Source organism: Glandiceps talaboti, chromosome 4, assembly GCF_964340395.1.
Source record: "Glandiceps talaboti chromosome 4, keGlaTala1.1, whole genome shotgun sequence".
In the NCBI taxonomy this organism is placed as follows: Eukaryota; Metazoa; Hemichordata; class Enteropneusta; family Spengelidae; genus Glandiceps; species Glandiceps talaboti.
Window position 1 is genome coordinate 25,647,161 of NC_135552.1, and position 72,089 is coordinate 25,719,249.

Sequence of the window (72,089 nt, forward strand, 5' to 3'; positions counted from 1 at the left end):
GATTTCAAGTTTCTAGAGGCAGTTCGTGATAGTTTTCTATTCCAACATGTCACTTCACCAACCAGGGGCAGAGGATCTGACAAGCCCGCCTTGATTGATCTTGTTCTTTCAACTGATGAGTGTGTTATTAATTATGACGACACAGCATGCACACAATTTTCGCTGATGTTGAAACTTGGAAAAATAATTTTGTTCGCACACACATTTTATGTCCCGCGTCTCACTTATATTAACAAAATCACAGTCAAATTTACATAACCAGGTCGTCGCTCGAACGATTTGTTGCGACAAATATTAGATTTCACAAATTTCCTATAATGCACTTGCTGATAAAATAAGATGGGTAATGAAGTAACGCTAAGATTTGCTTTATCAAAGACCTCGAAACATATTCTATTTAGCTACAATACTGGACTAGAATAGAGTAAGAAAGAGTTTGATCATTCTCAACGTATATTTTGCACATTTATTGAATAACAGAATTGAATTATTTCAATCAGGTATTGACGATTGTACTACCAATAATGGTGGATGTGCCCACACTTGTACGAATACCTTTGAATCATTCATATGTTCTTGTAACATTGGATATACACTGGCTGCAGACAACCGAGCATGTAATGGTAAGTTTAATTCAATGATCTAACGCACGTATATATATATATATATATATATATATATATATATATATATATATATATATATATATATATATATATATATATATATACTAAAATACACAAATGTCAAGAAAGGTCATCAGAATATTTACACAACCGACAATAAAACCTATCAATCATGATTATGCATCATAAGGTGCAGAAAAAACCGTATAAATATAGAATCCATGTCATATGTTATTCGACGATTATCATCATTGCAAAAAACATTCAGAAATAGTGACAGCCTTTATTTACTTCTGAAGTCAATTTCTTTTGGATCTTTTTCTGATAGTCTTAACTGTTTGTAGTAAATTCTTGATGACGCTCGTCTCGAATCTTAACGCTACATTGAGGACATGGTAACTAGATAGCTGATTGCTGTAGTAATCAGACATATTTAAAACCGGTCGATGTATTTGTCTCGTATGTTACTAAAAGATGATTGTTTTCGCAAGAGAAATTATTATGGTACACTCCTATTGTTCGCGTTCAGTTTTCATATTGTACACTACTCTTGAAATAGGTAAAAGTTTTTTTTTTTAACTTTCCTGTTTTTATTATTGTAAATTATGTTTGTTTACTCATCAGATGTTAATGAGTGTGCAACAAACAATGGGGGCTGCGCCCACACTTGTACGAATAATATGGGATCTTTTACATGTTCTTGTGACACTGGATATACACTGGCTACAGACAACCGAGTATGTAATGGTAAGTTTTAACAATCAAACGCATATATATTGTTTTTCATATTTATATATTGCCTTTGAATTACTAATTTGTAAAAGGGACTTGTCTGACTTGTTGACATGTGGCCGAGCGGTTACCTCGTACGCCTCTTACCTCTGCAGCCTGGGTTCAAACCCGCCTGGTATCGGCTTGGTTTGATTAAATTTACCACGCTGTAAGTAAGAAGAGTGTCGTTCAGTTTGACTCTACCAAACAACGCAGGTTTTCCGGGATCCCCGGGTACTCCGGTTTCCTCCTGCATTATCACTGAACTTTCCTCCTGTTATTGGGCAATGCCTGTTGGATGGATAATAAATAAATAAATACAAAAAACAATAATAAATTTATGATTTGCGTTTGAAACCTAGATACTGTCATGATATTTCATTTCTCGAATTTTCATATTCTGCATTACTCTTGGAATAGGTAACTTTCCTGTTTGTATTATTGTAAATTATGTTTGTTTACTCATCAGATGTTAATGAGTGTGCAACAAACAATGGGGGCTGCGCCCACACTTGTACGAATAATCTGGCATCTTTTACATGTTCTTGTGACACTGGATATACACTGGCTGCAGACAACCGAGTATGCAATGGTAAGTTTTAACAATCAAACGCACATATATTGTTTTTCGTATTTATATATTACCTTTGAATCTTTAATTTGTAAAGGGATTTGTCTGACTTGTTGACATGTTGAGAAAATAAATTTATGATTTGCGTTTGAAACCTAGATATTGTCATGATATTTCATTTGTCGAATTTTCATATTCTACACTACTCTTGGAATAGGTAAAAGGTTCTTTTTTAACTTTCCTGTTTGTATTATTGTAAATTATGTTTGTTTACTCATCAGATGTTAATGAGTGTGCAACAAACAATGGGGGCTGCGCCCACACTTGTACGAATAATATGGGATCTTTTACATGTTCTTGTGACACTGGATATACACTGGCTGCAGACAACCGAGTATGTAATGGTAAGTTAACCATGTATCGTAATTATGATATCAAATAGGTTTTGAAAATAAATGTCTCTAAATGGATTTGAAATTGAAAAGTGAACTCTAAAATGTCTTCACACAAGGTTTTGTCATTAAACGTACCCCAGAAAGTCAATTGACCATGAAAGTATTCTCCCGGGATTCACATAATATTGGTGTCTGAGAGAAGATAATCGCATCTATAGTACACTAGTAATGAAAAAACAAGGTACCTTCCTAACATGACAGGTAAAAGTAATTACTATAAATGGCACACATTTATCATGAACGTAGCTCACCAATTTGATATTTGAATTTGAAAATATACATTACTGAGATTTTTACTTTTTGAAATTGTACAACACTTGCTTCTATCTTCATAATTATAATTTAAGACTCAGACTTTGTATTTTCTTAAAAAGCAAATATGTTGAGAAGCGAATTGACTAGATTAGTTTATAGTGAACTATTTCCATGGTCATCACCAGAACATTTTCCTATTAATGATATTGTATTTTTCTATTTTGACTATCTTAAGTTTCTGGTGGAAATAAATTTAAAACTATTCTAACAAGCTAACTAGGTAATTGACTTTGTGTCACAGCGCTCGTCACACATTATTTTACCGTGTGTCTCGTGAATGATTACACTGTAAGCAAATTCAAATTGTCTTAGTCGACGGAGGCACTGATTTCAAGGTCTGTACTGTAAAATGAATGATAGATTTACCAACAGATGATTTAATAAAGCACGTGATGTACTGAGTATTAAAGTCATTATATCGAACAAAACAGTTGCAAAAAATTGCCAAGTTGCTGTTATTGTTATAAATGACAGTGCAGGCATCTGAATTGAATACACACACACATGCGCGCGCGCAAGCACACACACACACACACACACCGTAAGATACATACTACTAAAATACACAAATGTCAGAAAAGGTCATCAGAATATTTACACAACCGACAATAAAACCTATCAACCATGATTATGCATCATAAAGTGCAGAAAAAAACCGTATAAATATCCCTGGCCATCTCAGTTAATCACACGAGGTCATATGTTATTCGACGATTATCATCATTGCAAAAACTATGCAGAAATAGTGACAGCCTTTATTTACTTCTGAAGCCAATTTCTTTTGGATCTTTTTCTGATAGTCTTAAATGTTTGTAGTAAATTCTTGATGACGCTCGTCTCGAATCTTAACGGTACATTGAGGACATGGTAACTAGATAGCGGATTGCTGTAGTAATCAGACATGATATTTAAAACCGGTCGATGTATTTGTCTCGTAAGTTACTAAAAGATGATTGTTTTCGGAAAAGAAATTATTATGGTACTCTCCTATTGTTAGCGTTCAGTTTTCATATTCTACACTACTCTTGAAATAGTTAATAGTTTTTTTTTTTTTAACTTTCCAGTTTGTATTATTGTAAATTATGTTTGTTTACTCATCAGATGTTAATGAGTGTGCAACAAACAATGGGGGCTGCGCCCACACTTGTACGAATAATATGGGATCTTTTACATGTTCTTGTGACACTGGATATACACTGGCTACAGACAACCGAGTATGTAATGGTAAGTTTTAACAATCAAACGCATATATATTGTTTTTCATATTTATATATTGCCTTTGAATTACTAATTTGTAAAAGGGACTTGTCTGACTTGTTGACATGTGGCCGAGCGGTTACCTCGTACGCCTCTTACCTCTGCAGCCTGGGTTCAAACCCGCCTGGTATCGGCTTGGTTTGATTAAATTTACCACGCTGTAAGTAAGAAGAGTGTCGTTCAGTTTGACTCTACCAAACAACGCAGGTTTTCCGGGATCCCCGGGTACTCCGGTTTCCTCCTGCATTATCACTGAACTTTCCTCCTGTTATTGGGCAATGCCTGTTGGATGGATAATAAATAAATAAATACAAAAAACAATAATAAATTTATGATTTGCGTTTGAAACCTAGATACTGTCATGATATTTCATTTCTCGAATTTTCATATTCTGCATTACTCTTGGAATAGGTAACTTTCCTGTTTGTATTATTGTAAATTATGTTTGTTTACTCATCAGATGTCAATGAGTGTGCAACAAACAATGGGGGCTGCGCCCACACTTGTACGAATAATCTGGCATCTTTTACATGTTCTTGTGACACTGGATATACACTGGCTGCAGACAACCGAGTATGCAATGGTAAGTTTTAACAATCAAACGCACATATATTGTTTTTCGTATTTATATATTACCTTTGAATCTTTAATTTGTAAAGGGATTTGTCTGACTTGTTGACATGTTGAGAAAATAAATTTATGATTTGCGTTTGAAACCTAGATATTGTCATGATATTTCATTTGTCGAATTTTCATATTCTACACTACTCTTGGAATAGGTAAAAGGTTCTTTTTTAACTTTCCTGTTTGTATTATTGTAAATTATGTTTGTTTACTCATCAGATGTTAATGAGTGTGCAACAAACAATGGGGGCTGCGCCCACACTTGTACGAATAATATGGGATCTTTTACATGTTCTTGTGACACTGGATATACACTGGCTGCAGACAACCGAGTATGTAATGGTAAGTTAACCATGTATCGTAATTATGATATCAAATAGGTTTTGAAAATAAATGTCTCTAAATGGATTTGAAATTGAAAAGTGAACTCTAAAATGTCTTCACACAAGGTTTTGTCATTAAACGTACCCCAGAAAGTCAATTGACCATGAAAGTATTCTCCCGGGATTCACATAATATTGGTGTCTGAGAGAAGATAATCGCATCTATAGTACACTAGTAATGAAAAAACAAGGTACCTTCCTAACATGACAGGTAAAAGTAATTACTATAAATGGCACACATTTATCATGAACGTAGCTCACCAATTTGATATTTGAATTTGAAAATATACATTACTGAGATTTTTACTTTTTGAAATTGTACAACACTTGCTTCTATCTTCATAATTATAATTTAAGACTCAGACTTTGTATTTTCTTAAAAAGCAAATATGTTGAGAAGCGAAGATATTTTTAATATGTAGTTAAAGACATTTCAGTTTTCTACACAGGCAATTTGCTTTTATTAGGAAATAGCTAAGTCATTCAGTTACAAGGTGTGTCTCATACACGAAACTTCCATATTTATCAATCGCCATACGTGAAATGGATATGTTTACTCTTTCTTGTACAATTAGTTTTAACAGACAGTATAATTAATCCGATGCTTAAATCTTTCATCAGATGTGACAACCACTGCATCACCATTTGTAGTTGAAATAAGGTAAATTTATTTCAAAATTATTATATCACCGACTGACCCCATACATTCAAACAGAACTCGAGTTTGCATTGTGTATATTCTATGATAGAAGCGACAGTTTTACTGTGTGTGGGGTATTTTCAAAAATATTTTAAACTGAGCTCTGATGACAGATTCCACATTGATATCATCTGGTGAACTATAAAATACATGCTCCAAATGACTGGCACTACCAAAATATCACATGGGAATGTTTCCTGTGAAGATTTGCTTTCATCCTCTTCAAACATATTTTGCATATTGTAAAGGTAACTTTTCCTTCAATATTTTCAGATGTGTTATGAACTGTGGAAATATGGTCACTGCCTCACAGGTCATGTCATTTGAACTACTCCACTCAGTGCACAATATCGATGGACGAAATATCGCATATGAATGGAGCCTACACGAATTTGGACTTAATGAACAGTATTACGTAATTAACAATTTCGGAGACTTCACATCAAATGGTGAATATTGAATTCTAAAATCCCTTATATTAGGCTTCACATGATAGTTGTAAATGTGATCACATGACTTTGTATATCATTTCATTGACTCTGTCGTCACGTTTAACGTCGAGCGTAGGATTGGTGCATTATTCACATGCCACTATCTTACTTATAGACACGAGTAATTCTAAAAGCACAACACAGGTTCAGTGTCAAATTCAAAACATATTGCAATTAGTGTTCTTGACCATAAACCACGTCATGGTGCCATCTTAATCGCACAGAATAAGTATATATTGTATATATTAGGTGAAGCTTCCAAATATTGATAAGAAGTGTTGTTGTATGTCCAGAATACAAAACGTAACATTCATAACATTTCTAATTGTAGTGATTTCCATCTTTACCTAGGAGTGGATCAATCGTATGTAAATATCAAGGAGAATACTCTCAAGAAAGGGACCGGCTACAAACTCACAGGATCAGTCGTAATCGGGGGTCTAGGAGATGGCATTTCTGTGTATTCGTTTTCGACTGCAGTACCCCCTTCTGGTGGAAAATGTGGCGTCACGCCAACCGAAGGTACTTTATCAGAACGAAACACTTGCCTAAGTCTGTACTATTATGTGCAACGGAAACGTTTTCTGCAGAGGTTTTAGTTTATATAATGACTTACTGTCTCGTATTATCGTACACCCTAAACACTGAAATGTATTGAATGACCTGTGGAGAAAACGTACTCATGTAGCTGTATATAATATGGTGCAATACATCCTAACAAATTGATTTTTAGATTCGCACCCTAGAACCAGCGCCCCGAATGCAATCGCTGATTTCAACCTGTTACTGTACACTTGAATTGATATTTTTAAACACTTCACATGCCATATTTGGACAGAGTGTTCAGTGCTGTGATCAGGAATTTTAGTAAATACGGGAACATATTTTTCCCAACACAGCACTGGTGTAACAAAAGTGGGTCAACCTCTAATGTTAACGTTACTTCTCCATCAGTGTTACGTTTCCACCAGTGTTACTCTCTAATCTCCGCACTTAGCTGGCAGATTATGTAACTATATTAGAATCACTCTCATCTCTCCACTTGTACACGGGATCATCTTGGGAATTAGCTAGCAGACATCACATAGTGTTCATGGTTAATTTGGTCCAGTCTAGGAGTGGCCAGGGAGCAGATGGACGCTCCTTGCCTTGCCTTCAGCTCGCTTGCCTTCAAAGTGAATCCATACTTTATTTATTCCAATTTTAATTTTTTGTAAACATAAATTACACAATACTCAAATGATTGCATGATAAAATCATCAACACCATAAATTAATAAACCAAAAGGTGTTGTTGCCTTAATTTAATGCAAACATTACTGACAAGTATGAAAAGTAGTTGAACAATGCCATCACGCCATTGTTCTTCCAGCTACCTGTAATCTGGTAATTAGTTTTTATTGGGCACTGCTGATCTTGTAATGACGTAATGTTGTCATCTCAGAATATGTTGGAATACTACTCGCGGAATGCAAACATTAGTTATAGGTATTACTTCATGACAGCTGAGAGACATCGCGTCACATCAAGACTTTGTAAATATCAGAAAGTTGTGTTATGTCATCGGTAATACTGACAGCAAAACTCGTTTGCGCACAATATGTATTCATTTTAAATACCGTAAATCAGATTATTTTGGTTCTTACAGGTCATGCACTAGCTACCGAGTTCCAAGTTGCCTGTTCCGGTTGGAGAACAATTGAAGTGAACTATGGAGCGAACGACGAAGGATCAGAACAATTAAATGAGGAAATACTGTACCGCATCCACCTTACAAGTAACAAAGAGTTCCATGTTAGACATTTCTTCTTGTCTACAGACCCAACTATGTTGGTGTTCAGATTACCCGAAGGACCCGTTGAGAGAGAAAACACTTGGGAGTTATTAGTAGAAATTGAAAATAAATACAAGGAAATCGAGTCAACTACATTTGCTGTTAAGGTAATAATCAAAACCTACTCGCAATTGTATCAACAAACCTTTTATGGATTGTACCTGTGTGCTGTGTACTTAAATCAAACCGGCAAAGTGAAATATTACTCTTTTACGCGGAGAGAGATGCATTAGCATACATTTATGTAGAAAGAGACATACATACATACATACATACATACATACATACATACATGCATACATGCATGCATGCATGCATACATACATACATACATACATACATACATACATACACACACACAAACAAACAAACAAACAAACAAACACAAACACAAACACACACACATACGTATGTTTTATGCAACTAAATGTTAACCTCCAAATCAAACCACGTATTCACTTACATTAATAATACGAAAACCTTATGACAACCATTAGTTTTTCTGTCGGCGTATGAATTGTCTGATCACATTCTATTTGTATTTATGATTTATTAAATCATCACATGGTTTTTTAAAATGTGAAGCTGCTATTACAGAATAAAATATTGTAACGTGATTGCACTTACTGATGTCAATATACACATGTTTCTTATAAGAATAAGTTCCCACGAGGTAAAATATCAGCCAACCTTTTTCAACACATGTTTAAATCAACCTATGTAGATCGTAAAGTATTCGCGTCATATCACAAATGTATTATTTATAATCTGGTTTAGGTTTCGCAAGGTGCTGCAGAAGAACAAATCCTTGACGCTGCATCGGATATGATACAATCATCCAATTTTAAAGAGCCATCCGAAGCCAATACAGTAATTATGACGGTGTCTTTGACACTAAATAAGGTAAGTTTATCTGAGCTACAACTATATTGATTGGTATTTACACTACAAGTGAACTTACAAGAACGGCAAACCTCAACATGTAAATGCAAAACGTAGCATGGTGCAAATTCTCTTGTAGACGCAAGCCCATGTCGATTGGGGATACGTGCAGCTCGATTTTTCGTGAGCAAATCAAATGAATTTGAACGAATGGCGACCATACTTTGGTAATCGTATAAATTCCACTCTATGTATATAATGTTAAGGAAGTTCTAAGGATTGGTCTGAATCAAAGGCAATGCCTAGAGCGCTACTTCACTTTCGAGACAGCAATATATGAAAGTGTCTGTTAAAAATCTGATGCACATTTTTGTTATTTTTACTTAGTATGACAATGTATTTTGACTGAATCCTATTTCATTTGTGTCAAAACATTATGTTGTCTAATTATGTATAGTATTTTCAATGTTATTTTCAAAACCCCTTGTATTAACTTTTCGATAGGGAAACAATGATGATAGCACGTCCTCGAATATTGAAAAGAAAAAAGCAGTAAGTTATCTGATCACGATTTTATTCCTTTACTTTAATGGCTCTTTCTGTCGAATAGGATATTTATATTTTCTTGCTGTCTATACTTCTGTCTGGCTGTCTGTCTGTCTGTCTGTCTGTCTGTCTGTCTGTCTGTCTGTATGTATGTATGTATGTATGTATGTATGTTTGTGTGTGTGTGTATGTATGTATGTATGTATGTATGTATGTATGTATGTTTGTGTGTGTATGTATCTATGTGCGTAACAACCGATATATAACACTATTAGCAACAAACAAGATATTGAATTCAAACAAGACTGATATGGCTCAAACATTAAAATCGTATCAACTATTACATATTCCAGTTACGAAATGAAATGTGTCAAATACTTGAATGGTCTACCAATAAATTGAAACAACCCGAGGAGATTTATCAGACATCAGCTACCATCGAGGTTGTTACCGAAGTGCCTTCACAAATTAACAAAGTTGCACAGGTAAATTCAAAAGTCCTTCTATTCCTATTTGAAAATCTTTACCGTCATATATACATAGTGGGCTATTTCATTTAATGCAAATTTTTTACGAGTTCAAATGTTCAGTGATTCTCAATTTCTTAATATCTTTCATAAAATGAAAATAAGTTAATACTCTCAAGTGTTATTTAATATTCGTCTGTGCACGGTTAGGTCTGCAAAGCTGTATGTATGTATCACACATGTACATACATAGAAAACATATATGTGAACAATTTATTGAAGCAAGTCATAGATACGGACATTTAAGGGTTTCATTTTAAGTGTAACAAGACTATTTGTTTTTTTGTCAGAGTTCTGCAGTCATAGCGACATCACGAGCATCGAGTGCCATTGCTGAAATTACAAAAGATCCGAATGTACCCCAAGCAGCGGTCATACATGCGTCAGAAGGTAGGGCAAACATTCGTGTACGCAATCACAAAATTGTACAACTTTGCACACCCTGATCAGTAAGTCCTAAAAGAGCATGCATATATATACATTTGTGTATGTATGTATATATATATATATATATATATATATATATATATATATATATATATATATATATATATATATATATATATATATACAAACACACACCCTTATATATACACACATCCGTATTTGCATGTGTGTATAGTTTTATATCTTTACATATATTTTCAAATTTTGAATCAAGTCAACAATTGAACTATGTAGAAAGAATTTAGCAACAAATGCACAACTGTGTAAAAATTGATTCTTCCGTTCTGATCAAAAGGTTTAGTTCGCGTATCTTCCAATGTGATGGAGTCCATACATTTATCTCGGTTCGAGGAAAAGGACGATTACTCGGCATCAACTGTGAGTATATTATGATTTCACCGTGATAAATTGCTTTTGATTTGAGCTAATTTTAAAGTCCCCTTGAAATAAAGATCAATCGATCATTTACTGTTGATACAAATTAAACACATCCTCCCACAGCACTCCATTCCTTCATAAAAGTATGAGGCATAAAATCCTTTCCGTCTGTCGGCAATTGTTTATGGCATGAGATTTCCATGATTAGCAAAATAGAACTTAGGTCACCAGATTTGAATGCCTTCCGTAATGGCAAAGTCTTTAGATTTTCGTTCCTACACACTATAGCTGTTAGAATGCAACAGAACATAAGCGATTAGTTATGTTCGAAGTAGAATCAAATTTATTGAATTTGAAGAGTGCATTTGCAAGATATAGCCTAATTACTGAAAATCATTAACTGTGCAAAGTAGTTATTAAAACTAAAAGCTACACCACCAAGCTTTTCAGAACTCGTGCGATTAGCTATGTTTGAAGTATGCACCAAATTATATTGAATTTGATGTATGCACGTTCAAGATATAGCCTAATTACTGAAAATCATTCATTGTACAAATTATTACATCAGTAAGCTTTATGACACATGTGAAGGGGATCTGTTAGATAATTAGGTCATGGCCTTCGAATATAAAGATGTAAAATTGTTCCATACAAGATGATATCGCTAATTCTACACAATTTGAATCTGAAATCAAAGGGGCAAACAATTAATACTACAAAGCTGTTAAATGGATAAGGTGAGGGGCAGGGCAAGATTTAAAAGTCTTCTTTGTAAGAGGCAGGGTAACAGTAAGAGTACGATACATTCCATTTAGGTCTCTGGCTTAACAAATGGTATCGTAGGGTCTCTTGGCAATTTATCGGAAGGCGTACTTCGAAGGATGCTACCAGGAGAACCACCTGTTAATATATCAACTCATGGTGTATCCATGCAGTTAGAAAGGACATCTACGGACGGCGTGGCAAACAAGACAATACAGCTTCAATCTGGACGCTTCTCTCTACCATCAGCAGAAACAATGTTTGGAGATGATAACTACGACACTGTTGATTTAAAGGTATTGTTATAATAAACTATTTTACAAAATCATTCCAACATGCAAACATTCGTGATGTGTCGTCAGTAGCAAAGACAATAATATTGCATGTGCAGTATACATACATTTTGAACGGTTTGTTCATAAATTAAAGTGTGTACGGCTTAGTACGTAGTCGTTCATACTTACAAAGAAATCAGTGACGTCGTTAATTATAGTCAACACTACTACTATAACCATAGTATCCAATATTTTCCAGGTCATTGAATACAAGAGGAACCCTTTTACATGGGATAAGACATCAGAGATCCAAAGTAGCGTGATTTCGGTCGAGATCTACGGCGGGAACTCAACCATGCTTAAGCAGACGAACACATCAGACGATTTCACCTTTACCATTAACCATGTCAGACACGACGACACGGACCCGTCTCCGGATGACGTTCCTGATCTGTCATTGTTAGATGACGTAGAACCAACAACTCAATATTCTGTCTTTAACATTACATCTAATACTACTGCTGTGCGTATGTATGTCTCGGTCTCAGAGTCGTCAAACGCCACCTTCACCATTGACATGAAATATGACGGGCTGCCAGAGGATGACGACTTTGATTTGAGAAGTATAGTGCCAGAAGACGTGATTGTCAATGGAAGTGAATGGGACACCCCAAACTCAACTACGTGCAATGTTGAACCCTCTGTGATTCCTAGACAGGTGAAGGAATATGAAGGAATTGCGAAAAACGCGAAGACGTTCGAAGTTTTCATACCAGCAGAGTGTGTTCCATATATCGGTATATATTATGTACTGATATCGGAATTCCGTGGAATTAGTAAGTTGTTTATAATAACTATTTCTATTTGTCTTTTCTAAGCATAGACCCTAGCGAGTTCCTTGTGCTCTTTACGATATCCATAAAATGTCTGCATTGCTGCAAAAACGTTTACTTTGGCAATTTCAGACTACAACGTCAAGATGGTTGCAAATTGAGAGTTCGTCATTTTTTTCACGGTCTGAGCTTCCACTTATGATGACCATTTTATAGGAAGAAGATGAGAGTTGTTTGTTTTAAAGTTGTCTTAATATTTTACTAACTAGAATCCCATTTCGCTGGCTCGATGTAACATTGTTGACGAATACACTCGTGTGATGAGATTACACGTAACATTTTCTTAGTCATGTTTTCGGTTCGGAAGTTAAATCGATTTCAAATTATTTATTTATTTTCAACAGACGAAACGACAGGGTATCCTATCCTTGATAGACCGAGCCACCCATTCACACTTACGATTCACACCGCAACGTGTCAGTACTGGAATGATGAACAAGACCATTGGCAACCAGATGGATGCAGGGTAAGAGAACATCATCTTATTTATTGTATCAATGCACGACTGCTAGAGCGATTTTTGTTCAGTAGTAACTACACGATCTGACGAATAATGACTGAGTTAAAACGACCTATATTGTTCTGGGTACAATTTTCAAAGACAGTGAAAAACACATTTTCAGAACGACATGGCCTAAATTATATAAATCCAGTGACTATCTGCCTATCAACCATAGCTCTCCTTAAATAAGTACACAATCCGAGACAGTAATCCATATAAACTGTAATCAAGCACATGGTAATAGCGATGTGTGCGCTCCCCATCTATTATAAGAAACACACACCCATACAGGAATATATATATATATATATATATATATATATATATATATATATATATATATATATATATATATATATATATATATATATATATATATATATATATATATATATATATATAGGTATAGAGCACTGTCTTAGCAGATTGATACTCACCGAGTTATATATATATATATATATATATATATATATATATATATATATATATATATATATATATATATATATATATAGTTTTGGTAGTACTGGAACTCTTTCTTGGGTGTAACTCGGAGTTTCACGCATATTGCGATCATCAGACACTCTGAGGCCTACTCTCTGGGTGTGCTGTATATATAGAGTGTAGACAATAGAAATACCACCATTCTATTGTCTATTGTCTATTGTCTATTGTCTACGCTCTGCCACTGCGGTATAGAGCACTGTCTTATAGCAGATTGATACTCACCGAGTTATATATATATATATATATATATATATATATATATATATATATATATACGCATACACTATAACCCAAACCAATGCGATGAAACACATAGTAATATGTTAATGTATGGACCTGCGTTACTTTGACTCTCGAACACTATACATTCTTGATCAATGTGTTCTGTTTTAGGTGGATCCTCTGTCAACTCCGGAGGAAACAATATGTCATTGCAATCACCTGACAAACTTTGGTATCGACTCTTTCTACGTACCTATCAATACAATTGAGTGGGATGTAGCGTTTGCAAACTTTGCACGTCTTGATGAAAATCCAGTGGTGTTTGTAACAGTTTGTATCATCATCGTCGTCTATGTCATTCTTGTAATTTTCTTAAGACGGAAAGACAAGGATGACTTACTCAAGGTATGCTAAGGGTACTCAACATAACCTCAGACCACTATAGTGGTCTATAGTGGTCTAAGATATAACTCAAGAAAATCATCAAAGAAAATGTTTTTTTCATTATGGCAAATCATAATATTATAAAGTCAATTTTGATAGTTGGGTATAAAAAAATTAAAATAAACACATGGTTACACTGGCAAAAACCGTATATTACAAACAAGCCCCGTGCACACCAAAGGAATGTACATACTATATACATCCTATTTTGGTAAGTTAAAACAAGTTGTGTCTACGGCTAGCGCAGTTTCGGTACCCTGTGCGGGTGGGTGCTGTTTCTGTGTCGATGTCTTACCAATGTCAATGTCTTACCCACCCCAAGTTTCAACACCACATTTGGGAAAAAAATAATTTGTAAATCATGTACATTTCTCCTGAAAAACTCCTTTTCCAACTTCTGGCCTCATGCAAATTAACCAAACTTAACATTGGAACCTGGGACTGATGTATTCGACCGTGCCAACCGTCTCATGTAAAATGACCGAAAGGTGATTAGTTTCAAACACAACTAATCAACATATATCAAAGTTACTGTAACTGTGAACAAATATGTCCTTAGAGCAATGACGAGGAACATGCATGCAGAGCCATTGCATATATACGACTTGTGGCCAGTGTATTGTAGCTTGGGACCCCGGGTGCATTTGGCAAATGTGTGAACTTTACTGTATGTTTTATGACACCAAACTGTGACAGGGTAGTATTTAGTTAAGTATTTTGAAAGTTCATCCCGAACGCACTTTATACCTTGAGTAGAAGAAATATGGCATGTGTGTGTGTGTGTGTGTGTGTGTGTGTGTGTGTGTGTGTGTGTGTGTGTAGAAAGAACGCACAAATACACCTTTTCCAAATCGTATTGCGCGACTCGTTTTGTTGACAATTTCGATTATCTTACTTTTTTTTCAGTGGCGCACGACACCATTGGTAGGAAATCGTCCTTTTAGTGACGTCAACTATCACGTGACGGTATATACTGGATACACAATGGATTCCGGAACGCAGTCAAATATATACTTTAACCTTGCAGGAGAAAGGACAGATTCTGGTACCAGACAGCTGAAAGATGACCATGGAAAGGTAACTTGCAACCATTTTCCAGAGCTGTTCTATATTTACGGACTTCATTAGATGTAATACACGCAACTTATTTCTGATAAGGGTTGTCACACTTTGGTTATCTTAGTCTTTCGATTCGTATTAGTTTCAGTCACTTCTTTCGAGAAGAGCAGATATTGTAGATAATATCAAGTATTGATGTAAACAAGTCCAGATAATATACCAAATGAGTGTAGATAACAACAACACTATAATATTATATTCCACTTCAACATTGAAAGAGTTCACCAGTTATATGTTTACAGTCGAACATGTCATGTGTGCAAAATGGTGGTTGTTGATCCCAAACATGTCGCTCTATTGTAGATGTTCACAAGTGGGAGTATCAATCACTTCCTATTGACTGTACCAAAGAATCTCGGAGAACTACAGTATCTGTACATCTGGCATGACTCTTCAGGTCTTGGTGATGATGCTTCATGGTTCTTATATCGCGTTGTTGTCACAGATATGGAGACTGGAAAGTGGTAGGGTCATACATATGTGTACATGTTTATGGATACATAACAGTCATAGTATCATTCAGCATATCAACATCCTGATATAGATAGTAATAGGCACAAAACAAATATATATATATATATATATATATATATATATATATATATATATATATATATATATATGTATATATACACTTTACATTTACTTAGTGCAATTTACATAGGCATCTCCCTATATAAAAGTGGCACAAGGTGAGTGTATACACGTTTCACCCAAGTTAACGTACGTACATGAAATATCAATGCAAGTCTTCTATGGCATTACAATTGTCTTCTCTCATTCGTTAGAACAGTTGATTGCGTAGTACGGTTTTCTTCATCATACTTCAACGGATCATTCACCAGTTATATCTTGATACCAGATTTGTGTTCAGTCAATTGCAAATGATGGTTAAGAATGTTTGAGGTAAAATGTAACGAGAACCTTTTAAATATACAGCCAAAACAGTATTATTCCAAAACACCATAATACTCGGCTTGCATCCCATTAAAATATACGAACTCGTTCGTACTTCACCTTTCTGTTCAATTTGACGCATACTGTGTATTATTTATTTAACTTTGACTTTAATCAGGTAGGCCACACAGGTGACGAACACCTATAAACGTGGACCCCAAAACAAATACACAGAGGAAAATAGCGACAATGGCGTTGTAGGACAACTGTACAGTTTTTAAAATGTTTATCCACATGCTGATCCATGCTAGGTATAGGTGTTCATTTGCTGAATGATTATCCAGTTGCCTATCCAGCTCTGTTGTTATCATTGCAGTAGATGCGATTATTTGACTTGTATATGGGTGGTCATGTTGCTACATATATCTGCATACATTTTTTGAATGTTCGTTCACTTGTCTATGAATCCCTGATGTTATCTTTGCAATATACATCATTTGGCCGTTGCTATGGGCGTGGTCTTGTTGCTAGGCACATTACATACACTTTTTGAATGTTTGTTCACTTTTCTAAGCATCCGTTATCTTTGCGAAATACACCACCGCTTGTTTGTTGCTATGGGCGTGGTCATGGTTGCTAGGGATAATTGCATGCATTTTTGAATGTTTACTTGCCTAACAATGATGTTGTTATTTTAGCAAAACTTGAGATAGCAAATAGTTTGAAAATCTATGGAAGCATATCCAAACTTAGCACTGACTCTACATGCTACATACTAATACGGACAAATGTCTTTACTTCAGCTTTCACTTCCTGTGTAACCAGTGGCTTGCTGTTGATAAGGGTGACGGTAAGATTGATCGGATCTTGACAGTCGCTGCTAAGGATGACGTATTGAACTACAAGAATCGTATTGGTATTATGAGACAACAGGCTTTCACTGAAGATCACTTGTGGGTTTCTCTGTTCTTAAGGCCAAAAAGAAGTAGTTTTACACGTGTACAGAGACTGTCTTGTTGCCTTTCAATGCTGTTTGCCTACTTGATTTCCAATGCCATGTTCTACAAAAACGACTCGGACTCCGAGGAAGAGAATATGAATTTTACCTGGATACACTTTGGGCCAATCAAGTTCTCACTGCAACAAATCTATATCGGTTCTATCTCAACCCTGATCGTTTTCCCTGTGAATATTCTGATCGTTTCCATCTTCAGGAAAACAAGAAGATATGGTAATAGGCCGACAATTTTCCGTAGATGTTGTAATCTGCTAAACTTCAGGAGAGCTTTCTCACGCTATTCCACAACCATAGAATCGCCAGATGATGCAAGGGTAAAGGAAACAAGTTGTCTGATGCTGCCCTATTGGTGTCTGTACATTGCTTGGATCAGCACATTCCTTGTGACGTTGGCATCCGGGTTCTTCGTCATCATGTACAGCATGCAATGGGGACCATCCAAATCGCATGCTTGGTTGACTTCGTGTCTCACATCTTTTTGTGAGTCAGTGTTCCTCATCGAACCAATAAAGGTAGGTATACGATAAATTGCATCTTGTTCACCTGTGAAACCATTTGTCTTTTACCTGCGGGAATTTGACCAACATGTACATGTGTGATCAATTCTAAAACCCAAAGTGTTACTGAACAACGGAATATGTAGGTTTGTATTATATGCACAACGTTTGTTAAATTGAAAGGTTTTTTTTTCGTTTGACTTCACTGTTTGTTCAGGAGTTGTTCTGTGTCGTACGTATGTATAATGTTTAAAAAGATCAATTGAGGACGGTTTGCTGAACACCGATTGTTACGTATCAGCAGCTCAACAGCTTCGAACAAATATACATCACCCTATTATGTGAATTTATCCAAAAATGCAACGATAATGTAAACTTATAAAATGCTATACTTTTGAACTTGTGCAGGTTCTCGTACTGGCCTATTTGTTCGCGCTTGTCATGAGGAATCCGGAAATAGACCAAGAGTATACTGGCAACAAGACGATCAAACAAGAGATGAAACAAGAAACCACTAACTTGCAGCACATGAACTTAGGTAAATTACTGATTTATGCTTGTTGAGTATTAACAATTGTGACAGTGGTCCGGTGTGTAAGAAGGTAAGCCATAAACATAACAAAGGCGAAAAGTGCATTCTAGGATCTGAGGTTGGAAAATTAATTATTTTAAAACATCACCAGATCTAGAAGTACACTCGTGTTTTACTTGGACTACAACGCTGCTTTCTGAGAAGGATATAGCTGGACACTATATTCACAGTGTTTCTCGTCAACTACTGTGATGTTTCAAAGTTTGAATAAATGGGAGAGAGTCTAGATGAATTTACAGTACTATTTCTGATGCAATACTAAGACGTTAAGACAAATAGGTAAAGTAACACATCGAGTCAAGGCAAAGTTGTAAAGTAAAAACATCAAATCTAGCCTTGATACATAGTGTTGATTAATACAAAACAAAACATAATGACAACAAGTGTACTTTTTGTTTGGGGTAAACAGAAATGGAAGGAAATGGCCCATCTCGGCCACTGAGATCGGATGAAATACATGAAGTAAAACTAAGGAGAACCCGAGAGAAGCAAACGATGGCTGTATTTTATGGAATTATCGTGTACATGGTGTTTGTGGGAGTGACGATAACACTATGCAGATACGTTAGAGACCCGATGACGTATTACCTCAACACTCACTTGGAAGATACTTTCACCAATCAACAACCGAGATTCAATAAAGTATGAAACAAAATATTTCTTCGACTTGCTAATGGAAATGTTATCTAAAATGTCCGAAATACATGTGCAGTACATGCATGTTTGCATGTGTGTGCGTGTGTGCTCATGTATGTATGTATGTATGTATGTATGTATGTATGTATGTATGTATGTATGTATGTATGTATGTATGTATGTATGTATGTATGTTTACCAAAAGCAGTCTATAGTCTATCTGTCTGTATATACGCCAGTATAATTAATATATCAGACGGTACCGTGCATTGACATAACTAATGGTTTAGAAATTCATCCTTAGATACGCACACCTGATCAATTCTGGGCATGGATGGACACTGTGTTTGTTCCAGCTTTGTATAAGGCAGACAAGAACCCACCAACTTCTACCGCTGATGGAAGACATTTTCACATTGGGTTACCACGCCTGAGACAACAAAGACTCATGAAAGGTAAAGGAACTATTCTGAACAATGTCCGACTTCTGTTGAAAACGGAGTGATTGGCAGATTAATATAAAGATATTCTATTGAGCAAAATAACAATAACTCAAGATTTCAATGAAGATGGGAGTGGTCGGTGAATTCTCCTGGTTTGAAAAAAGCACATGGGAGGTTAAAAATTCCAATCTTGTTGTTTATCTCTATTGAATTTCAAGACTGATAGAAATTACATCATATTAGTAAAAACTGAACCAGGTAATTGCTGAAGGAGCCAAAATTGATTGAAAGAATCGAAAAATATCTTGGATATGTGGAACTGTGCAGTCATTCTTAATGGATACGTCGGGCATGCTCTTTTCACCGAATTTCAATTATACTAAACAGCAAAATGTCCATGTAACTTCATATACCTTTTTTCACATGCCTTCATTCCATATCCTGACAAAACTTTGTTCCATAGAAGTGTTAAAAAATAAACTGCATTGCTCTTTTACTTTGGTTTAGGATCTTGTGTGCGAAATTTACAGAAAACGCGGTTCGAGTGTGAACTTGTTGGCGAGATCGAAACTTTTGATTTTGATATTGGTTGGAAATCATTTGAACCAGATACAAATCACACCAGCGCAGACAGTCCTTGGAAACACCAGGATTCCACAATCTTAAGTGGCATCCCTGTCTGGGGACATCATGGGTACTATGATACTACTGGTTATGTGGCAACATTTCAAAGACAAATATCGGAAGTTAGAAAGCTGACACAGTCACTACGAGATGAAATATGGATAGATCGGTTTACCAGTGTCGTATTAGTGGAGTTTGACTTGTACAACCCTGATAGTAAACTGCTTGCAAGTGTTACATATATGGTCGAGTTCTTGGAGCCTGGTGGAGCAGAGTGCATGGCCCTTCAAACCACGTTTCGTCTTCTCCACAGTGTGTTTGCTGGAAACAAGTCTTACGATAACTATGCCATAACGGTATTCATTTCCTGGGTTCTGCTCTTTGCATTGGGCATAGTTCTGATTGTGTCTCTTGTCCGAAGGCTGATAATACAGCGATTTGTATTCTTTAAGTTGCCATGGAACTTTTTTGATCTTACATTGGTGTCAACTACCTTCGTATCATTAGCATTCATGGTTATCTTCGAAGTCAATGCCAGCCGTGTCGTGAAGAACACCATACAGAGTAAGTAATGCACCTTGATGATGGAGACAAATGTTCTGTTTGTCTCATCTCTGTTATCTCACTCAACCCAACCGACCCTCATTTTCTCCAAAAAACCACCCAAACGTTGATTTTCCGTCAAACCGAGCTGAGATAATTTCGAACCCATATGACCATCGTGGAGTTATCGCAAGTGAGAATTTCGTTAGGGATTTGCTTTAGTCATGAACTTGACTTTGTTTACTCTTAATGTAATATTTACATATTTAGATATGTAACATATACCCTCCGGAGATACATGTTGGCCGAGCGGTAAAAGCTGCAGAGGCCGATATGAGTCTTACAAAGCTAAGGGACGATAGTCACGAGTCTGGCAGCGAGACTAGACCTACGTGTGAACACATGATTTAATATAGACTTGACACAGTGCAGCTAAAGATCATTACACCTCGACATTCTTACACAAGCTGTCATTGGTCAGAATCGAATCACACGATCTTCTTTAAATAAACTATTGCTGGCGTGGTGATATTGCTCGCGTGTGCAAAGACTAATGCCCAGCACTATTGCCCACTGAAGTTATTTCAAATTTCGACGTGACAAAGTAACAAATAGGCCAGTACGACAACCTGCACAAAGTTCGAGGTGACAAAGTAACTACTGGGAGACACAAACGTTTATTTCTTGCAGAAATTTTAATAAATATAATTACACTTCATCTCCTACAAATAATGCAGGCCATGTCCATATTAGATGCTTATATGCAAGTACAATTTCGAAATGCATCATCAAAGAGAAACTTTTCTTCTATCCATGACGAATGATGATGAGTGAAGAGTAGCTATGTGAATGACTGGATCAATGAGTGTACGGTGTAATAAATTTAATAACACATGCGCTCTGGCAATGTCACAATTAGTGCCTGCCCTCGGGCTGGCACTTTTTACCAAAATTTTGATGATGCCCTCGCCATCGGCTCGGGCATCATCAAAATTTTGGTAAAGAGTGCCAACCCTTGTGCAGGCACTAAATTGTGATATTGCCATCGCTGGAATGTGTTATTATTTAAATAAAACAATTCAAGTATCCTATATTCTTTCCCATTTGAATTTTTCCTTTCGAATTTTCTTTTTTTCCTACCACTGACCAGTATGGCCTATTATGGCTTATATCTCGCGAACAGTTTGGTGTATTGTTATTGGTTTACTTCCTGAATGGGTGATGATCCTCATTTGTACATATCAGTCACACTACTTGTGCCAACTTAGCGTATAAGTTCGCATAACGCGTAGTTTGGGTATAAGTTCGTATATATGAAAATGTATAAGTTTTCGTTATCATTTAAAGGGGAACACCACTCCAGGAAATAAAGGCATTTCCATAAAGTGTGGGTTATGGCGAGTCATTTTCATGATTTCATGATTACTTGCAATTTCAAAGAATCATCAACTTGATCTTATGTCTTCATAGGGTATCTTTGATGTGGACCATTGCATGATGGGAGTCAGCAGAAATAATTTATTCATGGTTACATAATGAATATTCATGAGATGTTTTACAAAGAAGGAATAAGTACATAGGAGTCATGACCATTCATTGTGCATTGTGTATATATTATAATACATTATTTCTGTTGATTCCCACCATGCGATGGCCCAGAGCAAAGATACCCTATAAAGTAATTATAGGTAATATATCATTACATGACTTTCTACAACCCATAGTTTATGAAAACGTCTCTATTTCTTGGAGTGGTGTTCAGTTATTCTGACAGCAGTGACATCCCATTAACACATCAATATAAATCTAATGTCGATTTATTGCAGCTGGTAAAGGAAATCTTCAGGAAATAGCTGCCTTGAGCAACACATTAAATCACATCTTGGCTGTCGATGTATTCTTAGCAATTTTTCGCTTTCTGAAACTACTGCGTTTCAACCGCAGAATGATGCTTCTGTCATTGACCCTGAGAAAGGCAAAGGCAGCACTGTTAAGTTTCGCCATTTACTTTATTATTACTACGTGTGTCTTCTCGCATGCTGGCTATCTATTATTTCATATGTTTATCGGTAATTTTAAAAGCCCAATAGACACTGCATCACTGCTTTTCACTGTGACTGTTGGCAAGTTCCCACCTCCTGAAAGTTTAGATGTTTGGAGCACTTTGTCAATCTTTTTTCTTATTGCCTATGCTATGTTTACTATCATTATTACGATGAACATTTTCATTGCCATCATCAACGATGCCTTCGTCCAAGCAAGAAAAGAAATCGACAAACAGAAGAACCAATTTGACATGCTGGATTATCTTACGACGAGGTTAAAGGCCAAAGCTATTGAGATTGGTGTATGGACAAAAGGTAAATTACACAGTATATATATATATATATATATATATATATATATATATATATATATATATATATATATATATATATATATATATATATATATATATATATATATACTCACACACACACACACACACACACACATATATATATATATAATGACTCTGTTAACAGGACGAAAGCTAGTCAGAACTTTTGAAAACCCTTGAAGTTCAGTTTGATATAGACCATCCATTTTTTTTAATTTCCTTTATAGATGTATAATATAAATATCTCAGTATAAGTAAAACGTCTATGCTCGAGTAAACACATTCATGTATGTATGTATGTATGTATGTATGTATGTATGTATGTATGTATGTATGCTTATAGTTATTGGTTATTTTCCAGAAAATAAAGAAAATGATAAAACGAAGAGAACCGTGGATGTATACTTCACAGAAATCGAGAAGAAACTAGACAAACTGGAAAAGTTAACAAAAACGTTGCATTAAACCTGGACACCAAACGTTGACACAAATATTCAGATGCCTGATGAAAATTATTGTTAATGTCGTGCTCTAATACTTGTAAGCATTCAATCAAGCAACATTAATATTTCGATTCACCTTTTAATGAGAATTGTAGTATCAGAGTGTGACAATATACTTAGACGAATTCAACTTACATGAAGTATATGTATGTAATTCCAGCTATATGTAGACTTAAAAATATGCTGAAATCAATTTCTATTCGTAAGAATTTTAAGAATAAATGTTTGTGTTCATGATGTTACTCTCCAGTGTTATATAGTAGCTGTAATATTAACATCAATTAGTTCTAAAAGTTAAGATATTAAAGGAAAGCCTTGTGAAACAACTCTCTTAAACTTACTTTAAGCGTTAGAAGTTTCATAAAGAGCCGTTTAGGGAATTAAATTGAGTTGACAGTACATCATCAAATGGTATGAGCAGTTGAGGGCAGTGTTGTGGCTGAAACTAGGACATAATCAAGTCCTCGACTATCAAAGTGTACATATTCTATACGTTTTAAACTAGATTTAGTATAATATAGTGCATAAACTACCTATTATCACATTGTGATGAATAGTATAATCGCGCCATTTACATTCAATTATGTGTGCCACTTGTTCCAATAATGTTTATTGTATGCATCAAATTTTATCGTATCTCAAGTTCAAGAATGAGTGAAAATAGAAGTGTAACTAAGGATATTTCAGTAATTACAGGGGGTGGGGAAATGAAGGGTCCCCTTTTACAAATCGATTATCGATGGAGGGCGATACCTTGTAAAATAGGATAAGGTGGAGTCACATTTTACTTTGACTCATTGAATTATCTAACTTTGCATTATTTTGTGATTTTTTGGCATTCCACCTCTGTCACCACTAGCACTGTCAAATCCAACAGTGGCCACATCCCACTGCCGACATTGTACATTAATATGAAGCTTACCAGTCGTATCACTGGTGAGAACCATGCAGATAAGTAATTGATAGTTTTGGTGTGAGGAGAAGAGAGGGTCTCATAAGAGTATGCGAGAGAGGAGTATTAGGATATTTGGGATTATGGGGAGAAACGGTGTGGTAAGATATTTGGTATAATGTAAAAGACTGGATAATATAATATAATATGCTAATGTCAGTCCCAACAATGTCGGTAGCGGGCCCATGTAGTCTACGGGAGTTCTTGCCTTCAACTCTGCCAATTAGATCCGAACACCATTGATTGATTGGCTGATTGAATGATTATTGATTGACTACCTGACCGAACGACCGACCGACCGACGTTGACACTTCAAATTCTAAAATTGTAATTACAGTTTTAATTACTTGAACTATCACTATACAGAGTCGCACTCGCTACATTTAACCCTGGATGATGCTTGTTCTAATGAACATCAATTTAACTTACCTTAGTATATGCAAGAACATAATTTATTACATTGTGGTCACTAATTTATTTACAACACATTCGCACTATCTACATTTTTTACCAAGAATGACAATTGACTTTATAGACAGGTTTGTATGTAAGCACTGTATGGTTGAATTGTCAATATCGAAAATGATTAAATGAAATAAAACAATGACATTCTTGGTACATTTTCCCATTAAATTGTCTTTGTGATTGGTATGCAGCATACTTCATATCTCTGCTTGGACTGTACTATATGGAAGGGTGAGTGAGTGGGAGGGGGAGTTGGCTCAGACTACTATATGGAAGGGTGAGTGAGTGAGTAAGTGGGTGGGGAGTTGGCTCAGACATTACTATATGGAAGAGTGAGTGAGTGAGTGAGGGGGGAGTTGGCTCAGACTACTATATGGAAGAGTGAGTGATTGGGTGAGTTGGCTCGGACTGTACTATATGGAAGGATGAGTGAGTGAGTGGGTGGGTGGGTGGGTGGAGGAGTTGGCTCAGACTACTATATGGAAGGGTGAGTGATTGGGTGGGTGGGTGGAGGAGTTGGCTCAGACTACTATATGGAAGGGTGAGTGAGTGGGTGAGTTGGCTCGGACTGTACTATATGGAAGGATGAGTGAGTGGGTGGGTGGGGGAGTTGGCTCAGACTACTATATGGAAGGGTGAGTGAGTGAGTGAGTGGGGGAGTTGGCTCGGACTGTACTATATGGAAGGATGAGTGAGTGAGTGGGTGGGTGGAGGAGTTGGCTCAGACTACTATATGGAAGGGTGAGTGAGTGGGTGAGTTGGCTCGGACTGTACTATATGGAAGGATGAGTGAGTGAGTGAGTGGGGGAGTTGGCTCAAACTACTATATGGAATGGTGAGTGAGTGAGTGGGGGAGTTGGCTCGGACTGTACTATATGGAAGGGTGAGTGAGTGAGTGAGTGAATGGGTGGGGGAGTTGGCTCGGACTGTACTATATGGAAGGGTGGGTAAGTGGGTGGGTGAGTTCGCGCGGACTGTACTATATGGAAGGGTGAGTGAGTGAGTGAGTGAGTGGGTGAGTTGGTGAGTTGGTTCCGACATACTATATCGAAGGGTGAGTGGGTGTGTGAGTGAGTGAGTGAGTGAGTAGTGAGTTGGATCGGACTACTATATGGAAGGATGTTTGGGCGAGTGGGTGAGTTGGATCGGACTGTACTATATGGAAGGATGAGTGAGTGGGTGGGTGGGTTGGTGGGTGGGTGAGTGAGTGAGTGGGTGAGTTGTTGCTGTTTGCTTGGTTCCTTTTGCGTATCACAGTGGAGTCCAATAAGTTGTCAGATTATACGGTAAACGTAATGATATTAATGTCAATAGTCATCGGGAATTCACATTAAATGACGATCCCAAAAAAGAAAGAAATCATCCCTGGTAGGCAAATGATGCTAAAAAGTCAACAAGGCAGGTGTGGTGGTAAAGGATAAAGACTGGTATAACGATCCGACCGATACCTTCCTATGACTATAAGAGAACTCGAAAAACAAGTCAAGAAATTCAAAAAGAAAGATTGGATCACATCGGAACATCGCTCAAATAACTTGTACTGACTGAATACAAAATCGGCACTTCTATGGTGTCCGAAAAATCAAAAAAGAGAAAACGTCACTCAGAACTATGTCAAGTGCTCACTACACCACTTTCCTTATTTTACATGGGTATTTGTTGACTTCCATCTGAAACCACTGGTTGAAACAATGCCATCATACATTAAAGAAAAATATACTACCCACCACCTTACTACCTGACAGTACACCAAGGACAAAGCACTGCCATGGTCACTCTGGATGATAGGTATCTGTAGAGTCTTTCCCGTGAGATCAAAACTAGAAAAAACCTTGAGATCAAATATATGTCCAAATTTGAAAGATTGTTACATATCGTGATAGGTAGTCCACTCAGCTCGATGTACACTTTTTCACTGACCTAGGTACCCACATATCTTTCGTTTCATCTGTGATGGTCAGTTCTTTCCACAACAAACCTAATTTCCTGTCTTGAATATAATTTTCAAAAAAGATACGTCTCAAATGAATCGACATTCATATCACGCTGTTTACTTAACTTGGAGATCTGTGACATTCATATAATTTTGTATGAAAAAAGGTCGAATCCGGTCATTTATTTAAATATTACTTAAACAAGGCACGAAAAAGATATATGCATTAGGCATAAGAAAAAAACTTGTTTGGTTCCGGTTACCCGACCTCCACCTAGTTTTTCACTGCCTACCCTAAACCTTTTATAACATATTCGCGAAAATTATGAACTCTCGCCATAAATAGTGGATGCGTAAACTGACATCAACTTAAAAAGACAATATAAAACTGTCCTTCCAATCTGTAATGGCTGTACATCTGATGGGAAGAAACCAATAACACAGAAACCATATGGAAAACAACGGAAAATATAACTACCTGAACAAGACACTCACACATGGGAAAAGCATAATACAATAAAAAATCTACCTACCTCACCTATTCTAAAATTGAGCGTAATCGGAACCACATAACTTCTTTTATTAGGCCTTAACTAATTGCTGTTCAGACTCATTTGATGCTAAGTTACGATCTAGATTACAGTACACAAGCGTTCACCAATTCACAATATTAATTTCACAAAATGATACTCATTTATTATCTTAACCACACACTATTGTTGACTGTCGCAAGTCCTTTATTGAAAATTGCTTCTTATAATTAATTCATTGAAAGCTTTCACTTTAGATATATGCAATGCAAATGCATATGCAATTTCAATTAATTTAACAGCAGAGTGGGTCTTAAAACAGGTCATGACAACAGTAAACAGCGATAAACAATGCCATTCAGACAAGCCACTGGGTAAACAGTAAAACCATTCAAACAACCCACTAGGTAACTTTCAAATGGGAATTTTCTGTAATATACTCGGTTGGTATTCATTGTTTAATATATGTAAACTATGTATTAACCAGACTCAATGTTGTAATTGATTAGAATTCTTCTTAATGTCGTCAATCGACGAAATTAATTTCCCATGAGATAATTAATAACAATTGATAGTTATTCGCCATTATCTTGTAAATTTGTCATTTGTTATAGGTTTTTGGGATTAATCATGGTAATGTCACACTTTGAGCTTATATAGTCCGGCCCTTTATTCCCCGTTTTTCTTCAACACACTCGATGTCGCACTCGATAACATTGCGCCTAACTCGTCTCAGTACACATCGACATAAAAATCGGAGATAGAGGACCCCTTGTGTTATGTGAAGAAGAATTTCTTTTTGTCGACACGTCGCTCTGCAAAGACAAGACGATGTCTTCATCAAGATTTCATCGGTGGTTTCTAAGTTCGCCAAGTATGAAACCTATTCTTACTTTGACTTACGTTTTGTTGGTAGGATTCATGTCCGTCGCCGAGGCTGAAGGTGGGTAATTGGATGCATTCTCTTTGTAGTTTATTAAGTATCACTATTTTCATATCATTATCAACATTTATAATGGAAAGTTTATCTTTCTTTGTAACTGTATTAGTGATGTCTTTGGAGCTAACGTGTCTTGTTTTTCATGTCTGTTTTTAAATTTTAAATATCCGCTTTTTGCTAAGAACGCCATGTGTAACTATCCTCTGTGTCTTTACGTTTTGTCATTCCATGATGTGCAATATTCTGATTGACAATTAATGAGGATGAACAGCGTAAGATTGAATACTCACCATGTTTGCCATCTTCATTCATTTGTTCTATTGCAACAACGATTTCAGGTTCATTATAAATTCATTCTTTTGCCAGTTGCATTTTACATACTGTTATCCGACATATTTGAAAATATTCATGCCACAACGTGGAACTTTACAGAATGTACAGTGAGATTATATTTTTATCAGCTTGAGTAGGCACTTAGCAGGTAGCCCCTCTTATATAACTAGAACCCATATACTTTATGAATAGAAATGCGGAACGGGGATTTTGGCAATGGGCAGTTTAGGGGAAACATTTGAAACTGCATAATTTTAAGTGTAGTGACTCCCCGGATTGTTGTAAATTTGGGGTGGAAAGTACGACAGAATTTTTTTTAAAGTTTGTGCTGGGAATTCCTTCCAGCGATTTTCTGTTATGCAGACAAATACAAGCAAACACACACAAATGCTACAGAGATCCATTCGGGTTTGGGACTACGTGACAGTGCTATGGTGCACGCTCTATATCACGTTGCTGTGGAACTGTCAAGGCTTTCCCGGTCAGTCCACAGGCCCGGCAAACACAGTACCTGCGGGCTCCGTGTGAGTAATCGTCCCGGACTTTTCAAGGAGTTCCCCCAAATTCGCACTCGTCTTGTGAGTGAGACACGGCTGAGTGATACAGCCTACCCATCTAGTCTGTAGAACACCCACCCTGGGTTTGGGTCGGTCACAGAAAAATCCCCTGTTTCCAGTGGGATTCGAACCCGTGATCTCCCAATCCTGCGCGCTAACCACTACGCTACAGGGAGCTGGTAGTACAACAGAATATATAAATACTCGTATATTGCGCCAACGTTTTCAAACCCAAAAAAATAATTATTTCGTGGTAGAGAACTACGAATTGCCACTGTCATGTCTTACAACAAAGAAAGTATTTTATTTATTTTTAAAGAAGAACTTTAATGAAAGAAGACAGTTACATTTAGATCAAATATTGAAAACTTTTCATTATAAAACTAGTGTGTAGGTGTGCATAACATTACCAGTATATTATGTCAGACTGAGTGTAAGTCGAAAGTCAACATTTTCGAGAGGATAGTAAAGTAAAAGAGCGATATATTTCGATTGTATACATTTACTTTATTTTTGATACAATTTCGTATCATGAAGCGTTTAAAAAATTATGAAATTATGAAACCTGTTATGGTAAGGCGAAAAAAAACTGTGTTTCCGATGACATGGCCTCAGAAAAGATAGTAGGTAGGTCAGGATTTTATTGTGTTTCATTTCCTTTCAATTTATTTTATCATTTCAATTGTTTTTATTTATGTATGATTGCTTCAACCCCAAAACAAACAAAATATCAGTCAGATACTCCTGTGATACTAGGATGAAATGTGTACAGACATCATTGTGGAAGGAAAACAGAAACATTGTGTTTTGACAAGGCCAGGGGTACTTCGTAATTTTCGTAAAATTGTACAATGTTGCAATAAAACTCGTAAAGTCATAATGCAGTAGAAAACGTACTGCCTAATCAACTGTTTATTTTCACTATAATCACAGAGTAAAAAGCACCACTTTTTCATACAAGAAAAAAAATAAACAAAATTGTAATGTAACTGTACGACATTTGAAGAATCAAATACAAAGAATACAAAACCGTGATCGTCCGAAATACTAATATACCGAGGTACTGTTATGTATACCCAGGACTCTGGAAAAATAGCTCAGTGGACAGAGAACTGTCTCGATACCATGTGTTGTTTTGTGGGGATCCAAGCAAAAGCTCAAAGTTTGTCAGTCGGAAGGAAAGAATGAATATCCCTCTTGACATGGGAAATTCAGAGGACATGAACGATCGTCCTTCTAATTCGACCAATTACACGGGACAATTGCCAGTTCAATGTAAACATGTAAGGTTAAATGATTCACTTAGTTTACTACAAAGGATCGGAGGATGGATGTAAACTAAACAAAAGATGGTAGACAACTGTAATTGGCTATTCAAATTTCAGTAATTGTAAATGTATTAATGTTGTACAGCTCGACATGGTTTTAATGGGAAATCGTTTAACACGGATCGCCCCATCACCTTTTCAAGGTTCCCTGTTCCGACTATATGCTTGCACTGCTAAAGTCTCTATTTCGATACTGAATTGTATATAGTATACGAAATATACCATGCAATATATTGACCTTTTTACCTTCTGTAAGGGGTTGCATTTTAGGAATGGGATGTGTGTGTGTGTGTGTGCATGAGTGCGTGCGTGCGTGCCTGTGTGTGTGTGCGCGCGCGTGTGCGTGCGTGTATGTCTGTCTACGTCATCGTTATCTCAAAAACGACTGGCTCAATTCAAACGAAATTTCCTTAGGGTATTAATGATTTGTTTTCGTAATTAATGATTTTCAGTAATTAGGCTAAATCTTAAGAATGCATTCTTCAAATTCAATATAATACATTGATGATATCAAAGTGCATGTGTCCTTAGTATGAAGTTTGATAATATAGTTTTTAGTTGTAATGTGTCATTTGCATAATTAATGATTTTCAGCAATTAGGCTAAGTCTGAAAAGTACAAGCTTCAAGTTCTATATAATTTGGTACTTGTATTCATACAAGGACGCACGTGTCTTATAAAGCTTATTGATGTAACTGTTAGTTTTAATGAGCCATTTATATAATTCCTGATTTCCTGTAATTAGGCAATATCTTAAGAATGCAAACTTCACATTCAATACAATTTACTCATACATCAATCATAACAAAGCAGGGGTGCGTTAATGTAGTTTTCGGTATTAATGAGTTGTTTGCATAATTAATGATTTTCAGTAATTAGGCTATATCTTAAGAATACACTCTTCAAATTTAATATAGTTTGGCACATACATCAACCATGCCTATGCACACATGTTCTAAAACGCTTGTTGATGTCATCTTAGTTGTAATGTTTCATTTGCATAATAAGCTGCATGTGTCCTATAAACCTAGATTATTCATTTGCATAATGAATGATTTTCGGTAATTAGGCAATATTAAACTTCAGGTTTCTAGAAGATATTATAGTTTGGCATAACTTTTTCCCAATTAAGGGGTATGTCATGCATTATAACTATAGCTAACATTTTTGCATTCTAATAACTATTGTGTGTAGGAACGAAAATCTAAAGACTTTGCCCTTGCAGAAGTCATTCAATTTAATTCTAGTCCTGTATGTTTTCGTTGGGGCACAAACTGAGTTTATCCGTATTTGGGCATAATTTTGCTGCATATTTAAAAGATACTCGCAGTATTATATATACTAAAGCATACTTCAGGACCACTTGCAATTGGTTTAACTCAAACCTGGTATTTAGATATAACCCATAAACGATCCGATGACGTAATTTATCATACATATAAAAAAAATGTTCAGCAAATTCCTACTATGTACTCAACTGTTCTAACAAAGCAAGGAGACAATCATAATGTTATAGAAGACATGAATCAACATTAACGTTTGACTGGAATGTGGTTTTATTTTAGACATTTTCACTTGTATGGGTTTAAAGCTTGTAAAGTTATAGCTTCTGTGTATTTATAGTGATAAGAAGTTCGTATTTTCAATTGATATAGCACCAGACGGCATACTTTTGGTCCCAAAATATCAAACTATTTCAAAAGCAATGCTTCTTTATTGAAAATGTAAAAAACCCCGAAATTTTCACTTTTTTATTTGTAATTGAAGACATATTTGTTCTGAATTGCACTGGGTACCCCCCCCCCCCCGCCCATCTCCTTTGAATGTGTACAATAACCCCAAGGGTGTTCTCTTCAAACACCACTTGATTTCAAAGGATTATCTGCTGATGATGGGTAGAGATATGGACGTCATAATTTTAAGCAGTTTCCAACAACAACGACACAAACAAACATGCCCAACATTTTAATCACCTCAAATGAATGTTTCCATGCATGAATCGTTTTCGAAACCGTCAGTAATATGTTTATCTTCGACTAAACCGCGGCAATAATTGCTCTGTTCCAACACAGTGATTTTATAACAATCAATTTAATTAGTTTTCCTGCAACATTACTCTATTTTATTAGTTTGAATGTCATTAGTTGATCTGCGTCCAGGTGCCTTGACAGCAACTGTCATGAAGTTTTGTGAGCGCATTGTTCTCCAACACCTGAATTCACTCGTCACCAATTTCATTGACCCCTTGCAATTCGCCTATCGGCAAACGAGAAGTAGGGACGGATGATGCCATTTTAACTGTATTACATAAGATGCATTCACATCTTGAAATGGCTGGGACTTCATGCTTTTTTTTCTAGCGCTTTCAACACAATTCAGCCCCACCTGCTTGCTAGAAAATCGATTTTAAATGGGAATACCTAGTCCAATGATCTCTTGGATCACCAATTATTTCATCAATCGGCCTCACTGCGTCAAGTTAATCCAATGTATGTACTCAAATACAGGTGCACCACAGGGAACAGTACTGGCTCCATTTTTATTTACTTGGCACACGCGGCTGACTGCAGATCATCAACAATTTCCTGTCCGTTAATAAAGTTTGCAGATGACTCTGCCATGGTAGGCCTAATTGAAAATGGGGACCATTCAAGCTATTCAGCAGAAATCGGGCGATTTGTTAATTATTGTGATCTTAACCATCTAGTGTTGAACGTTGCTACAATTTGTAAAAGTAAAGAAATGTTACAATGTAACCAATTTTCGCAGACAGTCGACTAAGCCTGATCCTGTTAAGGTCAAAGGTGAACATTTATGTCGGGTAGTTACGTACCACTGCTACCAGTATTTAGGTATTATCTTAAGTAATGCACTTAGCTGGCGTTTTCACATTGACCTCATGTTGAAGAAACTCAACGTATGTACTCTGTTCTGTCTGAGAAAACTAAGATCGTTTAATGTTAAGCAGGAGATTCTCTCTCAGTTTTACAGTTCTGTTATTGTCTGCTGGGGAGGAAGTATCTTAGTCTAGATAAAATCATAAAGAAGGCGTGGGGGGTGGGCAGTGATCGATGGGTGTTAGCAACCGTTGGACTTTGTCTACAAGGACCGACTCGAGAACAAATTAACATTCATCTGACACTACGCATCCACTAAGACAAGAACTTGATGACAGACGAATCGACGGAAGTGGTAGACTGAGGCTACCAGCAGCTGGCACGTGTCGTTATGCGAAATCTTTCATATTAGAAACAATTATAGCATGCTCCTTGAACCATTTCCTCTGGTTTTTATTGTATTCAACGTCATAATCATTGCATGCTTTTTGGCGTTACAAGTACCCTTTTACGGATTTTATAAACTATTATCTTATATTATCTTATCTTAATATTCTTCCAATTGAAAATAAAGTTAATTTTGTCTCGCTAATAAGTATACTGATTAATGCCACACATTCCCACATGTCATTTCAAGCGAATATACTATTGGCATACACATACATGTACACAATGAAAACTCAAAATTAACTTGTATCCTGTCCTTTTCAATGTCATTAACCCAGAGTGTCGTTACTGGTATATTGTACATTTTTGACCTAAGAAAAGGACTTCATTATTAAAGGAATAAGAAAACACAAAGGTTATGGTACATTATTTATGTATAGTCAGTAACGTTAGAAATACAAACATACATATATTTGATGGGAACGGTAGTCTTGTGTATTGATAATTCATGAAATACTTTTGTTTGGGTTGTCAAAGCACGTTTGAGTGATTGCTGCAGTAGAAGTAACGAATGCCCCATATAATTTAACCAGGAAAGGAAATGGGATATGACGTCGTCTGTTAAACAAGTCGAAAACTCCCTAGAAATGCTTATATGCCAGGGCCTAAGTTCCAGTCTGAGAACAGAAAATGAAGTATCATGCTCGACAAAACAGAACACCTTTGGTTGATGTTTAAATATCAACGATGAATGGTCTTCAGCCAAAATACAAATGTACATGCGAAAACGTGATATTACTTTTGGGATTGAAATACACCTGCACATATAATCACTCAGTAAAGAAAAACGAAACATATCTGATACAGAATTTCCCCTTTTGTGTATGCGGTGTAACTGTTCACTACATCCCGCTCACAACCCCTAAGATGAAATAAAGCCATAACTGATTTCTTTTTCTTTTTCAAATGTTTTTCTTTACATGTGTGTTTCAAGGCGGGGATCTAAATGGATTATCTGGAGAGATTACTTCACCAGGTTACCCGTCTCAATATTCTAATGGCCTCGATCTTTCCTGGACTATTACTGTTGCCGTTGGGATGCGAATCGAAATCGCCTTTACAGCATTTGACTTGCAAATCCACAGTACTTGTAACATGGATTACCTTGAGGTGAGTACTTTCCACCTTCTCTGTATAACCTAACCTTTGATTGATTGAATGCATAGAAATATTTCACATTTCACGTTTCCAACATGATTCACTGCGTTTTACTAATTTTTGTTAAATGTATCAACATTAATTTTAGTTCGAGGATTCTGGAACTCAGATGGGACGGTTATGTGGATCTGATCTACCAGGCAACGTCTACAGCTCCGGAAACGTTCTCAGTGTTAAGTTCCACACAAACAACAAAGACACTTTCACAGGCTTCAAGCTACAATGGCTTGCTGTATCTGGTAAAACATATTTTCTCTAATCAGTTCCAATTTCAGAAAACATTCCTAGGAACTCTTCCCCCTGTTAGCAATCCCTTGGAGGGCATCTGCGTTAGGGTAATCTCGTGGGATGAATTAAACAACTATCTTCCATGCAAAATTGAGACTTTACCCCTCAAAATTTGGATATAAGGTTCACAAGTTGGACTCTTTTTTGTGAAATTTAGATTAAAATACATTTTTCAGTAACGACCGTTATCAAACGTCTAGAACTTCTCTCTTGAAATGTCAACTACGACATTTTAGCAACAATTATCTGAAATCGGGCCCAGACAGCTTTGCATGTGTTTTGGTATTCAATCACCACAAAATTTGTTTGGAGGGATTTGTGATTGATTAGCACCTCTAAATACCCAATATACAAATATTTCATCACCATTTAACATAAGTCAGCATAGTCATGTAGTCGTCGTATTGAAGTTTCTAATGATAATGTGCACCAAAAAAATTATCTTAATTGGTTAAAAGTAGGAAATATCATTAAATCTGTTTCTTTCTAACTAATGTTTTTATGTTCTTTGTACTTTTCTCCTATGACATTGTATGTAAGTTTATAGATGTTCTATTTGTTTAATTTAAATTTGTTTGAAAAAAGTGACTTATAAGTCCGAAGGGGCTGGGCAGATGTACATCTGTATACGTATATTTATTGTAAATTATTGTAAATCTGCATGTCACTATAATAAACTACTACTACTACTACTACTACTACTACTACTACTACTACTACTACTACTACTACTACTACTACTACCACTACTACAAGCAGTCAATATTTTATATGCAAATTTTTATGTGCAAATTTTAAGGGGTAAACTCTCAAAATTACACTTAGAAGACATTTCTTTTATTCTGCAGAATAGAATTATCCTAAAACGATTGTTTTCTCATTTCTACCGAAAAATGCGTACAGCAATCACCTTTTCTGAAATCGGGACTAGACTAAATCCGTGTCCACAAACATTATATTACTAAGGTAACGGTCGGTTGTTTTCTACAGAAGGATTCGACGATTGACCGTCTATAATCAAACCAGCTCCTCCTTCCAAGCAAATAATTCTCTTCAACTGCTAAAATTGTTCTCTCGTCTGAGAAGACATTATCTAGTATCTAGATTCGAAAACATTATTAGTAGAAATGACTATCTTGTATGACGGATATTAATAATATTATATACCCTGAGGACGATGCCTTCATGTAAGCCAAAGTTGCCAGTCTACCACATTTGAGGAGGTTGATTAAATGGTGATTGATAATTGTACTCTGCCGGGTTAATTTTATTATTTGGATAGTCAATAACTTCGCAGAGAATTTCCCAATAGCTGACATTGGTGAATATATATCATTAGTAGATCGGAACCTCATTTCTGTACAAATTCAAAGTTCTTGGAACTAAAATTTCAAACTTGTCCATGGTCATTCGAACGTCATCATAAAATCAACCAGACAAAAGGTCGCCTAAGCGTATTTAGTGTATGGCGGCAAAATCTGACAACCTGCATGGCGGCAAAATCTGACAACATGCACATGATCATGGACTCTCACATGGATCCATTTAGTTATGTTTTTTTAAAAAACCGCTCATGGTTTCCACCGACACAGAAGGCTAACATGAATTGTTTTTATTGTTATTATATGTATTCAACGCGAATGAACAAGTAGTCATCGACCAAGCCATATCTACAGAAATAAGGTATATTGAAGTGTTATATATGCGATTTATCTTATAAGGCGTAACAAATTGTGTGGTTCCGATTACATTCAATTTTAAAATAGGTGGGGTAGGTAGATTTTTTATTTTATTATATTTTTTTTATGTGTGATTGTCTAGTTCAGGTTTTCTATTGTTTTCCATATGGTCTCTGTGTTGTTTATTTATTCCTATCAGATGTACAGCCATTACAGATTGGAAGAATAGTTTTATATTGTCTTTTTAAGTTGATGTCAGTTTCCGCACCCACTATTTCTTACGAGACGTCACGATTTTATTATTATTTTTCTCGAATACGTAAAAAAAAATGTTTAGGATCGGCGTGAAAAACTAGGTGGGGTCGGGTAACCGGAACCAACAACTTTTTTATCTGGCCTAATTATTCCTACTAATTCACCTCAACTCGCCAAATTTAACCACTCACTTTAAGATATCAAAATAACGGGACTCGACAAGATCTGACAGAATAAGATATACAGACATGCTAAAGCTCGTGCATATAAATCCCCAACCCGTATGGACAGAAATGAACCAACAGAAAAAGATAATAAGTTTTTCAACTATACTCTCGTCACATGACTGTACACAGGTGACATGAATTGGGTAGCCCAGCGAAGACGATGTGAAACGTCTGGCTAGAAGCATTTTCGTGGTTTCTGTAGATTAAGAAGCATAGCATGGAATACGATTTTGTCCCAAGTTCTTGCATGGGTTTCATATATTGGAACAATAGAGATAACTTTGGGCCATTATTTTTGTTCAGTGCCAACTTGTTGGAATAGCTCTGTCAGACAACTGTTTTTCACAGGTAAATTGTATTTCTTCTCCCAACACAAGTCGTGATTGTTGAAACATTTGCCAAATACTACAGTTGTTCGTAACAACAAAAGGTTATATGTCTTGTGTAGTCAGTATATACTGGCAATGATAAACATGCAACTATCTCTCTGTTTGCCATAAGATGTATTTTGAATTGTGGGAGCATCACCAGTTCTTCGTATAGCATGTCGTTTCAATTACTTCATTCAATTGGAAATGCTGTTGGAAACAATGTTGTATATGACTGGAGCCTACAAGAGCACACATCAAACGACCGATTCCAAGTGATTGACGGTTTCAAGGAATTCACTGTTAATGGTAAACTTTGCTTAATGTCAAAAATTATATTTTACTTAGGGACGAGATCAATAGTTCAATGTAGGATAAAAAACTAAATTATTTTACTTTGGCGTTGGGGAGGGGGTTTGAGCCATTTTAGGTCTCGTCCTACAAAATCGAGTTTTCTTTTTAATAATGGATGGATGGTCTGTACCCCTAAATACCAATATACATCTAAAAATGTCAAATTGAGAAAAGGAGAATATTTGGTATAGTAAATGCATAGCCCTAAAATAAAGTGTCAGCCAAAGGATATGTTTTACTCACTACATGCTGGCTTGATATTCATAACATTAAATACTAATTTGAAATTGATTGTGTGGTTTGAAGCAATTTTTAAATTTTGGCCAATTTAGTTAGACGGGGTGGGGTGGGGCATCTGAGGCCTAAGTATAAGAATTTAGATTTTTTTATAAACGACCTTGAATGGGAAAAAAATCACAACCACTATTTATTGCCAAGCCCATAAAGACAACGTAAGTAGCTAGATCAATAGTTCAATGTAAGAGTAAATAGTCAACAATTGCTTGCATCTTCTCATACTATCATTTCCATTTTAATACACGGGAAAGACCTTTTATACAAGAAACCTTGAATAGTGACTACTGAAATTATTCAAGACGTCACGTTAAATGTGGAATAAACAGAGATGGCACTTCAAAGAAACATCAACCCTTGCACTAAATGTACCTTGCCTCGTCTTTTTATGTGAAAAATGTCAACGATCTACGGTTGCACCTTTGTTATAAAAGAATAATCAACGCAATGCACCATGCAGTCATTAGTAAGATTGACTTAATTGTATTTAAGGTTGATGGTGAATTTTGTATTTTTAGGCGTGGACCAACCATCTTTGATTATCAAAGAGAGTGCCCTTGATAGGGGAAGCAACTACAAATTGATTGGATCAATAACAACCGAGGGATCGGGAAATGGAAGTGCTGTGTATTCTTTTTCGACAGCAGTAGCGCCTTTTGGCGGGAATTGTAACGTCAATCCAATAGCAGGTACGCGCTACCTCTCAAAAGGCACCACTGATTAAAGCTTAAAGTGGCCATATATGGATGACGCATGGGTATTGATTTTGGATTTTTAAAATTATGTTTCTATACTTGAAAAAATAATGCGAAACAACAGAGACTGAATCCTTGTTTGTAACTCAATAATTTACAAAAAAAATTAAAAATTGTTTACATGTTAGTTATTTTATTCCCAATAATAAACTTTTTACACACTTTTTAGCTTTTCATAATTCATTAAATTACAAACACGGGTTTAGTCGATGCTGTTTCACATTATTTTTTTATGTATACAAACAACGTAGAGTTGTCTTAAAAGTTAAAAATCCAAATCAATATGCATATGTCATCCACATGGTCATTTTGAAACTTGTCTTCAAAGACTAAATAGAAATATATCAAGTATCCGCCTTAAAAACCAAAGTTGCAAACCAAATTTAAAAGCATTATCATGGCAACATTACAAGTGTCCTGATTATAAATGTACTTTTAACTGCATCCCTACACCGATACAAATGTTACGTTGACTGGCATGTTATCAAGATTCATTTTAAAGGTGTCTAAAGGGTAAGGACATTCTTAACTATGTAATTGATTTACATTTCACTTTTGCAGGTTATGCTCTACGGACCGAGTTCATGGTCAGCTGTCAGGGTTGGAACGCGAATGGAAGGGGTGTTGGAGAACCTGCTACAGATGACAGATTGTACTTTCGCATACACTTAACAAGTAACAAAGTCACTTACGGAAGAGATTTCTTTCAGTCTACGGACCCAGTGATGGATTCCTTGAGATTACCTAGTGGCCCTTCAGAAACTGACCCTATTTGGGAGTTGCTGGTAGAAATCGTAAATGAATATAAGGAATTCAATACAACTAAAATTGCTGTTCAGGTATTGGTTAAAGTTTTTTGCAAATACAGTCTGGTATCATTGGCATGCTGGTATAAGCCACCATTAGCGTAGCGGAACACTAGTACTGGTAGAGGAATGTTGAAAGGAACACAGTATTAAAACGCTGAACTATATTAGAGGTTAAAGATTTCATTGACAGTAAAATAAAGAGTTTCGACAACATTCGGTGTTATCATAACATCAGGAAAACCAAAAAAAAGGAAAATACGTCTGTAGCAAAACATACTCAAAAAAGAATGATATGCCACTTTCATTGTAGCCGAATTGCCATCACTTGACATTCCTGTGATAATTTAACATGTAATTCTATTTTAGATGTTGCAGGACAAGTCGGAAGAAGGACTACTTGAGTCAGCTCTGGAAATAATCAGAGCGCCCGATATCGTAAACGACTCTTACGTTAATCACAAAGCCATGGCAGTAGTAAAGGCTGTGTCTTTAACTATTAACATGGTATGTTTACCTACGTCAATATTTTGAATCATTGTACCATACGGGTTTAATACGAGATCACACATTGCCAAATATACACATGGTCCACTGACTGCAAATACCTATAATATCACGGAAATAGGTACGAATGGTATAAGCCACAGAAGTCTTTCAGTTGTGACTCAAACATATTTCTGATGTGATGTAGTAATTCTTAGTTTAATCTAAACGATGATATCCAATGTATAATTGTATAGCATTAACAATGATTAAGGTGTGTGCATACATAGTAGGTTTAACCCGAATGCTTTTGAAAACCATCTTCTCAAACTTAATGACGATGAGACCTGTCATAATTATGAGAAAATGACAAACGTAAGAATTATTAATGCATGAATATATATATATATATATATATATATATATATATATATATATATATATATATATATATATATATTACGCGATTAGTAATTGTTCCATTTGTTTTCTTTTGTGCAGGAAAGCGATGGAGAAGGCAATTCGGTGGGTTCGCAAAAAGAGATGGTAATAAAGTGTATTTTGATTTGTTGTATCTAGATCACTATGTCTGTCCCTCTGTCAATCATGTGTTCGTCTCTCTGTATTTGTCTGTCTGTCTCTCTCCCTCTACCTGTGTCGTCGTCGTCATCATCATCATCATCATCATCATCATCATCATCATCATCATCATCATCATCATCATCCTTTCTTGCAATTAATTAGGGGAACGGTTGCTCAGAATTTCATCTACCTTGCCTTGGTGGATATATCGTAGTTGTGTGGCCTGCTTATTAAAAGATGGGCGTGGCTTGCATATTGAAATGACGATTGGTATAATTAGTGACATTTCCCAATTTGATCTGTCATCGTGGATATAATGATATAATGCGAATATGTCGTATAGCCTTGATTTATTAACTCTGCTTGAATATTATGTAAATGAAATTACATCTACTACAGAACAACGAAAAAGAGAATCTATCCAAAGAAAGTGCTTCACTTTTTAAACAAATCGTCAAAATGTTCTTCACCATAATATACACATATAAAAGTCTAATTTGAAATGCCTTGAAGAAGGCATTTAGTTTATATCTGGTTTATACATTCCAGTTAAGAACAGAAATGTGTAAAGTGATAGAATCCTCTGCAAGTCTGCTGACTCATGAAGAGTCGGTATATCAGATATCATCGGCAATTGAGATGGTTGCGAGAGTACCATCGCAACTGACCAGGAATGCACAGGTAAGTAATATCAAAATTTCTAGTTTACTTTCTTAATTAGGGCACAGGTAACATTGTACGATTCGTCTTTATTTTTCAAGTTCTTTGTAGATGGAACTAATCGCCTAAGCCTGTAAAAGATGTATTCCATCATGCCCATACCGCTTGCTCATACGAGAGTTTGAATGACGGGGGTAGGGGGAGGGGGGTGGCGGCAGTTCGCTCTCAGGGTAGTGGTACCTCGTATATGTAAATTGTAATGCTGTGCTATTATTTCGGCGTTTAATATCAGGATGCCGCAGTTGCAACCATATCCAAGGCCTCTTCTGCAATTGCTTCAATTACAGAGGATCGGAATGTACACCAAGTAAAGGTCCTAGAGGCGTCAACGGGTAAGTGAAAATGAAACCCTACGAGCTATAAATAGTAGATATTGTCGACAGTTCCCGTTACTTGTGAAATAAGAACGACAGCAGAGATATTTGTAGGAATTGCCAGATTTGAATAAAAGTTTTCAAGTGAAAAGACAACGACAACACAGCTTTCACTATCTGAGCCTATATCGTAAAAGGGGACTGTAAGCTTTGAAGTTTTCTGTGCCATGATAATACAAGTCTTGTGGTATGTATATCCTCATCGATAGATTTGGTACATTCGTCTGCCAAGGTTTTGGAAGCCATACATGAATCCGAGTCAGTGAATGATGACAATAATGCTGGCAGCAGTCACATAACTGTGAGTGTGTATGGCTTATTTTCTTTTAATTCTTATAGATATTGACCAAGTATTCATCTCTCATGGATGAATGAATGGATGGGTGGATGACATAAGTCACATTTATTCAACAAAAATTAGAATCGGGCACAAGTCTAAACATAAGCACTAAGGAACTCAATCTGATTAAAATCTGATTTTAATCAGATTGTAAAGAACTGATCACGAGATTATTAGATCTTCAGCATGGAAATCACCTCTTCTACAGTTGCTAATTTCTTTTATACAGGGGTTAGTAAAAATTTTGTGAAACCGTTTTGTATTTACATGTAAGTAGTTCTACGTTAGTATGTGTAGATAAGAGTGAATGAAAACCTGACTTCCATAGCCGACAACAATAGTTTTGAACGGATGGGGTTTGGAGAGGCCTTTATTACTCCTGCTGATTTTTCTTCCTTTCACATTCATGCACATGATTTACTGCATTGCTTCTACTTTTCTAGGCTCGTGATTTAACCAATACTATCGTCAGGTCTCTGACAAACTTGTCATCAGGTGTACTTCGTCGAATGTTACCAGGAGAACAACCTGTTAACATTTCAACTGATGGTATATCCATGCTGTTAGAAAGGACTACTATGGAAGGCATGGCTTACAAAACAATACAGCTTCAATCTGGACGCTTCTCTCTACCATCAGCAGAAACAATGTTTGGAGATGATAACTATGACACTGTTGATTTAAAGGTATGATAAAAACTAGGATATTCTTTGTCTTTAGTAATATTGATGTCAGCACCTTAACTTAACCATGACTTCTATAGATGGAGCACATAGCCAAACTAGAATGTTATATATGTCGTTGTTCTTTTCATGCATAATGTGCTATTCAGTTGAAACTTTTCCAATTGAATTTCACATTTCTGTAGGTAGTTGACTACAAGAGGAACCCATTTACATGGGATAAAACATCAAATGTTCGAGAAAGGGTGATCTCTGTGGAGATCTACGACGACAACTTCAACATTATTGCACAGCAGAACATATCGGACGATTTCATTTTTTCAATTGACTATTCCAAATACCCCAAGACAAGTACACATACGTCCTCTACTGAAGTTCCTGCCGTGTCTACCTCTGACGAAATTACATCAGTCATCGCCATGTTTAACGTCACATCTCATGCCTCTGCAGTTCGAATGTATATCTCGACCTCAGAATACTCAACTTCTACCTTCATGATCGACACAAAGTATGGCGAGGTGCCAGAAATGGATCATTTTGATTTTAGGATGATAGTACCGGGGGACACGGTAATAAACGAAGAGAAAATATTGACATCAGAAGGGGAAAACTCGAATACGATATCAACTATAAACACACCTGCTAGGATAATTAGACAAGACGAGAACTATGAACAAATCGCACCAAACACAAAGACATATGAAGTATTCATACCAACGCAGTTTACTGGCACATATTATGTGCAGATATCAGAATTCAATGGACTCGGTAAGTTTTGGTTCCATTCTGAAAATCGCTCAACACTCATTGCTCTCTATGTTGCCTGCGTATAGAAATTGAAGCGATAATTGAACTTTACATGCTGTTACGATAAATACGTCTTGTTATTACCATGATATTTATGAAAGAAAGCACACTAATTCCCAACGTTTTATCAAATAGACAAACCAGAACACTCCATTCTTAACAGACCACGCCAACCATTCACACTGAAGATCCATACAGCAACGTGTAAGTACTGGAATGAGCATCAAGAACGGTGGACACCAGATGGATGCAAGGTAAGTGTTGTTTTCAAAGCTGGTGCCTTCACCCACTTAAACGATCGTAATGGATCTCATGGGGACTTAAACAGTTACGATAGTGTCAATCTGATTACAACGGGGGAGGGGGGGGGTATGGTTCGATTCCTTTACTTATTTTAATTTCTGTTGTATATTGTCGGGGGGGGGGCTTGTTATTTTGTAGTTCTGGATATGATCGCTTTGCTTGTCCTACAAAGGCAATCACAACCAGCACTACAAAAGCAAATAGCAATATACAAAGGACTAAAGATGATTAAAGGAGCCGAACCAAAATTTTAGATTGGGTAAATGTGTATTCCTACGTGATATCTGTAACCTGATGGATGCAGGGAGTTGGTCCAAGTGTTCCTCAGTGTACCGTTTCGCTGAGAGAAATAGTGTTCGATTGAACACAGTCCCTTGGTGTACCTGGTGGTCTGGAGATGTACCAGTTCGTACTTAGAGCCCTCATGACCGTGGAATATCGCTGTTTTAGGATACACTGCTTGATTAGACATTTCATACGTTTAAATTTATTAGAAAGAGTTTGAAAGTCGCTTGCCAGCTAGATATAACAAGGTTTGCATGCTCAAACATGCACATAGTTTTCCAAAGAAAATCGTTTTACGTGAATATCTGCACTGTTTTAATCACCAACATATTGACACTTTTTGCTAAAGTGGACTAAATTTGATGGATGGAAGACCCTAGCACACCAAGGACACTGAGTAAGGCAGCCTTTGTGATTCCATGTGCTAGTTGCATGAACTTCGGATATGGTCATAAGTTTACCGAATCTGACATGTGCTCAGCCAATCGCCCGGGATTGCTAAGTGTTAGAAATATTCACAGATTGCCTTGGTTATTGATTCATGAGGAACATGTTATTTTCAGGACATCTCTGTGCTGACTATTTCATCTAGCTAAAATATATATGTATGATTTTATGTTTTAGGTGGATCCTCTGTCAACTCCGGAGGAAACAATATGTTATTGCAATCACCTGACAAACTTTGGGGTCGAATCCTTCTACGTACCTATCAATAAAATTGACTGGGATGTGGCGTTTGCAAATTTTGCACGTCTTCATGAAAATCCAGTGGTGTTCGTTACAATTTGTATTATCATTGTCTGGTATATTGTTCTTCTCGTGTTCTGCCGCAGAAAGGATAAGAACGACCGACTGAATGTAAGTTCAAACCAACACCTTTTTCGAGGTTGATCAGTCAGGATTTACAGCTATTGAAGAAGAAAAATATTCATGCAAGCAGTAAACTGACAGTGACGAACGTACCTCTTACGACTATCTACCAATAATCAATTTGTGTAGACCATCATCACAATGCCTGTTTAGTGATTTGAACTACCAGTCACTGAAGGTCACGACATACTAGTGTATTCAGTTGATTCTAATATCAAAGCTCGGACACAATCATCCCCGCAATAAATATAAATCGTTCAATTCAATAATGTTCAATATATGAAAGCCTTTGGAAGTGGTAATTACAGAATTTTACAACGCATTTCTGACTACGATAAGTGGCTCAATCCAAATGGGCAATCACTGAACATGAGTGAATTTTTGAAATTGTGAGATTTACAAGAAATTATAGCATACAAATTTGTTTTGAACTACACTGATGAAGTGGCAAGAATCTAAACACCCTTGCTTTGATGTTGTTATTCCATTCGTTCCAGAACTGTTACTTCGAATGCTGATGAGACATTAATATTCCATCTGCCTTTAACCTTAGGCATAACTTCAATCAGGCAATACGAAATTAAGTAGAAGCATGAATTGTTAACCTTTATCACAGACAAGGCTTACCTTGTCAGTGCACATACATGTGATAAGGTTGATGGCTCAGAGCAAACAAGATACATGTATGAGTTACATTGTGCTTGTATTCTATATTTGTGCTGGTAGGATCACAGCCCAACTCAACAATAAAACGTAGCAATATAATTTGTTATTCCAATCTTTTTGTAGTGGAATACGACAGCATTGGTTGGAAATCGATCAGGTGATCACGTCCAATATCACGTGACTGTCTATACAGGTTTCACACTGGAATCCGGAACCCGGTCAAATATATACTTCAAACTTTCTGGAGAAAAAGCGGATTCTGGTATCAGACATCTTAAAGATGTTTTCGGAAAGGTAGTTTCCACATATTTCAACAATTTAAAAAAAACAATTCATACAATGTAATTCATTAAAGAAATCAATTAATTATATCTTCTGTCGACATTTGTACGCATAATCCATTCCAGTTTGGTACATACATTAGGTATTTTGTGTATTTTTCAAGTAGGAGCATAAATGACCGATTTTAACTTTTGTAAAGATGACACAGGGGTAAAGTCTATTTATATTTATGGCACTGTTTGTTTTTTAAATCAAATCTCGAAATTCAATCTTTACATGCATGACTGGAAGGCTAGGCAATGCTAATTAAACATTCATCAACTTATGTTGTAGCTGTTCACAAGTGGGAGTGTTAATCACTTCCTACTGACTGTACCAAAGAAGCTCGGAGAACTACAGTATCTGTACATCTGGCATGACTCTTCAGGTCTAGGTGATGATGCGTCATGGTTCTTAAATCGTATTGTGGTCACAGATAGGCAAAATGGGGAGTGGTAAGTTCATGTACATATTTATACGCAACAGTCGATGCATGTAACTTGAATGTAAACTTTGAAGTAATACAGGTTATTGTGCTAGAACACACACACACACACACACACACACACACACACACACACACACACACACACATGCAAGCATGCGTACGTACGTACGCACGCACGCACGAATGAACGCACGCACACACACATACATACATACATACATACATACATACATACATACATACACACATGCATGCCTGCATGCATACATACATACATACATACATACATACATACATACATGCATGCATGCATACACATGCACACATGCACACCTGCCTGCCTGCCTGCCTACCTCCATACATACCTCCATACATACCTCCATACATACATACATACATACATACATACATACATACATACATAGAAATACATATGGAACTTATAAATCAGTCCGTATGAATAGATGAAAAATCCGACGTTTCGAATAAATATTCTTTTTCAAAGGAAAAATCGGTGAGATACAGAAATACATACATACATACATACATACATACATACATACATACATACATACATACATACATACATACAAATATTGTATATATATAAAGCTAGTCGGAACATTTGGAAAATCTTTTATACTGCATTATGCGTATGGTGCATTATCGGTTACTCTTATAAAAAAATCAACCTCGGGAACTACATATGCATACCAAAGGTTGTCGACGAAGATGAGGGAACTTTCTGGCGTTTGTGTGGCTGTTACTATACTCCCTGCTCCGTATTATGCATTAGTATTGGTGACATGCGCGATTTACATCGCCTTTTCTTTATTTCAGCTTTTACTTCCTGTGTAACCAGTGGCTTGCTGTTGATAAGGGTGACGGTAAGATTGATCGGATCTTGACAGTCGCTGCAAAGAATGGCACGTTGGACTTCAAAAACCGATTTGATGCCCTTAAAAGGCAGGGGTTAAGTGAAGACCACTTGTGGGTTTCGCTATTCTTAAGACCAAAAAGAAGCAGTTTTACACGTGTACAGAGACTGTCTTGTTGCCTTTCAATGTTGTTAGCCTACTTGATTTCCAATGCCATGTTCTACAAAACCGACTCCGAAGCAGAGAAGATGAATTTTACCTGGATACACTTTGGGCCAATCAAGTTCTCGCTCCAACAAATCTACATAGGTACCATCTCAACACTCGTTGTTTTCCCAGTGAATATGCTGACCGTCTACATCTTTCGGAATACAAGAAGGACCGGTAATAGGTTGACTATTTTCCATAAGTTCTTTAATCTGTTGAAGTTTTGGAAGAGTTCCTCACGATATTCCAAAGATGACGGATCCTCCGATATGACAAGGATCGAGAAGAAAAATGGTCTGATGCTGCCATATTGGTGTCTGTACATCGCTTATAGCATCATATTTCTGGTGACGTTGATATCCGGGTTTTTTGTCATCATGTACAGCATGCAATGGGGGCCAGAGAAATCATCTGACTGGTTGTTTTCATGCCTCACATCTTTTTGTGAATCACTGTTTCTCATCGAGCCCATCAAGGTAGGAAGAAGCATAGTTTGAAATTGTAAGGTGTTCAATCACTGAATCACACAGGCAAAGGAGATAACTGTAAATCTAATACTAACCTATCCAGTCTTATCACGTTACTTTGTAACCCTACATCAGCATACACGTCCACAGTAAAAGTACATTTTGCGATAGGAACAACTGTTCGCTGCTGTTCGCTACGTACACAAGCTTGTCGTATTCAATATAAAACGAGAATAGTTTTCTAATATATCATTTATCCGAACTTAAAAAAGTAAAATGATATTACACATACTGTTATGCGTTTTATCATATGTACAGAATGTTTAAGTTCGTTTGATTATTTCAACACCTTTAGGTTCTCGTTCTGGCCTATTTGTTCGCATTGATGATAAGAAATCCAGAAAGTACGCAGGAGCTGCAACGGAACAAGGTAATCCTTAAAGATGAAGACTACGAAAGCTTTGATAAAGTACCCCTAAGTAAGTTTCTCTTTTATGCCTTACTCTGCTTAAATATTTTAAATATAAAGACCATGTTACCATCAGTGGCATAAAATGATAACTCACTGAAATAAAACTGTTTGCTATTGCACCGAACATCATAGTTTTATGTCAACTCGAATGACATTTATATTTTATCCAAAATGATGATGATTTTATGGAGAAACAATGTGAGGTGTTGCAAAATGTGAACAGTACTAGTAAAAGTCACAATGGCATACCCACACACTTACATTTCTGATTTACGATGCGTTGATCTTATCAATTATGTTTTTGACTGTGAACACTTCTATTACGTTAATATAATAGCAACCTCTGACAATTGCTTTGCATTGGTGTGATAGATACGGAAGAAGATTCTCCATATAAACCACTTACATCAGATGAATTAAAGCCAATAAAAATAAGGAGAGTCCGAGAGAAACAAATGATGTCTGTATTTTATGGAATTGTTGTCTACGTGGTGTTTGTGGGGCTGTCAATAATTCTATGCAGATACGTTAGAGACCCGATGACATATTACCTCAATACTCACTTGGAAGATACCTTCATCAAACCACATTCAAGATTCAATGAAGTGAGTTTTAAAGCAAGTTTAATATTGTTTGTTTGTTTGTGTGTGTGTGTGTGTGTGTGTGTGTGTGTGTGTGTGTGTGTGTGTGTGTGTGGAAGGAGGGATGGATCTGATGGAAGCGCTGATGAACGAACTCTGCGCGCATTGGACAACATCCGCCAGTGATTCCTCTGTTTGTTGATGAGAGTGTCCGTCTCCGTCTGTGTTATATGCTGGACCTAACAAACCCTAAACCCTAACAAACCGTTCACAAACTTTGTCTTAGATACGCACACCTGACCAGTTCTGGGATTGGATGGAAACAGTGTTTGTTCCAAATGTGTACAAAACTGAAAAGTACTTAACAACTTCTTCGACTGACGGAAGATATTTTCATATTGGTTCACCTCGCCTTAGACAACAACGACATAGGAAAGGTAAAGAAGCTTACATACCAATACTATACAGAATACGACCTAGGATGTAATAAGACTCGTTGAGATCTGGAAGAAACCAGTGTATATAAATGTATATAAAGTCATTTCTCTTCAAACTTGGCTTTATTTCGAATATACCATACATAAGAGGCCTGGGTTGAATCAGTCACTTTAGCAGCTATCTAAGATTAGAATAGAGAAAAGCTAACTATCAACCTGAGGTTGTTCTTAGTCACTCACCGCCTGCATGCCTTATATATATTGCAGTGAAAAAGTATTAATTGCGTTTACCAATGTGTATTGCGATTATATCCGCACATCAAAATACTTCGCCTTGACGACGACATTACAGCTAGACATTATAACATTGTTATAACCATTACTGAACCACAGCCCCCCCCCCCCCCCCGATAAATAAAACACCCACAAAATCAGTCCGTGTTTTTCGTTGGTAGTAATTTTTAAAAAGCTTAACAAAAGTTATATTTCTTACATTTTGGTTTAGGGCCTTGTGTGCACCTTGTACAGACAGAGCAATTCGAATGTGAACTTATTGGCCACCTTGAGACCTTGGATTTCGATGTTGGCTGGCAATCAGATAAACCTGACACAAATCATACAAACACAGCCAGCCCTTGGAAGCACCAGAATTCCACAACCGTAAGTGGCATCCCTGCTTGGGGACGGTATGGATATTATGACACTAATGGCTATGTTGCAACTTTTCCAAGAGAGATATCTGAACTTAGAAAGCTGACGCAGTCGCTAAGAGAGGAAATATGGATAGACCGATTTACGAGCGTCGCATTGGTAGAGTTTGACTTGTATAACCCCGATAGTAAACTGTTTGCAAGTGTCACATATATGGTTGAGTTCTTGGGGCCTGGTGGAGCAGAGTGCATGAGCCTTCAATCCTCTTTTCGTCTTCTCCACAGTGTGTTTGGTGAAAACATGTCTTACGATAACTATGCTATAACTGTATTTATTTGCTGGGTTCTGCGGTTTGCATTAGGCATCGGTCTGTTCGTATCTCTGGTCCGAATGCTGATTAAACAGCGACTTTCATTCTTTAAGTTGACATGGAATATTTTTGATTTGATCCTGGTTGCAACTACCTTTGCATCATTGACGTTCATGGTTGTCTTTGAATTCACCACAAGCCAAATCGTAACAGACATCATAAAGAGTAAGTTTTCCCCCAGATTTCACTCATATAATAAATGAAATTTGTTCTTCCAACAGTCAGAAGAAAATTCACAAAGACAAATTTTGTTGCATATTTAACCAACGCAAGATGCTCTTAGAGGAATTAGCTTTGGTAAACGTACATTCATGAATGATTTTCAAGATCAGAGAGGAATGAGACAAAATGTCAGTGGTCAGTGTTCCATTCCATTTTGCCAAATATTTGGATTTTACTCTAGTGGGGGAGGGGTGTTGTCATCCGAAAGAATCAGTTTACAGTATAATAATAAATTGACTATATAACATTAACGTTTTGAATGGTTATCCTCGAGTCAATAACAAACCTTACAACACTAAAGTCATTGAACGTCTTGTCCACATTGCAGGTGGAGAAGGAAATCTGCAGCAAATAGCGAAGATGCACAACGTTTTAAATCACATCTTTGCTGTCGATGTATTCTTAGCAATTCTTCGCTTTCTGAAACTTCTGCGTTTCAACCGCAGAATGATGCTACTGACATTGACCCTGAGAAAAGCAAAAGGAGGGCTGTTAAGTTTCGCCATCTCTTATACTATTATTATTTGTGTCTTCTCTCATGCTGCCTATCTATTGTTTCATACATACAGTGATAGTTTCAAAAACGTCACAAAAATTGCATCACTACTCTTCACCATAACTGTTGGTGGGTTCCCAACTATAAGCAAGAAGTTAGACGTTTCCTGCCAATTGTCAACCCTTTTTCTTATCGTTTACGCAATATTTACTTTAACTATTACTATGAACATCTTCATTGCTATCATTAACGATGCATTCTACAAATCAAGGGCAGTAAATGACAAACAGAAGAACCACTTTGATATGCTGGACTATCTTTTGAGAAGGCTAAGGGATAAGGCAATGGATATGGGTCTATGGACAAATGGTAATATAAATATATATATTACTATTATTTATACCGCTCTACATACATGTGTATGGAGCACTGTTTACTCCAGCACAGACATTTTACATATACTGAGTATATATATATATATATATATATATATATATATATATATATATATATATATATATATATATATATATATATATATATATATATATATATAAACTTTACATTGAGGTTCTGTCTATAAATAATATCGAAAATCATAAAAATCTTTGACAGAACTGGAGACCCAACGATGAAGAGGAGCTCAGTCTCTTCGAAATATTTGGGTCAGAACTGTATGGTTTATGATATATATATATATATATATATATATATATATATATATATATATATATATATATATATATATATATCACTAGGTGTGCTAGTCACATCGATACGTCGCTAATATAACATCTTTTTTGATTGGAATTAAGACTGACTTCAGAACTTTACAATTTTCAGTTCAGCTAGTCACATGTATGTATGTATGTATGTATGTATGTATGTATGTATGTATGTATGTATGTATGTATGTATGTATGTACCGGCAAGTGTACCTGTTGGTGTGCATTCACAGTTGTTACAGAGTATCTGTCCATGTGATATTCATTTGCCGCCATGTTCTCGTAATGGTTGAATGTGATATCAAAGCTATTGTCATAAGGTTACCTAGTGTATCTGTTTTTACCATTTTTGCAGAGAATGATATGAGAAAGATTGAAAAGGACACTACTATCGATAAACACTTCGCAAAAATCAACGAGAAACTCGACAAAATTGAAGACTTGCTGCAAAACTTCCACTCCATATGAGCAACAGGCGTGGATACCAAACACACGTGGTCAACACTCTTAATCTTGTATGATATTTTGTATTTGTATATCACTTATAGTATTATACACTGTTATTTGTAACTTTTCAGCAATATGCTAGAATTTATGAACTTGTCCATTTTAGCAATTACAAGCACTTGTATTGTCACAAGATAGTGGGACATTTTTGAAAAGATGTAAACCCGTTTATTGTATTTGTATTCCCATTATATTTAGGCTAATGTATTGTTAGTTTTGTGACCATTTATGACCATTCTAATTTTCAAGAAATACGTGAGTCGACAGTTATTAACAGAAATTATAGTAGCAATTGAGAACAACGCCATGGCAGTGGTTAAATTTCAATTCAGGGCAGGGTTAACTACGGTAACGTTAACTCCTTTGTCCGAAACTAACATTTTATGACTACTTTTGCCTATCAATCCAATACTTTCTGCATTGTTTTCCTATAGAGATCACATTTCTCAACTCACTTAGAAACCAAACAAAACAATGAGTGATCATTTTCTTTTGAACAATTTCCCAACAATTAGGTAAATATGAGACTATCCCTACAGGATGGTCCATATATATTTCCACCACAAATGTGTACTTTATATAATGCAATATCAATAGTCTTACCATCTGCCGGCTTGAGCAATGTTGTCGAGTCGATGTGTTGCTCTCCTAAGGCCATCTGGGACCGAATTCCCTTACCTCGATTGCCATCACTTCGCCCTCACCGTCATAATTACAATGAGCTAATAGCACGCATGTGTGTATTGAGAGTCGTCCTCAGCGTCAAAATGTTCCAGAAAACAAGTCTCCAATGTAAGCAAACATTTGCTGTTTTGTATGAATAGTATACATATGGCGAAAGTAATTTGGATTGTCATATTTAGAGCATAAGAACGTTACCATCCGTTATCTTATCCATAAAAGATACCGTATCGCTACCCAGCTGGTGGCACATGTCGATGTGTGGAGGCCACTTTCCTCGAACAAGATGGCGTCATCACGCGACTTTGCATCTTTCAAGGCAACAACGAACCTATTAGTATTACCCTCACTTGTGGCAAGGTTTAATCTTATTGTAAGAGCCCTGCAAAACATTAGGCTCAATCTTTCCCAGCATTGACTTGCTCGTATGACTACCGCAAAAGTTGGGCAGAGTAAAGAACTGACTGTGAGTACCACTGAGCATGGCAAAGTGTAGTTTCATATACGCATTGACTTGTGGGTAGATGAACTATCCCACGTGATTCACTATTAAACCACGTCTAGTTTTAGAATCTACTTACAGAGTGACTTACACCTATTCAACAACACAATGATAGCACCATTTACATTTATCCGTGTGCCACTTGTTCTTGTGATAAAAATGTTATGCACCAAATACCATTCAAGAATAAGATTTATTGCGACAATACAAGTGGGGGGGGGGGTACTTAGTCGCAAAATTCAAATGTGTTAACTCCGTGTGACACTTGTTCTGATGAACAGTATCAAATGCACCGAATATTGCAATGTCAAATTATAGAATATGATTTAAAAGGCCTAAAAAAATTGTTTGGTTCCGGTTACCCGACCCCACCTAGTTTTTCACAGCCAACCCTAAACTTGCTTTTATGTATTCGAAAGAAAAATAATAAAATCGTGAAAACTGCAAAGTTGCGAGAGAAAAAGTGAATGCAGAAACTGACATTAACTTGAAAAGACATTATAAAATTGTTCTTCCAATCTGTTATGGCTGTACATCTGATGGGAAGACACCAATAACACAGAGGCCATATGGAAAACAAAAGAGAACACACATGAAAAAAAAAATACAAAACAACAAATCTACCTACCCCACCTACAGTATTCTAGAATTGAGCGTAATCGGAACCACAGATTTGTTTAGGCCTAATTACAGTGTGAAGAACGTTATTATTGTTCAGGAAGAAGATTTATTGCGACAACATGAGGGAGTATAAAGTCGCAAAATTCACGTTTTAACCCTGTGTGACACTTGTTTTGATAAACTATGCACCAATTACTACAATTTCATATTATAGAATTTGATTTATTATTACAGTGTGAAGAATTTCATAAACAGTTATATTTCAACCCAGATTGCCACTTGGTTTTATAACTATGTATGATTGACGTTTTGTAATTAAAATGTAACACAAGTGCTATAAATTTCAATGTCACGATTACTTGTCAAGGGCCTCAATAATTTAAATGTTAATTATCAATTAATAAAACTATGACACTTTGGGTCAACACTGTATCTTAATTATGTTGAGAGTAGTGAATGAATGGATGAATAATTCCTTTATTCCTTCTATTGATTGACTTTCTATATTGAATTTCTTTGATTTCAGAGTTGAATTTACCAACACGTTGGGGGTTTTTTTCGCGTCAAACGAGATACAAGCGAAATCTATAACTGTTTTTTCCTTACATGTAGGAGGATATATAGTCAAAAGGTTGTTATATTTAGTCTGTAGACCAGGAAAACATCAATCTATGAAATATTACACGCCCCTATGGCGGCGCGTGCATGCGTACCAAATACATACGGGAACTTTTTTTATCCACACCCGATCGTGTAGCGTAGACATTGAAAACAGTTGTTCATTTTGGGCCGCCATATGTTTAGTAAGGGACCGGTCAGTTTCTCGAAGTATTTACATATTCATGACATGTTCTGTAACTAGTGTAATAGGTAATACATCATTACATGTCAGAGGTACCCTGGGGCCATGGGGGGGGGGGGGCGCAGAACCTTCCTTCACACAGGTATCATAAAACGAATAGCTTATTTTTTTCAGTTGAGAGTCACACGTGGAACTATGAAGGACACTAGAAACTAGCTAGTTCTTTAGTGTCAAGGGAACGTGAAACGTGATATCTGGTGCGTCTGAGGTTTAGACATTCTTTCGATTTATAACGCCACTCCTACATGATACATGTAATACGAGTTTATTTCCCGCAGATAAAATCATGAATATTCAGTGTGTATCTAATAATTATTCATGTCTGCTAAAAAAAGCCACGACCGAGCAATACTATACGCAGGTGAGAAAAGGAGTTTCAATTTTGGTGTTTCTTGGCAACAGAGTGAAACTACGTCATGTAAAATCATGAAATGAGATTTCAGAACACAAAGTTTATCAAAATATTTTATTCCCTGGAGTGACATTGCCTCTAAGTGGACGGGCCTCGTTTATTCTTTATTTGAATAAGCTAACTTAAAAAGATACGTGTGTGTTCTCGTATATGCATATATATATATATATGGAATGATAGCCTGGGTGAGTGCGAAATGGTCGGGATAAATCGAACGCCTTAGGGGACTACTTGTAAAAAGTGAAGGATATTTTCCTTACATAATTTGCACCTCTGACCACTAAAAAGATTCTTTTTATTCTAATCTAATAGTGGTCTGGGCATAAACTATAAAGTTAGTGAATTTACAAATTAACTGAAAACAATTGAAAACAATTGAAGATTTAGGAAACTAAAAAAATCTCCCAATGGAATGATGCCAGTCTTGTACCTGTCTTTGCTGGAGGGGGTTTGTTTTTTCCTCTTCGTGTTACATAGGACAGTCTCCCCTCCACTGTCTATGCATTTGGCGAGTTATTAATTAACATGAGAATAGGGTCAAAGGGTGAAGTGCATCATCAGGTATCATCACAGCACTGCACTGTCCCTGCGGCAGTCACTACGCTTGTACTACCACTAGTAGCGAACACAATGTCAGGCACTATCCGACAGACATTTGTACGTCTCCTTGCGTACCTTATATTCGGACTGTTTGTATATATTATCTATAATTCTTTGTTTCCCCTTCAACCACAAGGGCATGGGAAGTTCAGGCTTAATTTATCCCATGTGCCTTTCACGGCATCGTTGTGTTTACTTGCGGCATTCGCAGTATGGATTTACATGATTCCTGCCAAGGTTTTGGACGTTGGTAGGAAGGCTGTGTTCATCACAGGTAAGACAAGGTCTAAATTAATTTTGGTACTGTGGGTTTGTTTATTTGTCATCTGGAAATGTGGGCTTAGTCCAGAGTTTCATTATCAGATCGGCATGTCTAGCCTGTTCACTAGCCTTCGGAGGTACGACTAGCTAGCGACGTATCTCAATAACAGCGCCGTCAACACGCTGGCATGTCGGTGCCGATGGGCAACACTGGCCTACATACGGCCTTGGCTAGTCAAGCTTGCAGACGGAGTACGAGACTCGATTCTGACAATGTGCAAAAAAAATTAAAAGAGAATCGAGTCACAACTTACTCGTCAAAAAGGAAAAGGCTAAGTAAGCTTTGCTCATGTAGTATCATATCAGATAGCCACATTATCATGTACAACGTTGTATATATTAGATCGAATGATTGGGGTGAACGTGAAGGGTCCAGATTTCATACGTCAATGATCATTTAGCCTGATGGTCTGGGGGTCAACGTAAGCAGATCGTGGTATGTAATCAATCAACTATTATATCGTTCCAACAACTTGACAACAAAATCTCCTAAGCTCTTCAGTCAGTTTAGGGCCTAAAATAATGGATCCTCTAGCTAGTTCTTTAAAAAAGGGCTATGCCAACATTTGTACCATTCCTATATGGGTATAAGATTATTCAATCCCATCATACCGCCGGAAAATGACTTGTGAGATCAGTTAGATTGGAAACAACCACTAACTAGCGACTATCAAAACCTCAACCCCATAGACTTTCACCATAGATAAGGAAATGGGTCTATTCCTTGTATGTGCTATTTGATAGTTGTGTAGTTCTGATAGGAACCATTGAAGATCGGGGTTTAATACACAAATGGTGGCTTACTGTGTTGACCCTTTTGTATAATAGATGCTGCTGATAAACGTATATTGGTTAGATAAATATTAACTGTCTTTATACTAACTATGCTGGTTGTACATTCACCCTTGCGATGCTTGTCAGGATGCCATAGTTCAAAATGTTTTATCCTGGAAAATTCTTACATGAAAATGTCTTGACGTCACTCACAGGTTGCGATAGTGGTTTTGGACACAGCCTTGCAGTTCATCTTGACTATCTTGGTTTTAGAGTATTTGCAGCATGTCTATTTAAGGGAGGAGAGGGGGAACAAAAACTTGTCAAAACATGTTCAGATCGCTTGAAGACAATCCAGTTAGATGTCACAAACCAAGAACAGGTTGACAATGCTTTAAAAGAAGTGGAACGGTATTTGGATGGAGAAGGTATGTAAATTTAGAATCATACACTTTGTATACTAATGGTACATGTAACTGCATTTATATAGTGAACTGATGACGGGAATCAATGATCACGTGGGCGAGATTTTGAATGTCTGCTCCTCTGGACGTATGTCGAAATATGTGCACTCACAAATACAGACAGACAGCCAGCCAGCCAGACAGACAGACATAATTCTATACTTCACTTTCATCCCGACAGATTTATGGGGCCTGGTGAACAATGCTGGTATGCTGTTCATGGCAGACTTCGAATTGACTCCAATGTCAACCATAGAGAAACTGATGGATGTCAACTGTGTTGGGCTAATGCGTATCACCAAAGCGTTCCTACCTTTAATACGACACAGTAAAGGCCGTATCGTTAATGTAGCAAGTGTTTCAGGTAAGTTGGTCAACAACACGTCGTAATTTTGCTGTAAAAGATGCGTAAATGACATTGTAGTCAAGTTGTGGATGGCAATGATGTACTCACTGTCGTATGAAGTATTGTTGTCATGACAAATGTTCGGTGAGTTTAATTATCATGTATATTTGACTTTTTTGATATTTTCTCTGTTTTATTAGGCAGGGTTACAGTTGGCATGCATTCTGTATATGCAGCATCTAAAGCTGGGGTGGAACTGTTCTCTGATGGACTTCGTATGGAAATGGAACAATGGGGAGTGAAAGTCTCCATCATAGAGCCAGCAGGTTTTAGGACAGGTTAGTTAACCACAAACTCATAAAATTCAAATAAAAAATATAACCCGACTTCCTTTCCATCAGCTATAGTCGATGTGACAAATGACTATAATTTATTTTACATTTATTACGTTTGTCGCTAGTGTATCAGTATTTTGTTTCTTCGGTTATCCCAGGCAATTGTGTGTAGTGATCTGAATTTCAATGAGAAAGGTCATGTGACGTCACGGTCAGCCAACTTTCAACAAATACGCATGTTATGTGTTTTCGAAGAGTCGTTGGTTCAGTCATCTCTATTGTGTGTGGTTAAATTCGTATTTGACCTCGTCTTTGCACAACCACAGACCAGTAAACAAGGTCTGAGACATAACTGACTATATCAACAACAAATCAATTTTGTTATTCAGATCAGACAAAGACCTCATGGTTATGAATGCGTTCGTCTTCATTGTATAACTTCTGTGGCAAGGTAAATGTATTCCGGCAATATATCTGACGACTTGTAGTAGTTTATAGGCTACCGTCTTTGCTGATGTAACGAATTACCAAGGTCATCGTTAAAATGGCGCTTACTCACAGTGATATTCATTGCACTGGCTATATATCTATGAATATTACTAGACCTTTCAATTCAGTTTTTTATATAAATTTTCAGGGTTTGGTGTTCACCACTGACTATGATATGTGTTTGCACATACAGTGATAAAAAGACATTAAAACTGTCAACAACTCGAGGGAAAATTAACGTGAAAAAACCAAGTCCTGAGGTTGTGTAGCCAATCACAGGCCTGTCGTGCAGTGCAATAAATTGTCATTATTTGTCGGGCTGTATACTGGTAATGAATGTGGGTTAAGATGCCCAGTTTACCACAACATGGGCTCTCCAATATAATGAATACTTTGAATGGAATCATGTTTTATATAGATATATATTACCTGAGTATTGCCTGAGTATTCTGAAACACTAGGGGGAGAAGATGTTTCTTGTTCATATCAAGAAATGTTCAGTATTGCCATAAAGTCTCTAGCGAACCTGAGATACGGCCAAACTAGTTACTCGAGCCTGACTAGTAATTTGTGTTTGCAAAAGTTCATTCTGGCAACCTAAAGTATAATTTTTCTACGAAAATTAATATAAAGGGGCGTCTGTTAAGCGGTGCCATAAAGAAGCTATTGATTGTACGACTGTGCAGTGAGAAGTCAGGACAAAAAAAGAGAAATGTTTGTGGTCAGGACATTTTGTCTAAAGTGGTACGACAACGCGATTTTTTTGTTTTTTGTTTAACAGTTATGTTTTTTTTATTTAGTACTCTAGAACAAGTTGTGTGGGGCAGATGTAATTTGCTTGTTCACGATTGGCTCTGCAGTTGTTTTCACTGACGCAGCAATTAATGTAGTGATGGTTATTTTTGTGTATTCCCCCGATCTTCAGACAAACACGTCAAAAAAGATCGATGCGAGGGACCAGGAACACTTTTGTTTTGGCCTTATACGTAGTGTATCCCGACAGAGAAAAATTGTGTAATCACTTTGTAAGATAACCATAATATTATGCCAATGTTTTCTATTGAGTGTTGAAGACTTCAAATGTCATAGTGACGGGCTTATGCTATTTTAGTCTTTTATCTTTAACCATAGACCCCTTGGATGGTCTTTGACGAAAAAATGGTCAATACAACAGCGTCGGGCTAGTAGGTTGGATCATAGAGGTTCTATGGTTAGATAACATGTACATGAGTCCTCTTTGTGTACGAGGATTCAATTCTAGAGAGAGTCGGTATTTATGTATTTTTGTATTAATTATTAATTTTGTAGGTTTATTCACTGCAAGACAAATGGAATCAATGGCTGACGCTGTAATACGAGATGTTTCCCCAATATCGAGGACAGATTACGGCGAAGAATACTTAAAATCATACCGAGATCGAATGCTCCGCATCGCATCAAGCTCTTCTCCATACATCTTAAAAGATCTCTCGTACGTCGTGGATGCAATGACAGACGCTCTGCTCTCAACTGCTCCAAAAGCACGTTATCTTGTCGGTAAAGGCTCCTGGATTATGATGTTTGTAGGAATGTGCCTACCAGTCAAAACTGCAGACTACTTGCTAGCTAACATTTTCGCGCCAAAAGTGATGACTCCAGCTGGCGTTGAAATAAATAAAAAGAAAGATAAAAATGCATAATGACCAGACAAAGAACCGGTGCAATGAAAAGACTAAAAAAAATGTCTTTCACTGCGTGCTACAACAAAGAAAAATGATTCTTGTTATACCGGCACGTGATGAAACAGCACTATCATTTTACATGTCTATAATTACGTTGTAAACTTTTTATACCACAAGTTAGGCCAAATAAAAAAAGTTGTTTGGTTCCGGTTACCCGACCCCCACATAGTTTTTCACGCCGACCCTAAACTCTTTTTTTTACGCATTCGAGAAAAATAATAATAAAATCGCGAAAATCGTGGTCTCGCAAGAAATAGTGGGTGCTGAAACTGACATCAACTTAAAAAGACAATATAAAACTATTCTTCCAATCTGTAATGGCCGTACATTTGATAGAACTTCCCAAGAAATAATTAACACAAAGACCATTTGAAAAACAATGGAAAACCTGAACTAGACACTCACACATGAAAAAAATATATAATAAAATAAAAAAAAAAATCTACCTACCCCACCTATTTTAAAATTGAATGTAATCGGAACCACACAATCTTTTTTACGCCTTATACCCAAGACCATTCCGGATTAAATTTCCAATATATTTCCGAACATTTGTACAAGCAAGTTGTTGAAAAGAAACAAAATCAAGAATGAATAATTAAATAAATGAACATGAATGAGATGCAATGGGTTTCTTGGATTATTATTCCTTGATCAAATTTAATAAATGAATTATAAACAGTGAAGAGTTCTCGCCAACGTCTCTGTTATAACTTTATATTTTGTTATAAATCAGTCCAAACATTAGTAGACTTGAAGGGGGCATCTTATCGGATGGACTATAAACAGGACTTCCGTCCAGTTTGAACGTCGATGTAAGCGACATTCTACTTTGTCCTCGTGTAGACAACTATTTCTATAGTATTAGTGGTTTGACATCACTACCCAAGAACTTTGCAATGATCGTATGATGTGTGGCAAACAATGCGGACATGTGTATGGCAAACAGGAAAATATAATGTTGGAATGGGTGTACAACAAGCAACACAGCTTGACAAAAATATAGACAAGCGCACTGCCCGATCTACCACAGGTCCCTAAAAAGATTGCTGCTAGATCTTCGGGCTTTCTTTCAATACAACAAGCGGCATGCGCAGTCGCTTCGGCAATTTCGCCCTCGATAAATACTTCCATGATTGCAGCTTCAGGTGCAATTAAAGCGGCCTTCGGTCGATTGTCGTAACGATGGTCTAGCAGCTAAACTACTTAACATCTTACATACTAGTCAATCATAAAGAGGCAAACTATCGTTCCCCCAACAACCAATGATTGCATGGAGAAAAGGCCAGGATTTGGAATCTATGCTCCTCCACAAGAAACACAACACACTTTCCAACAAACAATAAGCAGGATGACACTATTGCAAAGCATCACGATGTGCAATCTGTAAACACATGAGAGCGACGACAGAGTTCACAGAATCAAACAGCATAAAACACAATCTTAGGACACATAAACTGAAAAACAACAAACGTAGTATATGGTATACACTGTGAGATTTAAAAGCAGATAAGGTATATATATATGTATATGGTATACCGGGAAACTTGAAAATGTCTGTAGAAAGTTTTGGCCTATCAGGGGTTTCTTCCAATTCGGGTTTTGTGATATCTTCAATTTTGTTTCGTATATGTTTAATACCCTTTTGACAAATTCACAACTAATAAAACAAATGCTGGGTAAATTCAGTTGATTCGATATGATTCACCATATAAAAGTTCATCGAACTATATACATGTACATTATATACGTGACACTAAATCCAAAGCAATTCTAGAGCTCGATATACATGTTATTGTTTATTTAGTGTTCAAAGAAAACAGTCATTGCGATCTTGAAAAGTATCATTGTATGACTTTTACAGATAACATTTCATATATGATGACTACTCATTAGGTAAGGCAGGTCCGAGGGTTAAAACATGATAGTACTCCATGAGCATAACAAACTTTGATGTAAGCTTCTTGATTATTAAAAAAAAATGTTGTTCATACTTGAAAGCCGTGGCACTGTCTTTCGTTGGTGTTATTTTCTCTTCCAATGACTGTTTTTATCGAAACTTCATTTTAAAGAAACAGAAGCGGTCAGCAGATATAGCCTACTAAGCTATTGGGTAAGTGGAATGCATAAAGTTCTGTGTGATGTGGGCCACGTATTAGTTTAACTTTATATCTATAAACTTTAAACTAACTAAAAGTTGGCACCATGTTGATGGTGATCTGAAAAGCCAAACATAGGGATATTAGCCAGTGTTACTTCACAAATGGTGACATTTCCCGCCGTCTGTACATGTCATACATATTTACGAAGCTGCCATAATTGTAGCGTTAGTTTTTATTTTGATATGCATTTTTTGTTTTGATCTTTTTTGTTTCTTTCTGGGGTTTAAATGTAAGTTAGCTTTGAGTGCAAATCCCCGAACGAAAAATACAAAAAATTCTGAACGCTACAACGAATGATCAGAGCGCCCTCAGCGCCTAGAATAATACACAGTTCAGGTTCAGAGGTCATAGTTTGACAGAAGCCATATTTCTAGGTGATTGTTTATGATGGGGACTTAGAAACGTGTAAATTGAAGAAAATATGTAAACATTTGGGTGAAATTGTTCAACTTGGATACTTTTCAATAGAGAAAGAACGTTAGAATGTCTACAGATAGGTTCTCCGTCTCTGCTGATGAGTATTTAGGTGAGTATCGTAAATCGATTTCTGACCGACTAAAATTTTTGGCAAATCGTGCTCGCTAGGTTACACTTACATGTAACTGCTGTAACTGTAAAAATAGCAATCAATGTTTTCTATTCCTACTTTCAACTAACATCAAATGTACTGACCAACTAATATAATTTGTATTTTGTAGCAAAACATCACGTGTTGACCTATCTGGAAGATGCCATTAGTCAGTTGCTAGAACATAAAGAAGACAATCCTAAAGTTATTCCTTCAAAATTCTTCCATGATTAGTGAGTATACTTTATATCCACATATATTGTAGTGATAGGGGGACTGTGACTTCATTTAGCTATGTCTGTGTGAGTTGTACTTATTTTAATATATTGTACACGAGAAGTGTTACATTCAATTCAGTTCAGTTCAGTTCAGTGCTTCAATACATTTATTGTCTTTTAGACATTTAGTCAAAGAGTAATATCACTGCCTGCATGTGCTAACAACAACCACAGCTGGCACAAACAATCCAGAAAAAAATATTTACATTGAAGCAAAACTGCAGCATGATTAAAATAGCCAGAAACACAACACAAAAGAAATATTAAAGTTATTACACAACAGAAAAAAAGTAGTGAGTTATGTTTCATTATGCTAGGTTTTTTCATATTATCAGTCACTGATTTGTCACTGTTGACATTCACCTGCAGGCAGACATTGTGACTCTTCAGTAGTCACAACTGATAAACTCTAAGTAAGATCATGTACTAAGCAATCAGATTAAAATCCGATGTGTATCTATAGGCTACGGCTCTTTTATTTACCTTTACTTCATCGTAATTGTGTCTTTTACATGTGTCTTTTGTCTTCCGAGTGTTACTATCTATCTCACCCGGAAGACAAAAGACGCATGTAAAAGACACAATTACGATGAAGTAAAGGTAAATAAAAGAGGTGTGGCCTATCTACACATCAGATTTTAATCAGATTGATGTACTAAGCTGACTGATATTTTGGCCGTCAACAGTTGTTGTTGGTTGGTGTGTGTATGTACACTCATCCATTTAAACTTTACAGTTAGAATTAATCTGGTTTCGGTTTTGAAGGTTGAGATTGGTGGTAGAAGTGTCCACCTATGTAACGAATCTGGCCATCATCTTTGTATCAAATACAACTTACTAAAATGTATTGTTTTATACCACGTTTTTCTTTCTTTTTCATTAGTTTTACCAGTATTCACCATGGCAACCATACATTGTTTAGACAGTATGACTTCATTAAGAGTACTCCTCACAATAGAGCCTCGTTTATCAGGGTAGTATGGAAATGTTACAGACATATTGGTAAAAATGGAGGTAGGCATTATTTTGTTTTGTTGTTAGACCATATCAGTAATTTGGATTTGCAGTTTATAAGTTGTATATCTCTTGATAGAACATTAATTAATTTGAGAGAGAGAGAGAGAGAGAGAGAGAGAGAGAGAGAGAGAGAGAGAGAGAGAGAGAGAGAGAGAGAGAGAGAGAGAGAGAGAGAGAGAGAGAGAGACAGAGAGAGAGAGAGAGAGACAGACAGACAGACAGACAGACAGACAGACAGACAGACAGACAGACAGACAGACAGACAGACAGACAGACAGACATGAGGGAACGAGAGGAAGGATGGAAGCAGAGTCAGACCAACAGACAGTCAGTCAGACAAAGAGATGACAGATATACATACAGACAATATGTCTATGTCTAGGTAACATATAAACTGTAAATCAGCATAATAGTAATAATATCTTACAATAATAATTTACCTATTGCAGATTTACTGAGTGTGAAGGAATACCATTCCTTATTGTGTCTACTATGTGCAGACTTTCCATTTGATCTGGTACAGAAGACAGCACGTATTATTCTGATGGATGATGCAATGGACTGTCTCATGTCTTTCTCTGACTTCATCTATGCATTTCAGTTACAACTCTACTTTGAAGGTGTGTTGCATGTATTGAATTTAGCAAATGATTTTCAGTGTGGTGTGAATTAACCATTACATTAGTATTCACACATTGAGATCAAGAACTAAGTGTGTGTCAGGATGGTGATGGCCAGAATATAGTGTATTTATACAGAAGACTGGGTTTAGATCTTTACATGGCATTAAACAACTTGTAAAAGATAATTTACGTGATTTTCCATTTGGGCTTATTTTTATGTATAAATCTTACTATTTACGCATCAAATATATTTGCTTTTTCATCTCATGTCAGAATATTCATATTTTCTAAAAAATAATTAGGTTGTCAGTAAGTAAAATGTTAAGTTCAGCTTGTTAACATACTGGCAAATAAGTTTACTTTTTTATACTATTTTAATTTTTTCAATGTATCACTAATTTATAATATCCAATTGCATGATGTATATGGTCAGCTTCCCAATTTCATCCAGCACATGTTTCCACACAAGATTTTAAACAAGATGGTAACCATGCAGTATATCTAAGATGTGCCCTGAGAGTACAAATATGACAGCACACATGTTAGTGGATGGTGTGTTTACAAAGTTTTTGCTGAACAAGCTTAGGTGTGCTAGTAGCTACCATGCATGTTTTAGACCATTTAGCAATGAAGACTTGATATTCTCAATGTCAGGAAATTAAATTTTTCAAGACAGTTTTGTTGAGAAAGCTGTTTATTTGTGGTTATTATTGCAAGAGTGTTGCTGTCAACGTGCATTGTTCTGTCAAACTAAAATAGATGTCTTTTTATGTTCTTTGTTTTCCACTCATTTAGCTTTTCTTGAAGACTGTAACAAAATCTATGACAAGTTAACCCAGGCACCAAGGAGTCCTCGAGAGACTGTTGTTGTCCCTAGCAGCAGTACATCACCACGGCAACAGAAGAAACAACAGCCTCCACCTCCTTCTCTTGTAGAACCACCTCCAGAAGGTGTAGATTCTCAGTTGTTTCTTGAAGCATTGATACAACTCTGTGAGCTAACTAAGAACAGGTAATGATACTTCTGAAATCAATTTTGTTTTTGTTTTTTCTTGACCTGTATGACCCATAATTTGTCTTTATTCAGGATTTTAACATATGTCACCAGCATACAGACTTCATTGCCTATAGTATTTTACAATGCCCTCCATTTACATAAATGTATTTGTATATTTTACAGATGGTTTACTTCAGATCCCTTTTCCATAATTGTAATCACTCATACCCTCCTTCACTTGACAACCTAAATCTGATAAGTTTGTTGTTAAATCTTTGATTTAACTAGACTGTAAGATGCGTTGTGTTGCTCTGCCCTCTTTGGTCTGCTACTGAAAAGGGTTGACCGATGTGTGAGGGTGTATGTACCTTAATTAAAAGACTGATTTAACTTACTGTGTAATATACATGTCATCACTGGTCAAATCACTCAACTTTACTTTGATTTGTCTTATTTTTGTTCATAGCCATCCCAAAGTTACAAATCTTCGAGAGATTTTGCTAAATACCAATAGAGTATCATTCTATGGTTTCCTAATGGCATTGGCTAAAAATGAAGGAGTGAATACAGGTATTGGTGTGCTACCTGGTAAGGCTGCTATTATGGATGACACTGACCAGGACCATGCACCGTAAGTTACAACTAGTCACTGTATTCAACCTGTATTCGTTTCACATGAAATATGATGTCTGTAATAGAAATAGATGGAAAGAGATACACGGTAGGAGTTCCTAAAGAGATTGACAGGGAGAGATTTGAGAACAAGAGAGGGAATGGGAGCTTTTGGGGCTAGAGATAGATTGGAAGGAGATAGGGAATGGAACAGTTGGAGATTTAATAAACTCAGAGAGAGGAAAGAGAGTCAGTGGGAGATATATGTGAGATAGAAATAGACGGGGGTGGGGGGTGATAATTGGGAGCTGTTAGAGATAGGGATAGGTTGGAAGTGTAGGGGGGTTCAAAAAATGATAGAGTGAAAGAAGAGGGGAAATTATAGAAATGACGATAGAGAAAACCAATTAGAAAAGTATAAAACAGATGCGAAGGTGGGAGGGTGGGGGTAGGGTGGAATGTGTTCAGTTACAGAGCTTGTGTAATGCATAATGTTTGAGATATATAGTAAGAATGATAGGTATAGGGTGTAGATGGGAATGAGAAGGTAGGGTAATACCATTTGAAGGATTGAGGTCAGGTGGATTGGATAAAAACATATCCACTACCCATGATACACAACATAAAATCTTGTCAATATCACTTATCACTGATTGTAACTTTTGTGTGTTCATCCCGTGTCAAACCCAGTAATTATTGTACATATGCACTACACAATTATGTGTAATGTTAGTTTTCATGTACAATACAATATGTTTTTCCTGTCATAGAGTGATGTGCTGTAACAGTACTACATGTGTATGCATTTATTTTATTGTCCATGTCTTGTAAGTACATCGTCCTTATAGCTATGTCACAAACCATCTAAGTTCAGTGTCATCATGGGTCACATCAACATAATCACGGCTCAGTGTTATCATTTGGTATATTACTGTTTGTTTCTTCTAATGTGTACACAAACTTTCTTCCTACAGACTTACTGCACCTCGATCTAAAAGTGCAAAACCAGCGCTAGGAGGAAGAACTACCAGAAACAACTCTAAACATTGACAAATATTTTCTCTTGATCATATTGTAACCTACTTCCTCCATTTTCCCTGAATAGTGACTGTGTGTCTTGTTTCTTATATTAATTGATCCTCAACTTGCTGACATTTCATTGCTCTAATGCTCAGTTCTCTCTACCCCTTTTTAACATTTTCATCCCATTCTCTCAGATCACATTGTTGTCTGATATTGGTCAGTCTGTTGTGAGGGGCACAAAGGAATGAACACTTCATCAACAATAAGACATCATTTTGACTTCATTTCAAACGATAATGTCTGTGTAGATACTGATTGACTATATCATTTGGTTTGCATGTCTATGTTAACATTCATTGCTGGTAAAGAAATCAAGAGGAAACTTTTTAAAAGATTCTTCATGATCTTCTCAGTGGTACCTAATACATATTTCAGCAAACCCATTGACCATTCATTTATTCTCTGCATTGGACAGGTGACATTCAGACACATTTGGTAAATGTTAACAAAACATGCAAAACAAATAATTAAACCATTGTATCAACAAACATTGAATGTAATCTTTTGAAGAAGAGTCAAACAAAAGTGCAAAATGATATTGAGAGAGAAAATTAACCAACCCGATTGGTGACTTTATTCATTTGATACTGTTATAGAGTGTGGTAAGGGAGGCCACTGTATACTAACTCTAAGTGCATGCAAATATAAGCTTCATAATGCGTTAAATGAGAAGAAAATAAGCACAAACAGAAATTAATATAATAATGATCTATTGTACATAATCTTGCTCAACTTAATAAACAGCAACACAGTTTCTCTTTAGTAACTAATTTCAAAGAGTATGCTTCATCTTGTAGTATAACTAAATTTAAATTGTGGAACTTATAAATATTTTTTTTTTTAAAATGATTCTGATTGAAACTTTTTCTACCACATAACCACATCTGTGAATGCAAACTTATCAAGTCTGTGCAATTACATAGGCTGTAACATAACAAAAATAAAATCTCTGCTTACACTATCTACAATGAATTCAGTTTATTAGAGCTGTCCCCAGGGATGTTCTTCAGTACTATTCAAACGTAAGTCTTTCAGTGGCAAGCAAAGATTTATGTACACTTGGTAAAACGATATGTGCAATGTAAGCAAGTTAATACAAGAAATTACACGTATCTATGGCAATAATGTAGCACCACATTATTATTTATACACCATTAAAGTATCTTGCCTGGCTATATTTTCCTCCCTCAATCAATGTTTTCCTATGGGTGACTATTTTATCCTTTTGTGTAAATGTAGTATCTTGTAATATGTAACTGTAAATGTGCTGTAGGTTACTGTCTTTCTAACGTTTAGGACTTTGAATATACCAGAATAGTCTTGTGCTTTCAATTTGTGTTCAATTTACAGATATGTTCAAATAATTATAGTGTATAGTCAGTCCAAAGGTATACAAGGCTCAGATATGGTGTTTGTCTTCTAACAAGATACCTACTATTAACCGACATTATTATATATTTAAGCAAAAAACCATCCTCAGAGGATGGTATACCGGAGGTTTTGATCAGCTTACGACATATACACATGAACATACAAGCAACTTCATCAGTATCTAGTTATTCTACCCTTTGCATTGACACAGTTTGAAGTTTCTCATGTCATTGCAAATGAAAGCTTAATCATGAATGCCAAATGACTGGGTTTGGGTATTACTATATATACCATAATTACTACAGGTTAAATGTTGGAAGCCCATACCAAATTTGAGGCAATGCCTGTAGACAGGGTCCTAATAAAATTCAGTATACCATTTCCAGTCAAAATCAATGAATAGACAGAAATATTCCAGACTTCTTTTGGTCACCTTTGTGGTTGAAGTTATCCATAAAGTATCACTGTGTGTTGTGTACAGAGTACATACATGCTGCTATAAATGTGTCTTGCATATCATGTCATGTCATGTCATGTCATGTCATGTCATGTCATGTATACATGTGTTGTATATCAGTCTCCACTCATATGTGTCCTGCATCATGTTAGCTTCTGTATCTCCACTTTCAGTGATCTGATTCAAATCTGAAAAAGAAAAGGTCATACATTGTACTTGGTTTATTTACAATCTCCCATGTCTACTAATTTAGTCATATTTTTTCTATTTCTCTAATGAAAATTTCTACTCACTGTCAAACAATAATTGTTTAACACGGTAGAAATTTTCATTAGAGAAATAGAAAAAATATGACTAAATTAGTAGACATGGGAGATGTTGAATCCCAAATTTCACTAATGTCTCACTAGCATCATCAGGTGTGTACTACAATGGACTGTATTCATGTATTGTAAGTATACACCTGATGATGTACACTGGGTCCCATTGATACATCAGTGAAAATATGGGATTCACTTTTAAAAAATGTTTTGACTCTGTGCACAGTAATTTTCATGTGATACACATGTACTGTGAACCCCGAATCCATAAAAATATATTCACGTTCGTCACTTTTCTATCAACGTTGACAAAATTGATTGAAAGGACAAAAAATTAGACTTGAAATCCATGTACATGTATGTGAGAGAAGGCAAATGAAACCCTTTTTTTTCCTAACAGATTTTAATCAGATTGCAATCATAACTTACCATTTTGTGTCGTCTCAATACCAATGTCATAATGCACGGCTTGTGACATTGTATAGTGTTTATGGACCTCATTCACTTCCAAGCTTAGCTTTGTAGATTTTAAATATTCATATAGACAGCTCAAGAAATGTGTATGGGAAATCTTACCAGTACTCTCTTGAGGAGGATGGAATTGATACATGGGTTTTTCGTCACAGGGAAGGAGGGATATTTTGTCTTGATACTATTTACAATTTTGAGCACAGTTTGACCATAATACTTATTTTCTGCTTTGACAGGTAACAGTTCACTTCTTATATACATTGGGAACCCAGCAATCACCCTGCACTGCATGCCATCACTGACTGATTAGCTGGCTGGCTTGTAAACACTGTCTGACATCACATGGGTTGTGTTCTTCATCAACATCACCACCACAATCTCTGTTTGCATGTTGGAATGGCCATGATAAAGTGTATAGTATATACTGGATATGGATCACTAGTATCACTATCAGGATTAGCATGAACTGGATACGGATTAGTATAGTCTGCATATCATGATTAGTATAAGCTGGGTTTAATTCCATTTTTCATTGGTCTGCCCATTCAGTTGTCTTCGATTTTCATGAATCCAATTGTGGAGCAATAATATGTATGATAAATTCTGAATATTCACAATGTTGTCATTTAGCTTACTTAATGAAATAAATAATTAATAGTGAATGAAAATGAATTTCAATATCCTAGAATCACTGCAGTGTTGCCGTGTTTTGGGGTTATCATAGAGCACTAAATGGGAAAAGTTCTGTAACTGTGGAGGTTTTCAGAGCCTGAAGCGAAGATGACGTCCTCTCCCTGTAGCTAGGACATAATGCAATGGATGAGTTAACAATTCATTATTGAATAATATTATTATATATCAACATGTATGACATGTACAAGTTTGCTATTTGGTCTCTGTTGTTTAGTCTAGTATGTTGACCCTGATCCTTAATT

At 36.3% G+C, this 72,089-nt stretch overlaps 5 protein-coding genes across 6 annotated transcripts in view; all 5 read left to right on the forward strand.

The window, feature by feature from the left end:
* Positions 1 to 8,019: 8,019 nt before the first annotated feature.
* On the forward strand, positions 8,020 to 14,381 carry LOC144434388 (polycystin-1-like protein 2). Its single transcript, XM_078122838.1, has 10 exons — positions 8,020 to 8,133; positions 8,804 to 8,929; positions 9,413 to 9,460; positions 9,808 to 9,939; positions 10,272 to 10,371; positions 10,724 to 10,806; positions 11,622 to 11,864; positions 12,103 to 12,679; positions 13,081 to 13,202; positions 14,139 to 14,381. The coding sequence occupies exons 1-10, from the start codon at positions 8,020 to 8,022 to the stop codon at positions 14,379 to 14,381; spliced, it is 1,788 nt and encodes a 595-aa protein (XP_077978964.1).
* A 1,001-nt stretch (positions 14,382 to 15,382) lies between these two features.
* LOC144433989 (polycystin-1-like protein 2) lies at positions 15,383 to 25,161 on the forward strand. The gene is made up of 9 exons (XM_078122425.1): positions 15,383 to 15,488; positions 15,834 to 15,994; positions 17,231 to 17,957; positions 18,351 to 18,480; positions 18,944 to 19,176; positions 19,475 to 19,625; positions 20,121 to 20,801; positions 22,607 to 23,140; positions 23,522 to 25,161. Exons 1-9 carry the CDS (start codon positions 15,396 to 15,398, stop codon positions 23,623 to 23,625), a joined length of 2,814 nt encoding a protein of 937 aa, XP_077978551.1. The 5' UTR covers positions 15,383 to 15,395; the 3' UTR covers positions 23,626 to 25,161.
* A 9,919-nt stretch (positions 25,162 to 35,080) lies between these two features.
* Positions 35,081 to 53,028, forward strand: LOC144434389 (polycystin-1-like protein 2). The gene is made up of 18 exons (XM_078122839.1): positions 35,081 to 35,095; positions 35,232 to 35,382; positions 39,127 to 39,297; positions 39,925 to 40,202; positions 40,539 to 40,676; positions 41,157 to 41,180; positions 41,787 to 41,918; positions 43,115 to 43,357; positions 43,540 to 44,122; positions 44,297 to 44,415; positions 45,374 to 45,607; positions 46,409 to 46,579; positions 46,901 to 47,061; positions 47,895 to 48,615; positions 48,962 to 49,085; positions 49,451 to 49,683; positions 50,625 to 51,282; positions 52,916 to 53,028. The coding sequence occupies exons 1-18, from the start codon at positions 35,081 to 35,083 to the stop codon at positions 53,026 to 53,028; spliced, it is 4,269 nt and encodes a 1,422-aa protein (XP_077978965.1).
* A 3,747-nt stretch (positions 53,029 to 56,775) lies between these two features.
* Positions 56,776 to 61,153, forward strand: LOC144434390 (D-beta-hydroxybutyrate dehydrogenase, mitochondrial-like). Its single transcript, XM_078122840.1, has 5 exons — positions 56,776 to 57,019; positions 58,056 to 58,268; positions 58,486 to 58,668; positions 58,851 to 58,988; positions 60,783 to 61,153. Exons 1-5 carry the CDS (start codon positions 56,776 to 56,778, stop codon positions 61,151 to 61,153), a joined length of 1,149 nt encoding a protein of 382 aa, XP_077978966.1.
* Positions 61,154 to 63,724: 2,571 nt separating this feature from the next.
* The window catches only part of LOC144433549 (centriolar satellite-associated tubulin polyglutamylase complex regulator 1-like), an 8,670-nt gene continuing 305 nt past the window's right edge, over positions 63,725 to 72,089 (forward strand). The window contains exons 1-7 of one of the 2 annotated variants that reach the window (XM_078121869.1): positions 63,725 to 63,883; positions 64,056 to 64,158; positions 65,087 to 65,217; positions 65,670 to 65,840; positions 66,639 to 66,855; positions 67,307 to 67,471; positions 71,391 to 72,089. The exon at positions 71,391 to 72,089 is cut by the window's right edge and continues 305 nt beyond it. In XM_078121869.1, coding sequence (XP_077977995.1) covers positions 63,841 to 63,883; positions 64,056 to 64,158; positions 65,087 to 65,217; positions 65,670 to 65,840; positions 66,639 to 66,855; positions 67,307 to 67,471; positions 71,391 to 71,394 — 834 coding nt within the window. In that variant the 5' untranslated portion in view covers positions 63,725 to 63,840 and the 3' untranslated portion in view covers positions 71,395 to 72,089. Of the gene's footprint in view, positions 63,884 to 64,055; positions 64,159 to 65,086; positions 65,218 to 65,669; positions 65,841 to 66,638; positions 66,856 to 67,306; positions 67,472 to 68,426; positions 69,211 to 71,390 lie in introns of those variants that run through there. The other variant, XM_078121868.1, reaches the window with a different exon arrangement.

Coding starts and splice junctions, on each gene's coding strand:
- LOC144434388 (XM_078122838.1), top strand. CDS start 8,020: ATGTTGGTGTTCAGATTACCCGAAGGACCCGTTGAGAGAGAAAACACT. Junction 8,930..9,412: donor TGTCTTTGACACTAAATAAG/GTAAGTTTATCT, acceptor ACTTTTCGATAG/GGAAACAATGATGATAGCAC. Junction 10,807..11,621: donor ACGATTACTCGGCATCAACT/GTGAGTATATTA, acceptor CATTCCATTTAG/GTCTCTGGCTTAACAAATGG.
- LOC144433989 (XM_078122425.1), top strand. CDS start 15,396: ATGGATTCCGGAACGCAGTCAAATATATACTTTAACCTTGCAGGAGAA. Junction 15,995..17,230: donor GATATGGAGACTGGAAAGTG/GTAGGGTCATAC, acceptor TCTTTACTTCAG/CTTTCACTTCCTGTGTAACC. Junction 19,626..20,120: donor ACAACAAAGACTCATGAAAG/GTAAAGGAACTA, acceptor ACTTTGGTTTAG/GATCTTGTGTGCGAAATTTA.
- LOC144434389 (XM_078122839.1), top strand. Junction 40,677..41,156: donor TGTCTTTAACTATTAACATG/GTATGTTTACCT, acceptor TCTTTTGTGCAG/GAAAGCGATGGAGAAGGCAA. Junction 44,123..44,296: donor ATCAGAATTCAATGGACTCG/GTAAGTTTTGGT, acceptor TTTATCAAATAG/ACAAACCAGAACACTCCATT.
- LOC144434390 (XM_078122840.1), top strand. CDS start 56,776: ATGTCAGGCACTATCCGACAGACATTTGTACGTCTCCTTGCGTACCTT. Junction 57,020..58,055: donor GAAGGCTGTGTTCATCACAG/GTAAGACAAGGT, acceptor CGTCACTCACAG/GTTGCGATAGTGGTTTTGGA. Junction 58,669..58,850: donor TAATGTAGCAAGTGTTTCAG/GTAAGTTGGTCA, acceptor CTGTTTTATTAG/GCAGGGTTACAGTTGGCATG.